We start from the raw sequence: 53,077 nt of genomic DNA on the forward strand, positions 1-53,077 counted from the left end.
GTTGCAGCTAAATCTAGTCCTGATACTGTATTGCATTTTGCTATTCCTGGTTGGTGTGTATTGTAATTTCACATATTAAAAAAAACAACAATCTTCCCCCAGAGGTTTAGATGAGTCATAACTGGAATCTACAGACTGGAAAATTAAATGTATCAGTATCATCAATTATGTATGCACACAAGCACACACATTTTGGGCAGCAATTAGTAGCTTTTGTTGTTGGATGCTTGCTGTATACCAGACACTAGGCTATACTTTATGTGCATTATTTTATTTAACCCTCATAAAAACCTTATGGTGCAAGGGCTTTTATTATCTCCACCTCATCAGTGAGGTAGCTGTCGATTAGAGACGCTAAGTAAACAGCCAGACAATAACCAAGACAAGGTGTCTTCCCTCTAAGCCCATGCATTAACCACTCCATGCACTTGCTGCAGGAGGGGCTGCGGGAGAGACCCTTCATCTGCCCACCAGAGAGCTTTACTTGCAAATCCATTAAGCTCCCTTCCGCAAATGCCAAGTTACCCAGGAATGGAATTCTGTTGGCAAGGACCATTGAGTACCCCTAGGGAGAGAGCAGAAGAAAACTGAAGAGGAAGGCCCTCCTGTGCTGGTGTCTCCATAAAGAGCCAGAGGCCAGAGAAAGTCATGTCTTCAAGAGTAAGTTGGCGGGGGGAGGTGTGACTATGGGATTGAGTGGGGTCTCACTGCACAGTCACTCTGTGGCACTGAAGTCCAAAGTCAGACATAATGACACCGGCACTTGGCAACCAGAAAAGCAGATTTCTATATAAAGACCAGAGGCTCAAACACTTGAAATTTATATTTAACAAGAAAAGTACTAAGAAAAAAACAATAATAATAAAGTAAAAAATTAAAAAAAAACAAGATTTATACATTTTGCTATTCTGACCTCCATAATAACACCCCAAACATCCTGAAAGAGTAATTCAATAATAACACCCCAAACATCCTGAAAGAGTAATTCATTGGTTGACCTCTTCCCTTTACCCCTCCCCTTCCCTACCTTCCCTCTGAGGTTTGACAGTCTGATTGATGCTTCCCTGTCTCCGGATCTGTTTTTGTTCATCAGTTTATGTTGTTCATTATTTCTCCCAGATGAGTGAGATCATGTGATACTAGAAATACGAGGGGTGTGGGATGGGAATGAGGGGATGAGGACAAATATATGATACCTTAATCAATAAAGAAATTTTTTAATAAAGACCCCCCCCCCCGCCACCCTCCAAAAAAGGAGTACTTCATTTCCATTCATTTCCCTAAGGCATAAACACTCATTCATTCATGAAATAAGTATGGAGCCACTGCCGTGAGCATGGGCTGTGCTAGCAAGGATTGGGACGCACAGTGGAATGATAGCCCCCCGGGATGGCGCAGTCAGGGGCTGGGAGACCCACCTGTAAACAGACTTTCACAGTGCAGGGTGCCACGTGCCCTAGTGGAGGTATGTACAGGGCTAAGTGGACCCTAAATGAGACACATCCATCTCACAGAAGGTCTTGGAGATGATGGAGCAGAGTTTTGAGGATGCCTAGGACTGATCCAAGAGAAGGGGTGACAAGGAGGAGAGATCTTGTTCCTAAGAAAGTGCAGAGCAAGTGCAAGGCTCAGGAGGGCCTGTCACCTTCCAGGAAATGTGCTTCCCTCTAAGGCTAGAGCCTTAGGGGTAAGGAAAGAAGAGAGTGGCTCTTTGATCAGCTTAATGGTAAGCTATATCAAATTTAAATTCATATAGTCGAGCAGCGTGCATAGTATTTCTCTTTGTTTTTCACTGTAGCAAAAAAGGTAGTGGCTTCAAACTCTAGTCCTCCAAAGAACAAAGCAAGGAACCATTGTCTTCAGGTAGTGCCCAGCCCCCTTCCTCCCTAACATAGTAACTCATTTCCAAGTTCTTCACATGTGTCTGCTTCTACCCCATAACTGCAGGTGTTGTTTCATGTCAAGGTTCAGGGGTGGATTCTTGCTAGTCTAGCGCAGAGGTCTTCCCATGGGCCTACTACCTGCTTTAAAATAATGTGTATTTGAAAACACCCACACCCAGCATTTCCTGTGGCTGTTTCTGTGGTTCAATTGCAGAGTTGAGTGACGGAGACTGTATGGCTCACAAAACTAAAATATTGATTACCTGGTTCTTTCCAGAAAATATTTGCTGACCCCTGATCTAGACCAATCAGAGCACTTATTTGTCCAAAGATAGGCTTGTTGCTTAAACTGGCCAACCATATTAAAGAAAAGTACTTATTCTATCTAATAAAAGAGTAATATTCAGCTATTCTGACCTCAATGAGGTCAGATTGACCATCACTTCAACACACAATATGGCTGCCCTATGTAGACAAAGATTCTGCCCCCATGTGGACACAAGATGGCCACCACAAGATGGCCAGCAGGGGAGGGCAGTTGGGAGGGACCAGGCCTGCAAGGGAGGGCAGTTGGATATGATCAACCCTGAAGGGAAGGACAGTTAGGGGTGACCAGGCTGGCAGAGGAGGGAAGTTGAGGGCAAACATGCTGGCAGGGGAGCAGGTAGAAATCAATCAGGCTGGCATGGGAGTGGTTAGGATGATCAGGCTGGCAGGCAGAAGCGGTTAGGGAAAGTCAAGAAGGCAGGCAGGTGAGCAGTTGGGAGCCAGCAGTTCTGGATTGTGAGAGGGGTATCCCAGATTGGAGAGGGTGCAAGCTGGGCTGAGGGACGCACACCCCTTGCCCCCATGTAAGAATTTCATGCACCAGGACTCTAGTGTTTTATGTTTGCAGCAAGGATTCTCTCATTTCCCTCAGTTGTTGCCCCAGTTGCTGCCATGGCTGTTTAATGTTCACGGCAGAACCACAAGATGGAAAGATCTGGGTTCCTGATAGCACTGTTGAGCCATTAAATCAAGCAACCCAGCAGCCTGCCCTATCTCTGGACTCAGTGTTGTTTGAAATAACACATTTCCTTATTGTTTAAGCCAGTTTGAGCAAGGCTCCCTCTTACTTGGAAGTAAAAGCATCCGTTGTTGTGGCATAAGTAATGCCATCTTGATCAAAGGCCAGCTCTCACAGGCTGAGTCCTAAAGCATAGTCACCAACCCAGAATAAAGCAGGAAACGGTGATAAGAATAAGCACCACCAGAAGCCCATGCACATTGCCCTTGGGGAGAGTCTGGGGGCAGCCACACACCCTGCCTATGGTTGACTGAAATTTTTTGACAAACAAACTTCCTAATTCAAGAAACTCAAGATCGTTTTCAAAGAATAGCAGTTTAGATACATATATAGCATATTGAAAATTGGGGGGCGAATTGGAAAAGTGACAGCTGACTGCCTAAAAGGAAGGAGAAAGACAAAAGAAACAGAAACCAACAAACAAAAATCACAAAAGTAGATCATGCCAGTTAATGTAGTGGCAAACGCTCCTTATAAGTAGCCTGCGATGGCCCTAGAGAGACAGTAGGTTAGACAATCACAATCTGTGCTTATAAAAACTGGCCTTCACATGCCAAAAATAGAATTAGTTATGTCCAGTCTATTCTGTTTAAAACACACACAGAGAGAGAAGAATGAAGGCTCTTTTGTTCCAACATTTACTGACTCGGCTCAAAAACGTTTTCTCTTAACAACAAAATGATAATTCAAAGATATGGGAAACACACCCTGTTCCTCAAATGCTAGATCAAAGGCATCTTTGCAAGAGGAGTCCTGCTTCACGACCTAGTTCCACCCAGCCAGCAGGATGGTGCTTTTCTAACATCGAACATTAACTCAATTATATAGCACCCCTGAAAGCAGGGTCCAGGTATGAAATCTCCTTTTTGGTACAGAGGCCAGCACAGTGCAGTGAACAAAGCATATGCATTGGAATCAGATAGATCTGAATCCAAATCCCAGGTCTGCGTCCAAACTAGCTATGTGAGCCTCCTCTTCCTAACTCATAAGGCAGGAACAATGCTATATATCTCACCTGATTGTTGTAAGACCTCAGAAATATATATGTGTGTGTATGTATGTATGTATGTACTGTATATGTATATGTATATGTATTGTACATGTACATGTACATGTACACGTACACGAATATGTATATGTATATGTATATGTATATGTATATGTATATATGTATATGTATATGTATTAGAGGCCTTGTGCCCGGGTAGGGTCCCTAGGCCTGGCCAGCAATCAGGGCTGATTGAGGCCTTCTTTCCCCCAGCTGCCAGCTGCCACCAGGACCTTCCTTCATTCCATGCCACTCCCTGGTGGTCAGCACACACCATAGCAAGCAGTCGAACTCCCAGTTTGTTGAACTCCTGGTCAAATTTCTGAGGGGACAATTGGCGTATTAGCCTTTTATTATATAGGATATATATATATTTGGCATCTAGCTTAACCGCTGACATATTATATATTAGGCTTCCATTTATGGAAGCTGTTACTGTCTGGTATTGGTATTATTATTATCATTCTATCCCAAGTATTCTAAAACATTGTATTTTATAGGCAAAATTACTATAGAATAATTTTAAGCCAGAGAGGGACAATCCTATCTGCCTTGTTTAAACCTTCAGTGACCCTTCTTTGGTTTCACTGGCCCCCATGCATGGAGTGCAAGAAAAAAACAAAGAAAGAGGCAGACTGCTCCAGATTGGCAGGGGGAAATTTAATAAGCAGAGGAACTTACTGGCGAGCTTGTCTTGGGTGGGAAATTTAATAAACAAGGGAACTTACTGGCAAGCTTGTCTTGGGTAGCAGCAAGAGGAGGAGATCTCCACACTCACCGGCCAGGACCTTAACATTTACACAGAGGCCTTCGCTGTGTTCCGTTGGGTATATCATCTATCAGGCGTCTTCAAACTTTTTAAAGTGGGGGCCAGATCACGGTCCCTCAGAGAGCTGGAGGGCCGGACTATATGAACTACTAATTCCTACTGTAACACCTCAGCTGCTCTCACTGCCCAAAAAACCTAGCGGGCCGGATCAGACTCCTCTGCGGGCCGCATGTGGCCCGCGGGCCGTAGTTTGAAGACGCCTGATAGATGGTCTTAACACCTTGTTCTCTCAGGCTGTGTCCTTGAAACAGCTCCCTCTGTGGGAAAGATGGGGGAGTGTATATACTAAAGATGTGGAGGTGTGAGGAGGCTCTGCTTGCCTGGGTCCAGCTCTCAGGTCAACCAGTGATCATATTCTCTTGGGTACCCCTCCAACAGCTTCCAGGAAAACAAAGTGAGCCAAAATGCTGTGATGAAGAGCCGAGTCTTCCATACTAGTACGTTATTCAGGAATTAGAAATCCATGAAAGCCTTATTAGTGGAGTGCAAATAAGTTTAAGTGGTCATTGGATCCAGCAACCCACTGCCCCTTCCAATGTGTCAGAGGTCAGATGGGACCATCGTTTAAATTAATAAAGTGCAGTGAACGGCTGAGGCAGTTGATCTGATCAATCTAGGCTCCAGTATGCCCTGAATGGTCCCACATTGTTCAACAGTAGGATCTTCAGGGGACCCAAATTATTCAACAGTGGCCAGCACTTAACAGAGGCATGTGGAAGTTAATTATGACCTTGGGAGGCTAGGAAGTCCAAGATCAAAGTGGGGGCTGATTCAGCTCCTGCTGAGGGCCTTCTTCCTGGCTGCCTTTTCACTGAAACCTCACGTGGTGGAGAGGGAATTATCTCCTTCTCTTCTTCTTTTGTTTTTATATATATATAAAGCCACTAATCCCATCCTGAGGCTCCCATCCTCAAGACCTCCCCGAATCCCAATTACTTCCCAAAATCCCATCTCCAAATACCAGCACACTGAGGGTTTGGGCTTCAACATATGAAGTTAGTGGGGGCACAGAGTTCAGCTCATATTATAACCCTTTTGCAACTTCTTCATCTAAAAAATAATTCTATTCTCTAAGTTATGAATAGTCTTTGAAGTGACTTCTCTCAGATTTCCCAAAATATTTCTTCTTTTAGCCATGATTAAGCATAGAGAATTTCCATCTCAGCTGGGAGAACGTTGGAGAGAATCAGCTCTGTAGGAGTAAAGGCTGCTTTTATAAAGGAAACCTTCATAACACTCTTCTCCACCGAAGAACACTTAGAAATTACATGAGGCCGAGGGAGGTCAGGGATAAGAGAAGGGAGGGTAGAAACAGGCTTATGTCAGCAAGAACTCAAGCATGCAAACAATGGCCTGCTCTCTCTCTCTGCTTAGCCTGAGCTGAGCTCTGGAGCCAACCACACTCAAACTGAGACTTTGATTACCATATAGGGTCTGTGCTACAAGGAAATAAACCTCAAATTTGTGAGAGAAACAGTCAGGTGAGGGGGAAGAGATTGAAAACAGTAATCTACATTTAAGACTTTCTTGAGCCTAGTGCAATCTCTGGAATAATTTCATATTCCAAGCTGGAGCAGGGGCTAAGGGCTGGTTTTGTGTTCATTCTATGTTGACCTCTGCAGTGGTTGAAAAACAAAACATAACATAACAGAATGACTCTGGCAAGATCAAACGTCATCTCTTGGTACCTGAGAATGGTGCAGAGAAAGAGAATCCTGAGCAGAAGGTGGAAGCAGAGAAAGTCTTAAAATATGTATGACTGATTCAGTTACCTCTTGGGAGGCACAGGGAAAGGAGGAGGAAGTGAGTGACATTTACTGAGAGCCAAGAAGAGTGTAAGGTCTTAGAAGGAAAGGACCCTGCCTGTCTTGTTCCTAATGAGTTCCTAGCTCCTAACATAAGCATTGGCATTCAGAAGACACTAAGTATTTGTTTTAGGAAGGAAAGACATGACCCAGAGCCCATTTTATAGTAGGCACTCAGTAGGTGTTTTTGAGAGAATTAATTAATTAATGAAAGCCTACTGTATGCCAGACATTGCTTCATTCTTTCATTCAATTCACAAGGATTTTATTGAGCAAGGTCTATCATTTGCCAGACATTGCTGGAACTCAAAACAGTGAAGGTATAGTTCCTGCCTCTGAAAAACTTACAGTGTTGGGGAGGTAGGCACATGAACAATGGTGATGCAATATGCAGTGACACAGGCTACACGGGACTGCAGGCCACATCGGAGAAGGGGTTCTCAGTCTCCCAGGGAGTCAGGGCTGTCTTTACAGAGGGGGCAGCCTTTGAACTGAAACTTTAAGACTAGCAGAGGATCTCAGACATTTCAGACAAAGAGAATGGTGTAAGAGACAATGACAAGAAGTTCATCCTTGGAGGAGGAAAAATTCAGAGGGGCAAAGAAAGTGGAAGAGTATATTGAGAAAGGAAAGAAATGAGGCCTAGGCCTGGTCTGGTATTTCATTTGAAGTAGCTTGAACTCACCTTCTAGGAAGTAGGAAGGAGGACCAGCTTCATGGACATGTGACCTGCTCAGTCCCACAGTACTCTATGCTCAGTCCACACGCAGACCAACTTTAGGTCCACTGAGCCAAATCAACTAGGGCAACTTACTGGTTTTTAAGTGGCGGGCGGGGGGGGGGGGGGGGGGGGGGGGGAGAAACATCTATAAGAAAGAGAAACATTGATCAGTTGCCTTTTCATATGTGCCTCAACTGGATTTGAACCTGCAACCTTATAGTGTACGAAACAACACGCCAACCTAGTGATCCACACTGACAGGGGCAAGGAGGGTGGGAAGAAGACATTTTCAAATGAAACTTTTTTTAAAAAAAGGTATCATGCTTATATATAAAAATTCCTCCTACATAGTTTTCCACAGATAATCTACTGAAAAGGAAGATATTTGGCTTCAGAATTAAAAGGAGTCATAAGAAAGGCAGTAAAATAAGTAGGAGACACAGTGCTTAACATTGAGCAACCTATATTTATGAATGATTGGAAGAGTTAATGAATGGAATGAATTAAATCAACAATTTCCAAAATGTGTTGTAGTCCCAGAGATAGTTTTAGTAACTTAGTTGTTTTGAATTTGGGGTGCATTTTCCCACAAAAATAATGGTACAAGTAAAAGTTAAGTGCCAAGAAATCACACTAAGGCTGTTTAGCCCATATGTAGTAATAAAATGTAAAAAAGTAATACTATTGTGTAAAAAATGGCTTAAACAGTTTTGAATACTGGTGTTTGATGGACAGTAACTTAAACTCCTAGATGAGGTGGCCCATGAAAAATGTGATTCCCAGTGGGACTTCTGAAACCTTTCCAGGGTTCTGGGGGTCATAGTCTCCTTTTTATATTTATCTTCAAGTGAAAATGTTTGCATTTCTTTCCCTTGGTGCAATTGTACTGTTCTTCTCAGCATCAGGATCACTATTACTTACCTGGTAAGCAATTAATAACTGATGTTTCCAACTGGATGGAAGGGTAGGAACAAAGCAAGTTGGGAAGTTGGGGGAAATTTCTCTTAAGTAACTGGAAGAGCTGGAAGAGGTGCGCATGTCACAAACAGCACACCTGTAGTATTTGTTACCGGGTGTTTCTGTGTTCAGAATAAAAATAATGTGACATACTATGCTCTTACTGTTTATAAAGGGAGTAAGACCTACACATAGAAAGAGTCCCGGTGGGTGAGACATGTCGGATGACAGTCCGGGTGATGGCTGTGCAGAGGAGAGAGGGATCTTTGGGGCCAGGATGAGGGGGAAGTAAGTCTGAGTTTGACCTTGTGGAAAAGGATTTTTGTCAGGAGAAAGCTGGGAGTGTATAAGGTGAAATTATTTTAATGGTACTTGGCTGAAAATATAGAAAAAGGGAGATACATGATGTGAGCATTGGTCTACACAACAAGAAGAAAGAATATAGAGGGGACTAGGATGCTGGGTGATTTCTCCATGGAGGCCATGCAGTGGCTCAGGAAAGACTGGTGCTGGCTAACCCACTGGAGGTAATGGCCTTGGTTTTCAGGTGATCAGACTTTCAGAGGCATTTGCAAATCGGATTGTGCCTTAATATGCCTTGGTGTTTCTATAGAATATATAATTTGTATAACTGTATCATAATCTTCCTGTTGAGTTTGGTGACATGTGTCTTATTGGACAAATCCTACTGCCTCCTAAAGAAGAAACTCTGAGACCCTTGCTTTGGTTGAAAATAAAGTCAAGTTCCATTGGGCAGTCTTCCCTCTTGGCTGGCTCTCTCCCTTCCTTCTCTTCTAGCTTTCATTCACTGTTTGACCCTGCCCAAATCACTTCTTTCTGGGTCCCTTTTTAAAAACCTGTAATAACAAAAGGGTAATATGCTAATTAGACCAGACGTCATTCCAGACGTCCTTCCTGATGAAGCCAGCTCGGGTGCCAATGGTGGCCAGAGGAGGGAAGCCTGGTCCTGGGTGCCTGAGGAAAGCTCGTGCTGGCAGCAGGGGGAGGAGAGGGAAGCCTACTCTTGCACCAATTTTCGTGCATCAGGGGGCCTCTAGTTTATTTATAAATTACAGCCCCAAACTAGATTATCTAATCGTGCCAATTCTAAAAACTTGATGATGAAACTTTTCAAAATGACAACACATGAGCCACGAAAATGAGACCTGCTCAAATCAAGCTGCTGTGGTTTCCCCAACATGATTACATCCGGTTATTACAAATTATCACCAGTTTTCTGAACACTAGGTGACCTTTCTGTCCTCAGAGTTGTTTCGGGGGCACTGAGATTTAACACTTTTAGGAAAAAATGTGCAAGTGGAAGGTTTTCCTTCCGTTAAAAATAAGAAAAAAAAAAAAAGTGGCGAGTCACAGCAGCAGCAAAATCTGTTCGCTCCCAGCTCCTCCGATTCATTCACAGGCTCTCTGGGCAGCCACAGGCAGATAAGACCTTATCTCTCCCGCCCTCGGGTTCCCCTTCCCGGGCTCTCCCGGCACCGACGGGCAGGGTAAGGGGCCCCAAACCGCAACGCCCCAGGCGCTGAGAGGCAGCGGGACGGCCGCTGGGTCTGTGGCTTCCCGCAATGCGTGGGCGCAGCGGGAGCGGGAGCCACACTTCCGGTGTCCGGCCGGGAATTGGCCACACTTCCGGTGTCCAGCTGGGCGCTCACCACACTTCCGGTGTCCTGGCAGGCGCTCGCCACACTTCCTGTTTTCGGCGCGGGCGGGGCGGGGAGGAGCGGGGAGAGGCATGGAGGGGAGGAGAGGGCTGGGAGGAGGGCCGCCAGGCGGGCGGGAGGCGGGGGGCGGGAGGCGGCGGCGGCCCCTGTGCAGGCGTGGCGCGCGCGGGGCGGGCGCGGGCTCAGAGCGTCCGCCTGGTCTCCGGAGCCGGGAGCAGCCTCGGCGGCCGCGCCTCCTGCCCTCCGTCCTTCCCGCCGGCCCTCCGCCCCGCCGCGCGGCACCATGCCCGCCGTGGACAAGCTGCTGTTGGAGGAGGCTTTGCAGGACAGCCCCCAGGTACCTCCCGCCGCCCGGCGCCCCTCGCCCGAGGGCTGCGGCCGAGGAGGCCCCTCCGGCCGGCTGCCCCGGGGTGGAGGCTGCGAGTGCTCAGGGCCCCCGAGGGGGGCGGGCCCGGCCCTGCGTCCTGATCCCGGGTGTCCTTGGAGGGGGCGTCCCCCTGGCTGAGCTGGAGGACCGGGGCGAGCCCCCATCCCCTCGAGGCCCGAGCCTTTGTGTCCTGACCCCTTCCTCCCCAAAGTCAGCTGAGACCGAGGCCGCCCGGCCCGAACTCACGCTCCACCACCCAACACTAGCTTTGTGCCGCGGGCACGTAACTTAACCTCCTGGTGCCTCAGTTTTGTCATCTGTAAAATAGGGATAATAATGACACCCGACCCTTAGACTTGTTAGAAGTAAATAAGGAGATGCCTGTAAAGTTGTTGTGAAAGACAGTGCCTGATGCATTGTAAGGGAGGAGTCGCCTCTATTATTATTATCTCCACCACTCTTAAACAGAGGTCATGGGACCTGCTGGACTTAGGGCCAGAGCGGGAGGCAGAGCCTGGCTCTCTCCCTGCGGTACCAGGCCTCCCTTTGGCACTGATTTCCCATTTGTGGAGAGAAAATTAACAATAGCAGCCCTATTTGTCTCGCAGGAGAACTTCCTTAGCGCCCTCGAGATGATGCCAGTCTGTCCTCTGAGCTCTGCAGGTGAAAGCGGGTGTGTTCGCCTAGGCCAGTGTTCTGCAAACTCATTAGTCAACAGAGCCAAATAGCAACAGTACAACGATTGAAATTTCTTTTGGAGAGCCACATATTTTAAACTTAAACTTCTTCTGACGCCTCTTCTTCAAAATAGTCTCGCCCAGACCGTGGTATTTTGTGGAAGAGCCACACTCAAGGGGCCAAAGAGCCTCATGTGGCTTGAGAGCAGCAGTTTGCCGACTACGGGCCTAGGAGAAAAGTGTCTAGGCCCTAGCAGTTGAGTGCAAATTGACATTCGCTCTTGATTCAGTGCACCTTCACCCAGGGAACTCTTGTTCTCCATTAACATTTCCCTAGCTTCCTATCTGCTCCCCTGCTTCCTGCATCCCTGGTTATTTAAGTAAATCCATTCCCTGACGTCCCAACTCCTGAAAACTTAGAATGAGATGAACCTCTTTTCCTTGCACAGTTTCTCTTCTCTTTCTGGGTCCTTTCCTTTTTCTTGTTAGTGAATTGCAGTCCCGGGGTGATCCTTTGGGCTTACCTACCGCCACCCTGCATCTCTCCAGTTCAGAATAAGTCATCGAAAGGACTGCGTGTGGGCTTGGTTGCCTTGTGCCCACTTCTTTGTAAGGAATTGTAAGCAAGCTGTGATTTTTGTCTTTTTCATTTGCATCTGCTGCTCTGATGGACTTTTCAAAGGCCTCTTTGAAGTCTCTACACGTCTGGCATGTTAGCGGACCAAAGCCCTGGGTAGAAGTCATTTCGTCCGACCTCACACAATAGGTAGATTGTCTAATGTTTTGAGCAAGGATTTCCATATGCTTTGAAGCCGGAGAAACGAAGGTGCCAGGGTGTATTGCCTTCCTAACTGAGCATGGCGATGGCTGAGCCAGTGTCGAGGGGTTGCACTCATTGTTGCCCTCACTCATATGTTACCTGAATTTTTGTCTTTCGCAAACCACTCCTTTACAGGATTTTCTCCGCTGTGAGTCAGTAGAAAGAGGCCTGGCAAACAAGACAGGAGACCTGGGTCCTAATTCTGGCTCCACCGCTAGCTTATCATGTGATTTGAGCGAGACACTTATCTCCATCCTGGCTCAGCTTTCTCATCTGCAGAACGAGGGACATGGAGCAGGTGATCTTTAAGGGGCTTTGGAAGCTTAAAATTGAATTGCATCTGCATGGTTTATAGCTCTGAGCTTGAATATGGAAGAGGGGATTTAGAGACATTGTCATTCCTGCTTAATGTGCCTCTTCATGTAGGGAATTTGTCATTGCTTTTGAGATTTGGGTGTCACCCCTCTAGGTTTCTTGGTGAGGTTGAATGGATGCTAACTTTCAAGAAAGTTATAATCATCATTGGATAATCATCATTGCATATTTATTTAACACGTGTATGTTAAAGGAAACTCATAGACTTGAAACTGGAAGGAATCTAATCCAGCGCCTTTGTTTTATGTGTAAAGAATAAAACCAATAGCAAACACCTATATCACACGTGCATTTTATGTGCCAACCACTGTTCTAAATAATGTTGTTCTCAGCTTTACTTATATTCATTCTCTTACCCCTCCCAACAATCTTTTGAAGTGAGGTGCCCTATTAAAATTACCAAGGAGCAGAGAAGTTAAATAACTTGCTCACGAGTATACGTAACAAGGGGCATAGTCAGGATTGGAGCCCAAGCAGTTTGCCTGTATTGTTCACATTAGCCCAGCCACCTAACACCTGGCTTTTCTGTCATCAGTGACCTGAAATGCTGTTTCACTGAAAGGAAACGATCCTAAGGAACCATTGTTTGTTTCCTCTAGTTTTATGTGGAGTAGTTATGAGGGTTGCTCCAGTAACCTGGTTGCACAGGCTTCGTTAAAGGAACACAAAAGCTTTTGTATTTGAACGTAGTGACCCAGGAAGAGATGAATAGCAGTTGCCGGCCCTTCACCACATCTATTCGAGTCCTTTTTAGTACCGCACGATGTCTCAGACGGCTGGTTTATGTGCATACACATATTATTTCTGCTTGCTTCTGATACATGACATGGAGAGTTTTAGGCACTGAGATACTTGTCTGCATGGCTGTTTGCTAGTGAGCCTCTGCCTCAGGCCAGGCGCTGCTAGATGCTGGGGAGCAGTGACAAATGAGATCAGTGTGCCTGCCCTCCGCCTGTTCACAGTCTGTTCCCGAGACAGATATGGAAAGCAGCAGTCCGAGCACAGTGTGCACACTGCTGTGATAGGAACACAAGTGCAGCTTTGAGCTGCTGCAGCTCAGACCTCGTCAGGGGCTGCTTCTCTTTTGTGTAGGTAGTCTACTTCTGAGATAAGGTGCAGACAGAAGCACGATTGCTTGCTGGTTGGTTTTAACTTTTTGTTTGTTTGTTTCCTTTGCAGTTGGCATAGCTGAAGCACAGAGAGAGAGAAAAGATTAGTTCTGAGATTATGCATCAAGTAGTCCAGCTGGGACTAGCCTTCTCTAACCAAACCAGGCCTGTCTTTAGACCAGCAAGATGCCTCAGAGCACAGCATGGTGGTTATGTCTTCATGGTGGAGGGTTTCCCCCCGTTTCCCACCCTTCACTTTGTTTACAGACATTTTTCCTTTCAGTAGACTCGGTTCTACTGAGAGAGTTCTCTCCCTCTGCCAAATGCTAGGTGTAAGAACTTTATTTTCACCTTACAAAATACTTGCATATATAATTTAACTATATATATTTTCTAATCAGAGCTATTAAAGTTATGCCATTATATAATTATATGGCTATTCTTTAGTTAAAAAAAAAATGTCTAGGATTATTTTATTAGGTAACACCCAGTTCCTGTAAGATAGAGGGATGGTGTGGAGCTGAGCTGTGTCCGTAGAGTGTTAGGTTTTGTGTTTCTGGCCAGGCATAGTACTCATGAGAGTAGAGGGTAGTAGAAAAAGAATGGGATTGAGATCCTGATTCTGCCACTGTTGCCCTTAAGCAAGTTACTCAGCCTCTCTTAACTTATGTTTTGACATCTCTAAAGTCAGAATGAAAATAGGTACTTAATGGAATTCTTCTGAAGGATAAAGAGCATATGTAAAGTGTTTTCATGTTTGCATGTCATAGTAATAGCTCCATAAATGATTGCTGTTATTGTCTTTATAAGTGACGTGCACCAGCGTCTTTCTGATATTTTTGTAGAATTTTTGAACAGCTGGTGTGCCTTTGCCTGGTTGTTGGTCTCATTCCTTCCTTATGCCTCAGAACGTTGCTGTTGTTCCACATATGTGTTTAAGCAGAAGTGGAGCTGGTAAATGATATTGTTAGTGGTGGTGGCAGACCTCAGTTCTTGAGTTCTGCAAAGAAAGAATTCAGGGTCAAGAACTCTAGCGCAAGAAGTTGACTAACCTTTTAGAAAGAAAGTCACAGAGGCAGAAGCAGTGAGCCAGCTGTGCTGTGTGGACGTGGGAAACAAGTCACAGATGCAAAAGCAGGGCCCTTAGAGCTCAGGAAAGACACGTGCTGAGGAAAGGAGGCGGGCAGGGGAGGCATGGGCACTGGTCCTTTGCCTTATGGGTTTTTATGTATTTTCCAAAAGGGAGAATTTTAGGAGAAGTCTCAGGGGAGGATCTTAATAAAATATTCATCAACTTTCCAGGTGAGTTTTGTTCAGGGTCATGGTCTCTGACTGGTTGGCACTAGGGTAGGGCCATTGTATCTGGTCCTAATGTCAGCCATGGTGTTGCTTTGTCTTGTTTTGCTTCTTTTCTGGGCCCGGAGCTGAAACATAACTGAGGCCTAGATGTTACCTCTAGTTTGGCCAAAACTCTGTCTCTATGGTCAACAGACGTGAGGCTTTGCTCCTAAGGTTATTTAATGTTGATGAGAACTTCATTGTCCTGAGAGCTTAATGCTTAAGGGAGTGGTCCAGCAAAGGAAAAAGAGGCAGGTGAGTCAGGGTGCTGCATGGGGCCAGTTTAAATCAGCCATCTGTCTGTTTTCCCCATTCTGCTTGCCAAGGAATTCCTTAACTTTTTACTATGTTGCCTAATATCCAAACAGTGTCTGAGATAGATAGATAGGTAGATTGATTTTTTTTTTTTTTTCAGGGGAGATCATAGCCTAGTTAAATTACAAAGGGAAGATTGGAATTTTCCTGTCAGTTTTAATGGCTGTCATGGTAAATATGTGCAAAGAAAGAAAAACACCAACGCTTGTGATATGGTTCCTGGCAGTTATCACAGGTGAGAGCATGACAGTAGCTGACCAAAGAGAAGCCAGCTGGACGGCCTTTATCCTGCCTTCAGGCAGGACTGTGAGATGTGGACCCAAGGGCATGCCCACGGATAAAACTTACCCTGCCGGGGGTCGGAGGCAGCCTCCCACAGTGGAGGAAGCATGGCCATTGCGGCCAGCCACACGGGGCTTCACATCCCAGCCCTGCTGCTTCCCAGCCCTGCGAGGCTGAGCAAGTTTTCTGACCTTGATGAACTTCAGTTTCATTAACTGTAAAGTGGGTTTGGTTCTCAACTACTTCGTTTAAGTTCTTGGAAGTATTAAATAAATATTTAGTGCTCAGCACAGTGTCTGACACATAGGTACAGAGTAAATGACAGTTTTAGTTTTCTATCTTTTTTCTTTCCCTATTTTTATTTTCTTTTATTTTTAAGAAAAACGATTTTAAATATAATAATGTTACATGCAATAAACATTAATATTTCAAGAAAAACAATTTTTAAGTGTACAGTCTTATGCAGTCTCCACTTTCGCTCCTCAGGGGTCAGGGTTCTCTCCCTCGAGCTTTCTGTTGATCATTCAGAAAGTTTTCTATATTTCAGTTGTGATACCAGTTTGTTCCTGGTAGCATGTCCGTGCAGCATCCACTTACTCTAGCTGCCATATTTTTTAAAATATATTTTATTGATTTTTTAGGTTCTGAGAATGTTTTGTAGCAATCATTTTTCCCCCTAAATCAATATATTTTCAGAGAGGAAGAGAGAGGGATAGAGAGCTAGAAACATCGGTGAGAGAGAAACATCAACCAGCTACCTCCTGCACACCCCCTAATGGGGATGTGCCCACAACCAATGTACATGCCCTTGACTAGAATAGAACCTGGGACCCTTCAGTCCGCAGACCTACGCTCTATCCACTGAGCCAAACCGGTTTCGGCTGCTGCCATTTTTAATCTCATGTTCCTTTCCCTCCGTTGCAGTCTCCTCCTTGGCTCTGGCTCTGTTCTCTTCTCTTTGTGAGGGATATTTACAGAAGTCCTCTCTTTTCATCTGACGTCTCATTTTCCATTCTATTTTATTCCTAAAAGTATTGAAAACAATAAATAAAACTCAACTAAATGGTTGTCACTTGTAGTAAAAAAATTAAATATCCCCAATCCAGTTGTATCCCTCTCTTTCCTTCCCATTCTCCTGGACACATTAGTTATAGCAAAGAAAGATATCAGAATCATAACATTGGTGGGCTCCTACAGCACTGGCACTGAAAAAGGTCCTCTACTATTAGATGACATTTATGGAGAGCTGCCTAGATAACAGTGTTGCTATAGTGTTAAAATGGAAACATGCGTGTAAAGCCTTTAGTGTCCAGAGACTAAGCAATGAAAATTCATTATCTTCAGTATCACAAGTATCATTTGCTATCACTATGTGTCAGGCACTGGTAGATATTTTATCTACACTCATTATCTCATTAACTCTGCACATTTGGATCAGCACTGCTAGGGTTCCAGGGAGATCCCAGATCCTCTGAGAGGCACCAGCAGACTAAGCTCCTGGAGAATGTAGAGTTGGTTCTCATCACCTTTGAGTCTCAGTTCCCAGCACAATGTTTCACCAGATCCTGGATGAAGGCAGAGCTGCATGTGTAAATGAATTCTAAGAGAGTGTTAGACCATCCAGTGTAGGTTCTGAGAATGTCTTGTAGCAATTGTTTTTCCCCCCTAAATAAAAAAGGATACTTCAAAGAAATGGAGTGAAGAATCCTAAACCAATGTTTTTTGTGTCTAAAAAAAAAAAAAGCAGGCAAGGATTTATTGAAAAACTGGCCAGGACTGCCGCAGGAGCACCACACGCAGGTGGGCCCCACACAACCACACTCATCCAGGTGTAGGCAATCCCTTTTAAAGCTTCAAACCACAGGAATTTCCCTTTGTTCTAAATTCTAAAGGCTGGCAACATTGGAATGTGGCCCTATCTTGCCCATAATACAAAAGCAGAACTCAGAGGTTAATCTTTAAAGGTTATCTATAGTTTCTACCCCTGAAGCTACTGAGTCAGTGGGAGTCAATCTCCTGTAACTACCCTATTGTTTAAGCAAGTAATTGAAGGTCGAAGTCAGATAGCAAGGTTAAAACTCAAACAGCAGTTTTTACCAAAGTATGATTGCTACCATATTTCATTCCCCATGGGTTTTTATGTGCATGAGTCAAATCATTGACTCATCCTACTTCCTTGCTCTCCAGTTCTCTAGCACATTTAGCCTTACTTAGCCCCAGACTTTTCTCACTGGTCAGCAAAAATGTTCTTATAGTTATCAAGACCCCTAGTACCACAGTTCCCATCAGTACTGTCCTCACTGAAGTCCAATTCCCCTCCTGCAGGCATCAAGTCTCCTGGCTTGCATGGAGCCCAGGCTAGGGATCTCACGGTGAGGCCGCTGGTTGCCAGGATCCAGGGCATTTTCAGTGCAGGAGCTGGGAGTGGTGTAGCCAGGTCTGGGTGACGTCTACTTCAACAGCCGTGGGTGTGCTCAGGGTAACAGTGTAGCATCCCTTTTAGGTTGGGGTGAATCCTTGGGCAGTGAACTTCTTTACCCACACAGAGTCTCCGGGCTGGAAGGGGTGTACAGGGTCTGCCGTGGGCACTAGCAGTGCATCTGGAACAAGCTTATGGGTGGCTCTCTGGGTAAACTGCAGAGCCTGTAAGGACTTGAGCAAGGGAATGGTTATGAATTCTAGCTTTCAGTTTCTCCCTGACCCTGGGAAGGATGGAGGGAGGTCTACCACACATGATCTCAAAAAGGGGGGAAACCCGTCCCAGTAGAGGGTACACATGGCCCATAAGAGAGCGAAGGGCAGGGGGTTGGTCCAATTTTCACTGGTTTTTAGGACAAATTTAATTAGAGTCCTGTTCATGCCTGTCCTAAGGCTTGAGCTATACTTTGAGATACTTTGGCTACAAAGGCTGGGCTGTTATCTGCTCCTATGACTACTGGCAGCCCGAATCTAGGTATAATCTCCTGGAGTAATTTCTTGACTACTATAGAGGCAGTTTCTGTCCTAGTGGGGTAGGCTTCAACCTAATCTGAGAAAGTGTCTATAAAAACTAGCATGTACTTGTACCTTAATGCTGGTGGCTTAATCTCTGCGAAATCCACCTCCCAGTGCTCTCCTGGGAAATTTCTCTGGGGCCCGAATTCCTAGGGGGACCCTCTTTACCTTGCTTAGCATTTACCTGTGCACAGACAGTACTTCTAGTGACTATGCTTTTACCTTACCTAAGTTTCGTAGTATCTGCCTCACAGAAGTTCAGAAGTCTTGATGACACCTAAGTGGGTAACCTGGTGTAACTGGGCAATTAACATCTGACCTAGAGCCTCTGGGACCAGCAGTCTGTCATCTGGTAGGGTCCACCAACCATCTGGTCCTTTGATGGCTTGCTTCTGTTCAGCCAATTCCTCCTCTTGTTTGGTGTAGGTCGGGGTCCAGCAGGGTTACTAAGACTTGTAAAGGCCCCACTGGCTAAACCAATACAGTATTTTTTATCTGCTGGTTGACATCCATTAATGGATGATTAGATCCAGTAGGTCACAAACCGAGATTTTTATTTACAAGTGGCACAGAACAGAATGGAATAGAAAAAAGTCTGTGTGTGTGCACACTTATGATATTCTTTGATAAACTTTTGTGGATTTTAATTGTAAAAAGTTTGAAGAACTCTGTTTTAACAGACAAATTACACACTATCTGCACCCTGTGATATTTTGATCTCATTGAGAGCTTTTTAAAAACCGGTCTTACGTTTTCCTTATTCATTGTGTTCTGGTCCTGGGGATAAGGATTGGTCCTAGGAGAGCACAGTGGTCTTAGAGCAGATATTTTTAGCCTCAGTGATCACCTGGGGCAAAGCCAGGCCGAGCGTGTACTGCTGTGAAGGGCACCAGAGTTTGTGGGACAAACGCTCCAAGTGCCTAGGTTTCTGCTCCAGTTTATTGAGGTGCTCTGAGGACAGTCATTGCTCTCTTACCAGAGATCGGTTAGAACAGTGGTCGGCAAGCTCATTAGTCAACAGACCCAAATATCCACAGTACAACAATTGAAATTTCTTTGGATAGCCAAATTTTTTAAACTTAAACTTCTTCTAACGCCACTTCTTCAAATCAGACTCGCCTAGACTGTGGTATTTTGTTGAAGAGCCATACTTAAGAGGCCAAAGAGCTGCATGTGACTCGCGAGCCACAGTTTGCCGATCACGGGGTTAGAACGAAGGACTTGGAATTTATTTGTAGGGAAATAATAAGTTTTAATGGATTGTTCTTTGTAAAGTGCTTTGATATCACCTCTTAAAGGCATTTCCATAACTTACTCTCCGTTCTAGGTCTATTTTCTGAAATAGAGATCCCATGATTATTAAGGTGGTATTTTAAAATCCCACTCTGCTGGGCACATGAACAGAAGTCTCTTACTTGATGCCTTGGTACTTCGTCAGACACCATCCACTGTATAACTAGGTCCTTGCTGCTCAGCATGTGTCAGACAGGAGATACCTTTTACCTAATGATATTGCTCCTCCTCCCGGAACACTGAGAAGCTAGTCTTCCCGAAGAAACTGGACTAGAAACTGAATTCTTGTTAAGTTGCTGTTTGAGTTTTGTGCCCGGATCTGCTGCAGGTGGACCCAGGGTAACAAAATTTCCTGGCCGTGAGTTTGAGAATTGGTTGGGTCATGTATGACGAGAGACATGGAAGTTGACCGTAGAACTGTAAGGGGAAAGAGTGGCAGACTCTTGCACAATGTCCAGCACAGCAGAAAGCAGACAGATGGTTAGCTGCTGGGCGATGCAGTGCAGGTGTCCACGCCCTGGGTGTACAGACAGGCCTGACGTGGTGTTCAATTTATGGGCTTGAAGGGAGAGGCCACCCTTTTAACACTTTGTTTTTTAATTGGATGGGCTTATTGGTGCTGAGGTAGGACAGATAATAGCTCTGAGCCTTAATCTTTTAAAAGCTGGCTTGCCTTTGCTCCCCCCAATACTCCAATTGTATTGTTTGCCCCTGTCCTGTAGTCTAAAAGATTAGAAAAGGAGTCCTCAATTACAGCTTTAGGAATCAACCTGACTAGTACCTACAAGAGTAAAGCCGGAGAACAGGCACCTTCTCCCCCGATTTCTGTGTGTGTGTTCTACCTCCTTTATAACATTGTCACTTAGAAGTAACATTGTTCTCTTTCCTTCATTCCTTGCAGACTCGCTCTTTACTGAGTGTATTTGAAGAAGATGCTGGCACCCTCACAGATTATACCAACCAGCTGCTCCAGGCTATGCAGCGCGTCTACGGAGCCCAGGTATCCTTGCTGCCCCTCACCGAGAGCCCGAGTGGGGGCCGTCTGCCCTCATCTGCAGCTTCTCTCAGGAGGTTGAGAAATTTGGAGTAAAACACCATTTACTTTTTTGAAATAAAATCAGAATTGTTTTTCTCACTTCTGTCCACCGTCAAACACTGAAGACAATCTATTTTCATTGCTGAAAAAAAAAAGAGGGTGATTTCTCTGTAATTAGTAGAAAAGGGACCACATCACTCTTTTAATTAAAAAAAAATGCATGTTATTGATATTTTACAGAGAAGAAGGGAGAGGGATAGAGAGTTAGAAACATCGGTGAGAGAGAAATATCAATCAGTTGCCTCCTGCACACCTCCCCCTGGGGGTGTGCCCACAACCAAGGTACATGCTCTTAACTGGAATTGAACCTGGGACCTTTCAGTCCTCAGGCTGATGCTCTATCCACTGAGCCAAACTGGTTAGGGCACTCTCATAATTTTTTAAAAAATTCAACCCCAACGGGAAACATGAGACTCCTTTGCCTTCTTGTGAATGAGTGGGCTCAGTGTTATGAAACATGCCCTTTGTCTGATCATAAATGGGCAGTCTTAGATGTCAGTGCGGGCGAGTAGAGATGTTTTTTCAAGCGCTTCCTCTGAAAAGACTTGAGTCACAGTTCTGAAACTATTGGTGGCTTTTTTGTTTTGAGGAACAGCTATCTCTGGCTTGCAAAACCATGGAAAATAAATTGCTGAGTAGCAAAAGTGGATCTTTTTAAGATCAAGAAGTGCCCATGTATGTTACTTTTCAAGAGAAGACTTGAGAGTTACTTAAAAATAAAATTCATTATGTTACACATCAAAATGTTATGCCAACTGATGCTTTTGATTATTGATCTTTTTTTTGCAGATTTAAAGCTGTACATGTTAATGTTTCTTTTCCTCATTGATGCTCTCTAAAGAAATACCACATTCAGTACTTAATAACAATATATATTAATACTCATGTATAGTCATTATTATACTAGAGGCCTGGTGCACTAATCCGTGCATGGGTGGGATCTAGCCAGCCTACCCCAATGGGGGCCAATCGGGGCCAAGCCAGCAGGAGGGAGGGGCCATGGTAGGGTTTGGGGAGACCGATTGGGGCCCTGATCAGGCCGGTTGGCCACTGCAGTGCTCATCATAGCTATCGGTCATTCTGTCATTCCTGTCACTTGGCCTTTATATATATAGAGAGAGATAGCTCTTAATATTCTATATAATCATTCATTGTTATCATCATTGTTTTATTAATCATTTATTCAAGTCATATGTGGACTCAGTTCTTGCCATTAGGAGCTTACAATTGGGCTGGGAGACAGAGCAATTACCTCAGAGTTTTAGTTCTAGGAGAGAAGGGGATCCAGAGGAATTGTGTTGGGCCCCTAAAAGGAGGATTGTGAAAATTGATGTTTCTTGAGTACTTGATCATTTCATTTAAATTCCCCACCAACTCTGTGAATGTGTATTATTCTTATCCTCATTTTATATAGGTCAAGAGGCTTACGGATTCTGGTGATGAGTAACTTGTCCAAGTCCATCCCATTAATACATGGCAGAGCAAGTCAGCCTGAAGTCAGAGCCCAAACCCTTAATACCAAGCATGGGTATGCCAGCCTGAACTAGAAATGGAAAGAAGTGGATGAATTTCAGAGGCATTTAGTACGAAGATCAGAGATTGATTGGATGTGAAGAGGTTGGGTGGATAAAGGATGAGTCAAGAGTAATGCTTGGGTTTTGAATTGAACATCAGTGTGGATAGTTGGGAAAACACAGGAAGAAGTGTGTGTGTGTGTGTGTGTGAGAGAGAGAGAGAGAGACAGACAGAGAGAGATGGCCAGTATGTCAGTCATCCCGAAGTCAGGCCAGAGATAGAAATTTGCAAGCTAAAATGTATTATGCAACTATAGCTTACTAATTGGTACTAATTCTAATGACTAACGAATTGTAATGTTGCATGTTTCTTTGGTATGACATGCAGAAACTGGGCACATACTTTGTCAATTTTCTTAAGCTCTATTATGTTGTATGCATATTTTTTCCTAATTATTCAGAATTGAAGAAAATAGAAAAAATTTTTTACTGGGCTATATCTGTGCTGGTTTGCTGTTCAGCAATGTAAATATTGTGGTGAAATGATTTTTCTGTTTAAGGTATAAGAACACCAAGGCTTAAGGGACTGTTGTGTCTCTGCCACTCCCAGGAGTCTCTGCTCTGCCTTTGCATATCTGTCAGAGTCATTTGCTGGGAGGTGTTCAAGCACTCTCTTACACATTTTGTCTTTTGAGCCAGAAAATGACGTTTTGCCAAAGTTAAGTAGGTTTTGCTTTCCAGAAGACTGTAACTGGCTTTTAGTTCACACCACATGACCATCACATGGGCTCTCCTCCCAGCCAGAAACCCTTCCTCCTGCCTCGGCATTTCCTGCAGCAGAGACCGGCGGGAACAGCTGGTTAGCGCTTCCAGAATCAGCAACAGTGCTGAGCATTCCCAACAGCTGTGTCAGGGTCGTTGGTTTCTCAGGTTTAAAGACTTAGGTGTTTTGTTTTGTTTTTAATTTTAAAAGAGAAAACTTTCCTGACTCCTCTTCGATGTGTTTATTTATATATGTGTAGTATTATTTCTCAATGTTTTCACTCAACTTTTTTCACTAAGTTATGTTTTTATGGTTTATTTAACATTGTTCCTTAAATATTTGACACCCAAATCTGTTGAGTTAGATTGATATAGTTTTATTTTTAAAAACAGTGGTACTTAGCAAGATGTAGTTTTTCATTATATTTTAAAAACCAGGTTTATGCTTCTGACAAATGTTTATAAAAAGATATTTTAAATCGATCTACGTAGTAAATTGCTGTATTCTGATATAGCAAATGCCCTTCATACCTGTTTTAGGAAGAGGAAGGGCAAGGCAAGCTAGAGGAAAGTTATGTGAACGGGTTTGCTGATTGGGGCTGGTTTGGGGAGATTTTAAGTTTTATTTGGCTTATGTGCCAGAATGAAGTGACAGTGTAAGCTGTCTTCAGCCTTTTATAGCAGTACTGGAGTTGCATCTGATCTTTTCGCTGTCAGATGTGCCTTTGCACATGTGGGAATGGAGTACTCCATTATAGGTTTTTGGAGCTGTACATTTCTCAGGCGTTAACAAAGCAGAGACAGGTTACTTAGAAAGATCTGCTATGTTTCCAGCTATTGGCTAAAGAGGTGAGAAACTCTGTGGTGTCAGAATGGATGCATAGTCTCACCTGGGCTATTGCAGCATTCTCCTAGATGGTCTTCCTGTCTTCAGGGAGGTGTCCCCTTCAATCTCTCCACCACCCTACAGCTCCGTTTGTCACATGCAAACCTCCCTTCCCTTCCTGGCTTCAGACGCTTCTGTGGCTTTCTGGGACAGCGCAGCAGAGGTTCATGAACTAAGCATCAGCCTCACCTTTGGCTCTCCTTTGCTATGCCCTTCCGGCTGCCAGGCATCCCTCTCTTTCCCTCCCTGCTTTTAAGATTGACCTCAGCCGAAACCGGTTTGGCTCAGTGGATAGAGCATCGGCCTGCGGACTGAAAGGTCCCGGGTTCGATTCCGGTCAAGGGCATGTACCTTGGTTGCGGGCACATCCCCAGTAGGGGGTGTGCAAGAGGCAGCTGATCGATGATTCTCTCTCATCGATGTTTCTAGCTCTCTATCTCTCTCTCTTCCTCTCTGTAAAAAATCAATAAAATATATTGATAAAAGACTGACCTCAAGTCCCAGATGTGCCTGACATCTTCCTTTCTAACTTTCTCCCTTCCTGGCCAGAATGCCCTGTGTGCCCAGGTGCCTGTGTACTTGTTGGTCAGGCCACTTACAATACAGCACGTGGGGTTTCCTTGTCCTTCTGTGGACTGTGAGCTCCCAGGGAGCAGATTCTCTCTGTCACCTATGCCCCGCCCCCCTGAATGACACACAGGTGTTGAATGAAGGGCTGAATTCAGAAAGTCCCCTCCTGGGGTCCTTAGCTAAGGGCGCTGTCATCCATCCATCATCCAGACTAGAGCCCAGTGTTCTTTTACTCCCACCTCCTTCCGCACTTAGAGCTGCTGTTTTTGCCCCTTGGCTGTGGGCAGCATTTCTGGCCACATAGTTGGAATAGTCAGAGCAGATGCCTCCATGTGACTGAGTCTAGTGGGTTTCCTCTGCCCCTTTCCTGTCCTCTCCATCACACTCCGCGTGGAGGGCGTGTCCGCAGCGGCTTTGGGCTCTCGTGTGGCATTTGCGTTGAGAAGCGCTCTGCCCCCGTCAGGTAAACACTCCTTTGCCAAAAGCTCGGTTTTCCTTTCGGGTTTCCTGCCGTGGCGACAGCCTTAGGAGGTTCTGTTTAACATAGGAGATCCGTCAGTAAACCCTCCAGCGGGTCACCTTTCTAAAGCATTCTTAGGAGGCATCAAGTAGCAGAGGTGGTAAGCAGATGGCTGTTGAGAGCATCGAAAGAATCTTCCTCTCAGAAACCCATTCAGGATTGAAGAGGCCACCTTTTCCGGACTTCAGCTAGAACAGTGTGGGGTCTGTGTTCCTGTCACAGGCCCTGCGGGGCCTGCCCGCTGGGTACCAACTAGCTATCGCGTGGCGTTTGGGTTAGGACAGCAAGGTGGTAAGAACTTGGGCTCTGGGTTTTGAGTCTGTCAGGTCTGACGTAAGTCTTCGCCCGTTACAAGCTGTGTGATTTCAGAAAGCTGTCCTTTCTGGTAGTCACTCTCTACCTCGTAGGTGCATTCTAAGAAGTAAGTGGGATCATATACGAAAAACGTTTAACAGCAAGGCCACGTGCTAGGAAGAACTCGGTGAATGTTAGCAGCTCTCTTTATCATCATGATGACCAATATTTACTCTTTACTCAAGCTCGTTTTGCAAGTCTTGCTGCAGAGATAATTGTGCGGGCCTACCTGACAGGGCGTGGATTCATTAGCTGATGATGGTAAACATTTCATAAACCTTTGTCTACAGCACAGTAAGGTGAGTCAGGTGCCGGCTGGTCTTGTAAGGCGCCCTGTGCAGGCGAAGATTGTTTCTTTTCAGGATGCATTTGTGACGGACCACTTTGTGCTTCTGGCTTGTTCCCAGGGAAGTTGTGCTGGTAGAACAGAGTCTTGCTGCCTGAAGTCACACACCTGAAAATACACAGCTTTTCATATGGGGTTTCTGGGGGAGACGTGGCAGAGGCCCCTGGACTCGGTGGTGTGGGAGAGCAGCTGCTGCCTGTGGTGCCCGCATCCCTGCACCGCTGCGGGTTGTGTGAGCAGCACACGTGCTCTCCTGCGGCCGGGCGCAGTCTGGTGCTGGCAGCTGCCTGGCCAGTTTTTCCATCATGTTCGCAGCGCTTACAGAGAGCTCTGAAGAAGAGAAGACGTCAAACAGCCCGTGGCCCGTGCTTGTTTTGAAGGCAGGGAGGGTGGCAGCATTTCTGTTGGCCAGTCTCTGAAGGATACAGATTTGAGGGAGTAATATTTTAGACTTAGCAAAAAAAAATGAAAAAGAATGAGTTAGAAGAATAGAGAATGATTCTTGGATCTGAGATGTTGTAGCTCAAAGGAGAGCCTCCTGAGGCAGCAGTGGCAGAGAGGTGGGCCTCCTGAGACATTGTCCAAAGCAGGATCTGCAATACCCTGTCCTATTTATTATTATTTTTTATTATTATTATTATTTTTTGGTAAGTAGATTTTTTTTTGGAATGAAGTTACACTTGTTTATTTATGTGTTGTTTTGGCTGCTTTCATGCTACAACAGCAGAATTGAGCAGTTGTGACAGCGACCATATATCTCACAAGCCAAAAAGAATTACTCTCTGCCCCTTTACTGGAAGAGCTGGTCAACTTGAGTATAAAGCAGAGATCTTCTCTCCTGTCTCTTAGCAGGGCTTGGGATCTCAGAGAGTACTGTTCAAGCATCAGCCAGACTTGGATTCACAGCCCAGCCCAGCTGCCGACTGGCTGTGTGACCTTGGACAAGTGGCTTAACCTCTCTGTGCCTGTTTCTTCATCTATAAAACTGAGTTAATAATTAGAACCTGCCTGTTGAGCTGAGGCCTGGAATGCGCTCAGGGTGGCATCCGGCATGAATTAATTGCCCTATAATTGTTAGCTGATGCTGTTAGGGCGCTTCTGTGGGTCTAAGAAGTGTAGTCTGTATGGTGCTGTCCAGGCAGATGCCAAGGTAGCTTGAACAAATCCATTTCAAACCGGTTGCTTCTAACTCAGAGAAGTAAGAATTAGCCAAGTGGCCGAGCTAAGTCCCTTGTTCCCATGCACTCTGATCTTCAAAACAACGCTGCTGAAGATGGGCTGCCTTCTGGCTGTTGCTTCATCCTTGTCCAGTCATGTGTGATGTTTCCTTGTAGGATTAGGAAGTATTTTCCTCCCTGACACCATGATTTTCTGGTATTGTTTTAAACTTGCAATTCAGACGAATCTTCTAAACTTGTTCATTCATTCACCAAACACTTGCTGAGTGCCTGCTGTGTGCACATCCCTGTCTGGCTGCTGACACAGTGCTTGTGGACTGGTCACTTGCCTTCCTCCTGGCTGCCAGCTCTGGCTGGTTTTGAAAGGGGTAGCACCCCAGTATGATGCCAAAGCCAGGAACTTTCATTATATTTGCTTGGCTTTATTTTGGGGGGAAGGGGACAGGGCCACATTTCAGGGTCCATTAATGCCTGTTCCTCAGAGCAGCTGAAGGAAGTCAGGGAAAGGGTTAGCCAGTTGGCTGCAAAGGGGGTCCAAGAGGAGGATCAGGCTCTGCTGGGTCTTACAAAGGAAGACATGAAAATGGAAAAGTCTCTGCAGAACCGAGGCCTTACCCCTCATGGAACAACCAGCTCAGGAGAACCAGCGCCAAGGCAGGCCAGCCACACCTCTCCCTCCTCCATCTGCTCCAGGTTGGACTGCTGGTTCTGCCCTTCTGTTAGGAATAAGCCGCGAATCTAAAGAGAAGCTTTAACTGAGCTTGAGAAACATAAGACACACTTTCTAAGCTGGATGCATTAGTGATGGGATAGTTATAGAAAACTGCTGTGCAGCCAGAGATTAGAGGGATGAGTAAGAGGAGAGGGAAATGGACAGTGAAAACTGGCACAGAATGGGCCGCCCCGGGCTTTGCAGCTGTGCTTCTGTGTTACCATCCATCATTACGGACCCAGCGCTCTGTTCGGTAGGATCGGGCCATGTCCTGGTGCTGCTGAAATCCCCTCTGAACAGAATGAAGTCTAAATCTGGGCCACCGCGTCCTTCCTGCCCTGGCTCTGCCTGCCCTGCCAGCCTTGTCCCGCCTCCACGCCTGCACCCCTTGCGCCTCTCCTCTCCCCTTATAGCTCTTCCAACAGGATGTGCGCTTTTCCACAGGAGAGTCCCTCCTGGACAGCTGTCCCCATGGCTCACTCCCAGTCTTTGTTCAGGGTCTGCTTAAAACATCTCTTCCTTACAGACCCTCCGGGTCTTCCTGCCAGACCCCTAATGCATCCAGTATTCCCTTTGAGGTTCTCTTTATGCTTCCAACTCTTTTTTTGATGTCTGCTTTCCCAGTAAGCTCTGTGGGAGCACAGGGACCATGTCCTTGTTGACCCTGCTATCATTGTTCCTTACATTTGTTTATTGACTCAGTAACCAGGAGTAGTAATTTGTAAATGGTTGGGGGTGGGGCACAAGCTCTAACCTTTTATTTTACAAATAATTTCTGGCAAAATAATTATTTTATACACATATTTTAAAGGAATTCTCCGAAGTACCATTTTTCAGTGACTGCACACACATTGGACAAGTCTTACTTGCTTTTCTCTTCTCCGCAGAATGAAATGTGCCTGGCCACTCAACAGCTTTCTAAGCAGCTGCTGGCATATGAAAAACAGGTACCTTGACACTTATATGGCATGTGGTGCTGTGCTCAGGACTCTCTTAACTGGAGCTCTTTAGAAGAAATTCTCCAATTTCTTCCTCCTGCCCCCTTTCCCTCTCTTGATTTCCATAATCTGTTTCCATTTTTTCTTGCCTTTTCCTTTCCCCTGATAAGTTGTCACTGGTGATTATCTTAGAGTCTGTATGATGCCTTCTCAGAGGCCTGCAGGCATCATCAGCTGCCCTTGAGGGAGGGCTCATGGTACCTGAGGGACTACAGGTGAATTGACACTAACAATTCCAGGCAATAAATGCACAGATACCATTTATTCTGTGTTACCGTCCATCATTGTTGACCAAGGGTGATGGCCAATGAAGGAACAGTTTGGGAGGGGCAGTTGTGTGCTAGACGCTCTGGCCTGGCCTGCTCTTGGGAGGAGAAAGGAAGTTGGTGTGGGGGTGTGTTGGTGGGGTGATGCTGTGGTGCTGAATTCCCAAGCATTCTGTAACCCCTGGCTTTCTCATTCTTCGGTCTTAGAATTTTGCTCTTGGCAAAGGTGATGAAGAAGTAATTTCTACACTTCACTACTTTTCCAAAGTGGTGGATGAGGTAAGTTAGCAATATGGCAAAAAAAAAAAAATTGTTTTATTCATTTTTGAATTTTCTTTCAGCTTTTACTTTGGTCCACTTTCCATCTTTAGATATCTACGTAAATATCTGAGATGTTATCTCAACTTGTTGATATTCCAAGGTTTGTTTCATAAAAGTGATTGTATACTATCCTGTTTCCAGTTTGAGGGGAAGGGCTTTGATATACATGAGCAATAGGTCAAAAAGATTTCCAAGACTTTCGTTTCCTAAGGAGGGTGCACTAGCCTCTCAGGACTGCTGTAATAAATTACAAGCAGGCGGCTTAAAACAAAAGGAATTTATTTTCTCGCAAGTTGTGGAAGCCAGAGTGTGAAATCAAGGTGTTGGAGGGCCATGCTCCCTCCGAAGGCTCTAGGGGAGGATCCATCCTTCCTCTTCTGGCTTCCGGTGGGTCCAGGTGTTCCTTGGCTTGTGGCAGCAACACTCCCCTCACCCTGCCTCCACATGGCCTTCCCAGACTCCGCCTCACCCATGTGTTTTCTCTTTCCTGTGTCCTCTCTTCTCATAAGGACACTTGTCATTGGATTTAGGGCCCACCTGGAAAACCCAGGATGATCTCATCTCAGGACCCTTTGTTGCATCTGCAAAGACCATTTTCTCAAGTAGTCACATGTCGGGGTGGACATTTCTTTTTGGGGAGCACGATTCCACTCACTGCAAAGGATTTCGTACAACTGTCCTGGTATCTGTATTGTATAATCCTCTTGGAAGGTTTGTGGTAACAGGTATTATTGTAGGAAAAGTGCATAAATCCTAATTGTGGGGGGGAAAAAACAAACAAAAAAACGCTCAGATGCTACTAGTGCTGGGCAGAATCCTCCGCCAAATTAGGTAAATTTAAACTGTTTCATCTTTCAAAGAGTTTGCAAACTTGTCTTAGAAAGTCGTCATAAAGAATAAGCAAAAAAAGAGAACATGCAGATGCCACTGAACTGTTGAATCATGAATACGAGGTAGCACTGTCTACAGAAAGTGCTCCAAATGGTGGTGCCGATTGGGTTAATTTTTATTTCTCCTTGACAACTGACAGCGACGGGCTTTAGCAAGGCCTTGAGATAGGAGGGGAGAAAGAATCGGGAGCTGTTAGAACTCTCTGGTGTGGAGGATCCCATGTGGATACAGTCATCTCATTCTCAGAAAGGCTGTTTTCTAAAGAGCAGAGGCCTGGAGTCCGGCTGAGCTGTTTCAGGAGGGAGCTCTCTTTGCGGGAGCATTCCCAGGCCCAGGCCCGCAGCTGGCTGTGACGTCAGGGTTAGGAGGCTCCCAGCAGGCCTGCCTTTCAAGTGTGACAGCCCTCTGCGAGGGAGAGCTTACAGTGGCCTGGCGAGGTGGTGACTTGTGCTGAGCACTCCACCCACTGAGCTGTGCTCACTGCAAGCACATCAAAACTCCTGCTCCCAGGGGGGTGGCTTAGCCTGAGAACAACGAACCAGAGTTTGCTCTGTAAGCAAATGAGAACTATAGCTCAGACTCCTGTAGCAAACTTTACCGGTCAGTTAGAACCTCACCTTAGTGTTTAATACCTCTAGGCCAGTGGTCGGCAAACTCATTAGTCAACAGAGCCAAATATCAGCAGTACATCGATTGAAATTTCTTCTGAGAGCCAAGCTTTTTAAACTCAAGCTTCTTCTAACGCCACTTCTTCAAAATAGACTTGCCCAGGCCCGTGGTATTTTGTGGAAGAGCCACACTCAAGGGGCCAAAGAGCCGCATGTGCCTGGCGAGCCGCAGTTTGCCAACCACTGCTCTAGGCCAACATCATTTACTGCTTTAAGAGGGTATTTATTTATTTGCCAAAGAAGTGTAACTGAGCTCTCTAACCATTCAGAAGTGTTCGTCACGATTTCTTGGTGAAATAAGACAGTTTCGGTAAAATAGTGGATATCATTTTCTTCAATAGATTTCTCTTTCTTTTAGCTTAATGGTCTCCATACGGAGCTGGCTAAACAGTTGGCAGACACAATGGTTCTACCCATTGTTCAATTTCGGGAAAAGGATCTCACAGGTAAAGTGACTGAATTCAGTGCCCGTTACTTTTAAAATATTAGTTCATTTAATAATTCATACTGCATTAATTTCTTTAAATGCGTGGATTACTGAGAAACGCCCTATCTTGTTGAATAGTTCAATTTAACCAACTAGCATTGAATCCCCGCTGTGTTCTTGGCTCAGCTAAAGGAGGTCACAGGCTAATAAGACAGACTTGGAGTCGGACAATGGTAACATCATGTGATGAGGGCAGCAGGACAGAGACGTTGAAGGAATAGCAAGAGGAACGGAAAGACGTCATTGCCTTTCGGGGCCAGGGGGCCAGGGGAGGCTTCCTGGAGAAGGTGATCTCCTAGCTGGGCTTTCAGAGGTGAATCCGTGTGTACCGAGGATAAACACAGAGATAGCAGGCTTGTATTGCCGCCAGGAGCATTTGCAAAGGCACACTGTTCTCAGGATGTAAGGTGGGGGAAGGCTTGGATATCATTTTTAACCATTTGTATGCCACAATCATCTATAGACACAAACAGCTGTCCTTTTTTAATTAAATTCAAAATATCATGGCAGTTAACTGGTTAAAAGAAATGTTCTGGAAAGAAAGTAATCATCCCCTAAGAACTGGGTTGTCTTTTGGCTTCTTTTTTGGGAGGCAAACCTGGAATTGAGAGTGTCTGTCCACAGCTTTGGTGCCAGTGGCCTCATGACTCCAGGAGAGCTAAACATGTGGATTGGGAGTGTTTACCCAGGATGGTGATTTAAATTTTTTTTTTTTTTTTTTTTTTTTTTTTTTTTTTTTTGCCTAAACCGGTTTGGCTCAGTGGATAGAGCATCGGCCTGCGGACTGAAAGGTCCCAGGTTCGATTCCGGTCAAGGGCATGTACCTTGGTTGCGGGCACATCCCCAGTAGGGGGTGTGCAAGAGGCAGCTGATCAATGATTCTCTCTCATCGATGTTTCTAACTCTCTCTCTCTCTCTTCCTCTCTGTAAAAAATCAATAAAATATATAAATAAATAAACAAGTAAATATATATATATATATATATATATATATATAAAATTTATTTTTATTTTTATTTTTTTTAAGGAGAGTATTAATGAAAAAAAGTTAAAGTATCCTCTTCTGATGAAGTGTTGGTGCAGGTCACACTTGAGTTAGCATTGGAACCAATTTAGAATCTGGCACCCTCACTTCCCCCTTCCACCCCCACCCCAGATGGTGGTGTTTCATTTTGCTGCCTTACTCGTTTGCTCACCAATACAAGTATGGAATGTGGATGAGGGCAGTACAAGAAATGTTAAGAAAGCTATTTAAATTGTTAAGGAGAAACATCACAGCTCTGCTCCAACAGGAAGAAAAAAGGAGAGAGAAAGAAGGGAAATGCAGGAAGAGAAAGTATCCTGATATCAGGAAGAGTAAGAAGTAATATGAAGAGAAGTTAAAAAGCTGGAGGCGGTTTTGAATTAAAAGCAATGTAGATGATGTGAAAATGCTTGGCTTTGACAAAGTAGAAACGGAGAGTGTTAAAACTGTAAAGCATCACTTTTTTTAGGTGTCTGTGTTTTTTCTTTCAGGTATCTGAGTTTTTAAGTGTTTAACCTTGGACTCCCATTGCTCTCAGTGATATTTGGGGGGCTTGTCTTGGACTTTGTTTAGCATCTTTGTATGTGGAGGGGGTAATAGTTTTTACCACATGGGGTAATAGTTGTTGGTGCTGGCTTGCCGAAAGTCCAGTACACGGGATTGCTTCAGATCTTTTTCATGAAAACAAGCACCCCATGTTCTTTTGTCAGGTTTTAAAATGGCAGTGACAGGCAGTTTCCAGGGTTTGGTATAGTCAGGGCATTGTGAGGAGAGAGGTCTGAGCACGCGTGGGGCTGAAGAGGCGGAGCTTACACACACACTCCAGGTCTCTGATAGTCCCTGTCACCATGCCCTCCACCTGGTCTCCGAGTCCCTCTCCTTCATGGGTTCTCAGAGGCTGCCTGGAGGGAACTGCTCCCTGCTCCGTGGGCAGTCAGGGTCCCTGGGTGTGGGTGCAGCTGGAGCCACAGGCTCCAGTGAGACCGGGAGTCCCAGCCGGGCCAGGGCCCCGTGAGGGCCGAGGGCCTGAGGTGCTGGCAGCGCCTTCCCGTCCGCGTGGACACCTTTCTTTCCTGGGCGAGCATGCAGCTCTGGACCGGCTTGTACTGCTTGGCTTGGCTCTAAGACGTCTCTTTTCTCGTTGCAGAAGTCAGCACTTTGAAGGATCTCTTCGGACTCGCCAGCACTGGTAGGCGCCCTCTCCATTCCTGTGTGTGGGTTTAATGAGTCTGTGGGCAGAGATGCTGAATGAATGTTCTTGCCTTTCAACCTGTCTGGGTGCTAACGTGTCTCTTCACTTTTAGAGCATGACCTCTCCATGGCAAAATATAGCAGGCTTCCTAAGAAAAAGGAGAATGAAAAGGTAAGAACGCCCACCGTACATGTTTTCACCTCTTTTGCGTAGCTCCTTTTGTGTCTTCCCGTTGTGAGTTTGTGGCATTGAGGGTGTCTTGGTGAATTTCTTCTCTCTTTTCCCATACATAGATTTTTCAAAACATATGTTATTGATTTTTTTACAGAGAGGAAGAGAAAGGGATATAGAGTTAGAAACATCAATGAGAGAGAGACATCGATCAGCTGCCTCCTGCACACTCCCTACTGGGGATGTGCCCGCAACCAAGGCACATGCCCTTGAAGGAATTGTACCTGGGACCTTTCAGTCCACAGGCCGACGCTCTATCCACTGAGCCAAACCGGTTTTGGCTAGATTTTTAAATTTCTTATTCTAAATCTCCTAAAGTAGATTTTTCACTTCCCAGTTCTAGCTTTGAAAATTAGTTTTCATACACCAACTTGGGACCTTCATAAAATCACACTATGATTTTAACATAAACTGGGCACCTCACATGATTGACTCATAGACACTCAGGCACTCGCTGGCTCTGATTCTTTAACTCACTCCTGTAGGTAATACGGGATGTTTTCAGGCACCTGAAATGAAACGTACCTTTCCTTTCTGTCACATGAATTCCTTAGAGGATCTCACAGGTGGCCAGAATATGTGTGGCCTTCAGCGCACTGGCCATGTTGTTTTTCTAATGGGTGTGGCGCTGGGAGTGTTACCAGGAGAGGGACTGGCTCCACCCAGGGCAGCCTCACAGCACGGACATGCTGTCACCCTGGATATTTGAAAACATGAGGTGGAACCTTATCTGTGTTTCGTTCTCTTGGTTACAAAAATGGTTCTCATGTAGAAATGAGCCTGGTTTGGAATTGCGTGCTCCTACGGAACTGCCACGTCCGTTCCAAAATGACGTTCTCCTTTCACCTCAACAGGTGAAGACGGAGGTGGTGAAGGAGGTGGCAGCTGCCCGGCGGAAACAGCACCTCTCGTCCCTTCAGTACTACTGCGCCCTCAACGCGCTGCAGTATCGGAAGCGCATGGCCATGATGGAGCCCATGCTGGGCTTCGCCCACGGACAGGTAGGCAGTCCTTCCCTGAGGTGCAGGACCTACGCCAGCTGCGGAGGGCAGCACGGCCTTCTGCTGGGGGAGCACAGGGGGCACACAAGCAGCGTCAGAGGAGGAAACACATGCACAGCCTCCCAGAAGCTCTCAGAAGCTCGGCACCTAGAGAGCTTGCTGTGGGCTGGACCGTCAGCGGGGCCTGGGCTGCACACGCAGGAGATGATGGCCTTGGTCCCTTCCTCCTGTGGGCAGGCACCGGCACGGCCTTTGTCTCTGATCCAAATGACAGCAGGTGGGGCCCGATTGTCTGAGAAGCAGCTTCCTGTGCGGGCTGCGGAGCCAGGCTCACAGCTGGGACTCCACACAGGCCCCCCTGCTCAGTGTGGTACAGTCACCTCGGTGGGGCTGTTCTCGTGACATGTGGCTAAGGCAAATGCCAGCACCTGGGCACGTAGGACCTGGGAAATGCTGCCAATGAAATCACGGCAGAGTATTTGTGTGCAGGGAGGTTCCGGGTTCAGGGTGTGGCCTTGGCTGTGGCTCCAGCCTGGCAGGGACAGGAGTGGTGGGACTGTGAGGCAAGTGCACCAGCCTCGCCCGCCATCCCTGCCCTGCTGTCGCCCCACTTAAGTTGACTCCAGACTCGCTCCGGCTTGTGAGAAACGCATCTGGAAACCTCCCCTGATCTAGGAACAGACAGGGATGTGAGGAAGCAAAATGTTGAGAAGGAAAAGTCAGCAACTTAAAAACCTTACATGTGAGCACCTATTATTTTCATAATGTGTTTAGAAAATACATATTATATCTTTTATGTTAATCTTCACCCAAGGATATTTTTCCATTGATTTTTACACTTGATCTTAGCCAAAAGGCCGAGAAGCGATTCCATTGATTTTTAGAGAGAGTGGGAGAGGGGGAAGAGAGAGAGAGAGACATCAATGTGAGACACATCAATTGGTTGCCTCCTGCATGCATCCTGACCAGGGCCGGGATCAAGCCAGCAATCAAGGTCTGTGCCCTTGACCAGAATTAAACCTGGGACTCTTCAGTCCATGGGCCCACGCCTCTATCCACCGAGTCAAACTGGCCAGGGCTAAAAATACAAACATGTTTAAAAAGCACATCACTTTCATTCAGGGAAAGGAGGAACCAGAGAAGATTTTTAAACATCCAAATTCAGTTGTCTGTCATCTTAATATGGTTATTACCTTGCTGAATAATGCAGACACTAAAGTCAGCTTATGCCCTTAGTGGTAATATTCAATAGAACAATGTAATCTTTCTGTATCATCTGAGTAAGCTGGGCTAAACCAAAAACTAGCGCTGCCCCGCTGTGGGCTGAGGCTCAGCAGATCCTTGGGTTGGACCAGCTTCCTCACCATGGCACTTGTGCCCGCATGTGTGTCTTCTCTGTTGCTCCCCTCTCTCCTGCCATTAAACATTGCACCTCTGCCTGGTGGAGATCCTGCTTGTTAGCCAGGGCCCCTCCGCTCTCTATTCACACCTGGGCATGAAGGCGGGGAAGTCATCCCCCTGGGCTGAAGGCCTGGCCTCTGGAGCAGTAGCCCCCGCCCATTAGAGGCCCAGGGCCAGGGAGTATCTGGAACTTAGTCTCAGGAAGTGCCCGGCTGCAGGCCTGGGCCAGCCCTGGGAGCCTGGGCAGAGGAGGGTCCCTAAAGGAGCTACAGGATGGGTTTTCTCCAGTTGCTTTCACTCTTCATGGCCGAGAAGTACACCACGTCCCCCAGCCCGGACCTTTGAAGCGAATGCTACTGGGTGTGGCGGCTGGGCAGGGGGGTGAGGTGGGCAGAGGGGCTGTGGGCACAGCAGCACGAGTGCAGCCCATGCCTGGGAAGGCAGAACGGAGCACACTGTTGTTGGGGGCTGAGGATGGCACATTTCACTTTTCATCTTTTCATATGAAAAGTATCTGGATTTTAAGACACAAGACCAAATAGCCCCTCACCCTGCAGACTTTTTAATCCTGGTGAAATTATAGTTCTTACTCTCAGTCCTGGTTGTTGTCTGACCCCCTGACTCTGGATGATTCCGAAGCAGCCTTTTAAGTCAGTGTGCGTTGAGCATCACTTGGTTGGCTGCTGGTGCTTTGACTATTGTACTTCCCACTGCTCACGATCGCTGTGAACTTTGCTCTTTGGATGACTTTCCTCTGAATCAGACTTCTCGCCACCACCCACCACGGCGGAGGCTGTTTGACTCCATTTCTGCCTTCCCTGGCCCTCGTCAAACAGGTTTTCAATGAAGTCATGACTAGGCCTCCCTCCTGCAGACTAATAGAGGCACTGTCAGCCTGTCCAGGTTTATGAGGGCACACACATGAACTCTAACATAGTATTTACAAGGTGAGCAGTATGTGACGTGGCTGTGGAAGCCAATATCTCATCCCTACCTTCCACCCATTCATCAGGTTTTTGAGGGAATACGGAGCCCTGCCCTGGGACCTGAGAGCTAGGGGAGGGGCCCAGACACGGACGGGTGTGTGGAGTACAGGGAGGGGAAGGTGCGGGACAGCCAGCATGAAGTTGTGCCTTTAGAAATGCATAATGCTCCTTCAGCGGACTCTGATATTTAACATTTCAAGGATTCAGAATGCTCATCTCTGTATGACTCAAAGATCACGGGCCAGAACCTCCCCCTGCTCGGATTACTTTGCATTGGGTAATCCGATCATCAGCTGCTTCTGTGCTGTAAGGGCTAAGGACAGGTGTGTACGTATTTCCCCAGGCCTCAGGGTGGTACCGAAGGCTCCTGCTAGCCTCCTTGAGGTGAGAGGTCAGTGCTGTGCCCACCACCCAGGGACTGCTTCCAGATCAGACAACCGGCTCTGTAATCGGAGAGGACGCCCATGTCCAAGCTGAATGTTTTCTCTCTTTCATGACGGAGGTTTGCAGCCATTACCTCTCTGCAGTCAGAGGTGCAAAATGGAGTGGCTTATACCATATTCAGTTTTTTAAAGGCCCCGCCTTAGAAAGGGACAGAAGCTCGAGCTCTCGGGTGGGATGGTTGCGGATGTCAGTCAGGCCCAAAGGAAGTCCTTTTCTCGTTCCCGTACCCCTGCCCTTCAGGGCTTGTCAGGGGACCCCAACCTTCTGGGAAGTGAATCCCTAGGAATCACAAAAGTAAAGAATTCCTTCTGTTGGTTCCCAAAAAGCCAGCAACAGCAGTTTCATTTTCAAACTGGGTCCTCAGGCCTTCCCTGGGCAGAGAGAGCGCCCACCATAGGCACGGGGAGCACCATGCAGTGCCAGGACCGCCTGCTTCCTGTACACACACGTCCCCCTTCAGCTCATGTCAGGGTTGGAAGAGCCTTCAGCCCAGCTTTCCCTCTGGAATTTCAGCCGTGTCACCGTGCAGCCTGTGTTCAGAGCTGCCCGTGGCTCCGGGAGGGGGTCAGTCAGACGGCGACCCTCGCCTCTCTGAGACCCTCCTGCTGCGTGTCTGTCTTGTTGGTGCTGTGCATGTCATTGGTCACACACCGATGTAGCCCCTACAAAGGTGAAGATGACCTAATCCTTGTCCTAGAAACCCACTGTCTAGAATTCACACAGGAAAAAGGCTGACGATATTGAAATTAATTATCGTAGTAATTACTGACGCACCTGGTACATGCCAAGTGTTTAACTTACATGGTTCCTGAGCTTTACAGACTTTCCACAGACCAGCCGGTGTCACCACCCCCTTTGTCCACACGCACCCGGGGGTCTGGGGGTAACTCTGAGCTGGTGGGGTGGGGCTCAGGGAACTGCCGCCAGTGCTGCGGGCGAGGAGCCGGCCAGCCGGGGTCAGCCGCCCCGCCGTCAGTCCCAGTCCACGAACTCAGCCGTCCACTTCCTGAACGATGTTCAGAATATCGTAACTTTATCTTTCAGATTAACTTTTTTAAGAAGGGAGCAGCGATGTTTTCCCAAAATATGGACAACTTCTTATCCTCCGTGTCGGACATGGTTCAGAGGTAATGCTGCACTCCGGGGGTCTTGGTGCTTTGCTTTCTGCCAGATCAGCCTCTCCGGAGGGGGTAGGGGTAGAGGGGGAGGGTTGCTGGCTGCAGAGGGTCCCCTGCAGCTGCTGTCCACTCCCTGAACTCCCAGGAACAGCGCCTTCTTAGCTGCCGATGTTTGTGAGCAGTGAGGTTAAAAAGTAATGATCTCTGCATTTCCCAGCTCATGTGGAGCCCAGATTGTAAATCAATAAAAGATTAAAGGATCCAAGGGGAACTTTTCTATCAAGTCAGAGTTCTTCGGATCTTCTGTAACAATGAAGTTTCACGTGTCAGGAGCCTCTGTCCGTGTAGACTTGCTGTGGAAAGAGTGCTTGTTCTCTTCCTCTAACGGCTTAGCAGCCAGAAGTGCCGCAACTTCTCAGGAACTCCTGGCCGTCACACTAACGTCTGATAAACAAGGCAGTAAGCCTTTTTGAAGTAATTTAACAACCTGGAGTTCAGTCTCACAGTTGCTTATTTTTTAAAAAAATGCATCATCTCTCCAGGCCGCCCTTAATGCTGCTGTGGCCACTCTGACTCCCTTTGCCCCCTCTTGGCAGCGTCCGTGGTGGTGAGCTCAGCAGAGGCTCTGGGCACCCCCGGCACCGGGCTTATTCCATTGAGGACTTTCCATGGTTTCTGGGGATAGAAACATGTCTGTCTGTGGGTGCACATGAGTATTTCTCTGGGGAGAAAATTCTTACCTTTCATTGGGTCCTCAGTTTTATCACCCACAGAAGCGTAAGAAACTAGGTGTTTTGTAAAGCTTTGCTCCCTCCCACCTGCCTCCTCTTGTACTGCTCCATTCTCCTAGCGTGGCAGTGACAAGCAGGTATAGCTAATGAGGTCTGTCCTCCAGCTGGCCCGGCCCGAGGCCACCAGCCTCGGACTCCTGTCATTTCATCCCAATGTCAGAGTAGCCAGCCCTCACCTGCATGACAGCTTGCCTCCAGCTGCGTTACGTGGTACAGACGGTGGGCATGGGCTCTCCTACAGCGGAGTATGCATGTGCAAGCCCAGAGTCACTTTCCTGCAGACCCTTTGAGAGAAGATCCTGAGGAACTCACTCTGAAACAAGAGGCGGCTGGTCCCAAGGTCCCCTCTGAGTTAACATCTGCAATTCTGTCTCATCTCCTCTAACACGGCGAAGTGGAACACGCCTCCAAAGTTCGCTTTTTCGGGTGGACGGGCCCTGTTGGCAGAGTGTGTTCAGGCCTTTACAGCCCAGCCGTCACCACCGGAGGCAGCAGGCGTGTGGCTGGCAATCTTAAAAGGTGCCCTGGCATCAGTACCACTCCTGGTCATTCCCCCTCTCCAGCAGCCATCTCCCGGCTCTTGCCTAAGCCAAAGGGAATAGGAATGACTGCTGTCCTAGGAATGACAGGCCGCCTGCAGGTGTCGCCCCTCAGAACGGGCTCATTGAAGCTTTTCTCCTGAAGTCTGTATCAGCCGTTCTGAGCATGACACCTCTGTCTGCAGAGGAACTGTTTAGCTGGGTTCAGGCGTTGTCCTGTGGGACCCCTGTGTTCTGTTTTAAAACAGCGGTCATGTGAACACAGAACCATGCATCCCGGAGTCATTTAACAACCTGGGGTGTCCACGCTCCAGCTTCCAGGCCTGAGAGAGGTGGAGAGCTGCGGCTCCGTCACCTGCTACCCAGCGGTGCGGGGCAGGCCAGTGCTGAGTGACCGGACGGACACCTTCTGTCTTAAGCATTCAGGTGGAACTGGAAGCCGAAGCAGAAAAGATGAGGGTGTCCCAGCAAGAGCTCCTTTCTGTGGACGAAGCTGTTTACACGCCTGACTTCGATGTGGCCGCACCACAGATCAACAGGAACCTCATCCAGAAGGCCGGCTACCTGAACCTTAGGAGGTGAGGATGCTGTGGCCCGCCCTCGGCTAAGGAGCCGAGTGTCCTGTCAGAGCGTGGGGTGGAGAGATTGGGGGGAACTCCCACTGCGGCACCCCTCCTGCCGGGGACCGAGGCATAGCCGTATGAGTAAGAACCCAGCTTGTGGACTCGGAAACGCCACAGGCCATCCCTGTTCCTGGTCATCATGGCCATCGGTGGGTTGGTGGGGACTCGGTTGTCTCACCCATAAAACAGAACTGATAAGTGCACCTACATCATAAAGTAGCTGCAAGAGTTCAATGAGATATTTCTTAGCAGGCAGCAAGCACTCAAATGTTAGCTATGACCCTCGTTGGAAATTAACTGAATAAGTATTGGTGCAGGAACCTATTGCCCCACACATAATCACTGCCCAGTAAGTACTGAGTCAGGCCGTGTATTTGATCTCCCCTAGTCAGAAGGTCTGTGCAGAGGAACTGTCTTCTTACTGGGAAGAAAGGTGTGTAGGCTTCTTGGTCACAGGCCAAGTGATAGAAACCTCCACAAGGTCCTGGTGTTCTTTGCCAGGACCCGGATTTTCCTCTTGTAAACGGCCCACACACCGAGAATAACATCCGGTTGGAACAAAACTGAATCTGGTAAAAGCCCCCGAGTTTCTGATACCAGAGGTGACCCTGGTGACCAAGTGGCTATCGAGCAGTGCAGCTCCATGTCTTAGAGAAGTGACCTTCCAGGGTTCGGTTCCTAATGGTGACGACTAATTCTGTTCATCTGGCTGAGGGGCAGGCGCACCGCCCACTTCCTGGTTTGGGCCCTGGGACTGGCATCCCCGTGTGAGCTGGCCCCTGACCTCCCAGATCGTCCAAGCTCAGCTGCACATCTCCGCTGCTCTTTGCGCTTGGATTCTTTCTGAGCAGTTTTGCTTTAAAGGAACCCATTGTTTATAAAATGTCACTGATCCCCACGGAGGGCAGCAGAACTTTGAGGTGCCGCTCATGCTTCCTAACGCTGACGGGCTGTCACACAATCCCGCAGTAAGACAGGGCTGGTCACCACCTCCTGGGAGCGGCTGTACTTCTTCACCCAAGGCGGGAACCTCATGTGCCAGCCCAGGGGGGCCGTGGCCGGCGGCCTGATCCAGGACCTGGACAACTGCTCCGTGATGGCGGTGGACTGTGAGGACCGGCGCTACTGCTTCCAGATCACCACCCCCAACGGGAAATCGTACGTCCCGTGGTTTCGTGGTTTCACGTGGGTGGAGAGCCAGTGTGGTGACCCCACCCCAGCCCAGGGCCTCCTGGCTCACTCCTCTGGGAGCGGCTGTTCTGGGCAGCGCGGCCTTTGGGAGGCGGGTTTGCATTCTTTAAGCACATGATCCACCTGCCTCACATAGGAGTGCCCGTGAGGATGTCTGTGCTTAGATAAGAGGTGATAAAGGTTGCAGTTTGTGGGCACAGGCTCTCTCCTCACAGAAGGCTGTGGCTACCCTCACTGCTCCTAGACAAGCACGTGTGTGTGTGTGTGTGTGTGTGTGTGTGTGTGTGTATGTGTACTGGTGCGGGGCAGGGAGGAGGAGGAGAGTCAGGAGCTGTTTCCAGCTGAAACGTGAATGGGATGTTCAGCTGAGGAAGGGTCACTCCTCAGCGTGCTGTCCCCATCCATCACGGGCCGTGAGGTCCTCCTTTCCCGATGGCAGCCTGTGGTCCCCTGTAGATCCCACCCCAGTGGGCGCCCCTCACTTAGAGCAGGGCCCCGGGAGGTGGGAGGCGGGCGGTGCCCCCGGTTCCCTGCCTGGGGGAGAGGGTGGCCCGTCCTTGTCAGAGCCGCCTGCTGGCATTGGCTGCTGGGGTTGCGAGTTGAGACTTTGTCTGAACTCTGGCATGGGGAGGGTGGGCAGTGCTGACCAGCTCCTCTCCCAGCCTGGCAGAGCATCGTCCTTCCTCCTGGAGTGACATAAAGTGCGGGAAATGCGCTGGGAGTGAAGATGCCCGGGTTCTAGTCGTACTCCTAAACAGTCACTTAGTCCTCTGGGCCTCGGTTTCTCAGACGTGAAATGGGGATGAGATCCCTGTTCCCCGTCTCCCATGGATAAGATGGGGACAAAGGAACCAGATGTGGAGCCTTCAGAGTTACACTCCCACAGAGGCTGTGCAGTACTTCTCTGTACTCCCAGCCCTCCTTACGCAGTCTTTTCTGTTCTTGGGGAGCAGTGGAGTGGCGCTATTCCTCCTCTGGTGGGGCTGGGCGGGGTGGTTGGGAAAGGGGCCAGAGGAGGGTCCGCACTGTCAGGATCCCAGGCTTGGGCCAGTGGGTCTGAGCCCAGCCTGCTCCGTTTATAGACGGGAAAGCCAGGGCCCAGGGAAGGGAAGCGTGCTTTTGTCCAGATGACAGAGCCAGACCCAGAACCCCCTTCCCTCTCCTTCCCATTTGCTGCCTTCCCGCCCTTTCCCCGCGGGCCCCAGTGGAGTTCAGTTCTGTGCGATAATGGTCAGTCACTGCATCTGGGAAGCACTTACTTGGATGCACTTTATTTCAGGGGGATCATCCTCCAGGCAGAAAGCAGAAAGGAGAATGAAGAGGTAAAGATTTTGCTTGTTTCACCTCCTTCTCAGTGTAGTGGGGGACTCGGGATTCAGCAGGTTTTTTAATGTCCTCCACAGTGGATCTGTGCCATAAACAACATCTCCAGGCAGATCTACCTGACGGACAACCCCGAGGTAAACAGCAGCCGCTTCCCCGCACCTCACCCTCTCACCAGCCGGGAAGGTAAGCGTCTGCCTCCTGGGACTGAGCCTGTCTCCTGTGCATTTTTAGGCCGTTGCCATCAAGCTGAATGAGACGGCTCTCCAAGCAGTGACTCCCATTACAGGTTTCAGGAAAAAACAAGAAAGCCCGTGCCCCAGGTAACTAACGGACAAAGGAAAGCGAGCTTTTGTGGAGCCAAATCAGGAACTTGACACAAGTTATTTCATCCTCACCAGCCCCGGGTGGGGTCCTACAGAAGCAGTAGCTGGTCAGGAGGGGTCCCGGGTGCTCAGCACAGGTGAGGGCCGAGCGGGGATCCAGACCTGCCTGCAGGTGTCCAGCCTTCCCCCGACCAGATGCTGCAGCCCTAGCGCACAGGATCACACGAGGGCGCTGCTGGTCGGGAGGGGCCCCGCATTTTCTAGCAGCATCAGCAAAGTTAAGGAGCCAGGACACAGAGTTGCAGAGCGGAAGGCTTTGAGAACAGGAGTGGCAGTCAGAACCAGGGTAGCTCAGGAGGCACACGGAGGCACAAGACTGTCCCTGTGACTAAGAACCACAGGAGTGCAGAGGGAGCGCGTCAGCCTGGCTGGAAAGGTCTAATGAATGACTGGGAATTTGAGCTGGTGTTGGAAGTACCAGAGGGTTAGGTGAGCAGGGTAATAGGGATGAGACAGAGGAAGAGCATATGGTGTGCTGGTGTAGCTATAGCGGGGGGAGTGCACTAGGGAGTGGAGGAGGAGGCTCTCAGGAGAAATGAGAGCCAGGTTGTGGCTGAATGCTAGGCCAAGAATTATTAATCATCCCGTTAACATTGGTGATTACTACTATGTACCAAGTAATAAATATCATTTAGCTATATCCCTGCCCTAAAAAACTCTGTCTCCCAGGGCGACAGATACAAACAGGAAGCCAGTTGTACTGTGATAAGCAGGATAACAGTGCAGAGTGTAGGTATTGGGAGACTGAAGGATTCGACCAAGGATGACTGTTTTCCAGAGAAGTACTTGTAGGACGCTGTGAAGGCCTGAAGTCTCCCATCAGTATTCGTTGGGTTGTAAAGGCGTAAGATTAAAAGGGATTTGTTTTTCCCTCCTCTCTTCTACTGTACTCCAGCCCGAACCTGGAAAACTCAGAGGTGAAAAATGACAACACTGTTCCCAAAGCAACCGTCAGCGTACCTGAAGCTGAAGAACTCATTGCGCCTGGAACACCCATTCAGTTCGATATTGTACTTCCCGCCACAGAATTCCTGGATCAGAACAGAGGGAGCAGGTATGTGCCGCGGGAGGCCTCCTGGGGAAAGGAACATAAAGTTGGCCCTCCGGAGACTGTTGCCTTAGAGCTCGGTGCTAAGTGTCCTCTCGCTGACCTGTAGTGACCGTCTGACTCTGGCTCCCCCCCAGGCGTACGAACCCTTTTGGTGAGACGGAGGATGACGCATTTCCAGAGGCAGAAGGTATGTGAGATGTTTGGGTGCTTACTCCCCGCACGACCGCCAGGGCCACCAAAGCAAGATGTGACACCATGTCCTAGAGAGCCAGGACTTGAAATATGTTCGTTGTTCTCGGAGAACTCATTAGGACTTGGGTAAAACCGAGAAGCTGTTGTACCACTGGCCACATTCATACCTTTTGCACTCTTGCACTGAAAGGTGCCAATACTAAGTTTGGTGTCACAGTATTACAAAAACAAATTCAGAAGATAAAACGATCGCCTTAAAATGCAGCCTGGGTGAGGCATACACGTGCTATTGTATTTCAGAAAACCAAAAACACAAATCACTCCTTGAATTTTAAGTTCACATGAATGTTATTGCTTTAAATTCGTATCTTGTTTGGTTTACATACTCAGTTGGGCTGACCACAACCTCCTGCTCCACAGAGAGGACTTGAGTTCCCAGCCAAGGCAGCTGAGGAGCTAGAAGAGCTGGCAGGACCTCAGTGTGAGCCAGCAGCAGGACTGGAGCCTGAGAGCACCATCTGAATGAAGTGCCTCTGTTTGCATGTAAAGGGAGGACTTGAGAATTGGCACTTAACCCTTTAGGGGGGAAAAAAAGTTGCCTCAAACCTCTCTCCACTTATGTCTAGCTAACTTCTAATGCAGTTCAGTTTGTGAACAAAAATATTCAAACTTGTAAAAACACTTCACATGGGAGTAACCATTTCAGTTATATTTCCCTAGGACATTTTTAACTCATTATTTTTAGGGGCCAGGATACTAATGGGATATAATACTTTATTGGCAAAAAGACTTAAAATGGCGGGTAAATGAGTTATTCTGATAGAAAAAAAGAACTTTTAAACTGTCTTCATGGTTTCCAGTTACGTGCCATCATTCAGCTTTGTCAGGTGATACGCTGTCAGCAGGAAGCCAGTATTGGAAGTTCAGGGGCTCAAATAAGCAAACTTAGTTTGGGATCTCCATTCGTTTGTGGAGCATATCACTGCCCTTCAATCATAAATGAGTAAGAACCAACGTCAGGTCTTATTTTCTTCAAATAAGTTTTCTTTTGCAAGACAACTTAATCCATAGGCCAAAGGGAAGGATTTCTGTTGTCCAGTGGAAAAAGTCCTGTTTTCAGAGAAAAGATATGGTGCATATACTGCCACCTTGTGTACTCACCTAGGTTTGCAGGAGGCTGTTTATCTGGTCGCTGTCCTACTTTATTGATGGAGGAGAAGCAGGGCTTTTCTAGGCTAAGGAAGTAGCCCAAACAGACAAAGTGTAGACAACAGAAGACTCAGAGCCTCGGCAGTTTGCGTGGGGCCGTAACAGCAGAAGATCCAGAAGTTTGGGTGGGAAGCCCTCCACAGGAAGCAGACCAGTCCTCAGATACTGGGTGCCGGTCAGCAGGCAGGACCCGAGTGTGATCCTGAGCAGAAAATGCTCTCTTGCAGATTCTCTTTTGCAACAGATGTTCATAGTTCGGTTTTTGGGATCGATGGCAGTTAAAACAGACGGCACTACCGAAGTGATCTACGAGGCGATGAGACAAGTGCTGGCAGCACGGGCTATTCATAACATCTTCCGTATGACAGAATCCCACCTGATGGTCACCAGCCAGATGCTGAGGTACATGCGGCTTCCCTTCGACTTTCTCATAGATTCCTCAGCCCCCTCTGGAGGCACGTTCCCCCACCTGCAGCTCACAACTAGAGCATTTGACTGGGTTAAGTGTAGTAGTGTATTTCGATTTTGTAAGATGTATTGGATAGAAGATGCTCCCTTCATGATAATCTGGGAATTTAGTAGTGCGTGAATCCCGTTGTTTATAAGATTGCCATCATTCTAGAGTAACTCTCTACATCTCTGAACTTGAAAATGGAAGGTTGATTATTTGTTTTTACCATCTCTGAGAGTACTATTTATAAACAACAACAATGAATATAGGATATAGAATTGCCTGAGATAACTAACCCACCACAAGAAAATCTGATCAGTATTTGTTGGACTGAAAATAAAGAAGCCAAGTAATTTAACTACCTGGTTTGGGGGCTCAGGCAATAACGTCTTTATGAACATGGCAAATGACGGTCAGGACATGGTTAAAACAGAGGCTTTAGGAGCTGCGCTGTCCAGTACGGCAGCTACAGGTAGCCAGTCTGAACTGAGATGAGTTGTCAATGTAAATATAGGATATAGCAAGTCTCCAAGATCTCGTCCTGCCCCCGAGAAAGAATATAAAATATCTCAATAATTAATATTTTAGATCTATTAAATAATATAAATGGGTGCCAGAAAAATTTATGTATGAGGTTTACGTCCTATTTCTATAGGACAGCAGCACTGCATTAGAGCCAGAATGTCTAGGCTTATTTCTGGCTTTAGCATTTTCTAGTTGTGTGACCTTGGGCAAGTTATTTAATCCTTGTGCCTTGGTTTCTTCAGGTGTAAAATGAAAATAACTGTATCTACACCTCCTACTGTTGTCATGAGGAATAGATATGAAACATTCACAACTGCAACTGGCACATAGAAACTGCTCAATAAACGTTAGCTTCAAAAAAGGGAACTAGGTCTCGGAAAAAATCAGGCCTTTTCCTTTGTTATAAACCTTGTAAGAATTGGGTTCTTAAAAATAAAACATTTATTGACTTATAGCTATAAAAACTTATAGCTTTTCTCCAAGTTTGTCCTGGATCTTTTATAGGCATTGGTTCATTGTTCTTATAATCTCCACCAAAAAATGAGCAAATGTATATATAAAAACACTGAGAAACTATAGTGCATCAAAGAACACTATTAAGTAGAGAGACAGCCCCACAAATTCTTCTAAGTTCATCTAACATTTGTGATATAATGTATCTGTTAAAATTTCAGGTTAATAGACCCTCAGACTCAAGTATCCAGAGCCAATGTAAGTACCCTCACACTTGCCCATTTTAATGATTACCTCGATTCATCCTTGTAACCATCTTAAACACAAATTAAATGACTGTCACTAAGAGTGCAATTTTTAAGACTTTTTCCACAGTGGATGATTTTGTCTGTTGTTTAGTTCGTTTGTTGCATGATATTCAGTCTATTATTTTTTCCAGTTTGACCTCACCAGTGTCACCCAGTTCGCTGCTCATCAAGAAAACAAGAGACTGGTTGGCTTTGTGGTCCGTTTGCCTGAATCCACAGGTGGAGAGTCTCTGAGCACTTACGTTTTTGAAAGCAACTCAGAAGGCGAAAAGGTCTTATTTTTTCATCTTTAAGATTCCATAAGATCTCAGTATGAAAGAAAGATATTTAAAGGGCGTTTGTTACACCACTGCCTAGATAGCGGACTATTCTGCAAGTCCCCGTTGAGGAGTTTAGATAATACCTCCTAGGAAGGCCCCACTGAAACAAAACTGCCTGGAAGTAAAGTTTCCCTGGGGAAAATACGTACTAACCAAAATAGATTGACTAGTTAAGAGCTTTAATGCTGAGCTATAATTATTTAGTAGAGCTGCCAGTAATTGTTAAAAACAGCTCCTCTCAAAGCAGAAGTTACAGTGGAGAAAATCTAGACTCAGCAAACCAAGGAAGCAGAAATCAAGAAAGTACACCTAAACTGTTCTCTTGTTTAGTAGAAAAACTTTGTGACTGCATTCGAATTAATCAAATTTAAGCAATCCTTTCAGCAAGTGTCTATTTGCCACTGTGTGTGAGCATGCAGTGGCTAATGTGGTCAGACAAAGGGAACAGCATCCTGTTAGGACTTTCCAACGCTGGAGTAACCTCAGTTGCCACTGGCTGGATATGTTTTGTACACACAAATTGTCAACAGGAGACCAGGGACAGTAGAGACTCACATTGACATGAGTAGACAATGACCTCATTGTACTCTTATAATCACATATTCCCCCCCCCCCCAATAAAATTCTTTATCCTTTTCCACCTTTGCCAAACACCACTTTTCTTGTCTTTTGCAGATATGTTATGCTATTAATTTGGGAAAAGAAATCAATGAGGTTCAAAAGGTAAGGTCCACTTTAGTGCTTGTTTAGCAGCTACCGGAAAGATACCTACCTATTACGTGTCAGGGTGTCTCTCCAAATGAGAAATGATGCTCGCTTGGCAGTGTGGCAAGTTTGGGATTTCCTTTTTATGCGTTCTAACCACATTCCTAATCAGCTAGTTCCACATGCATTGGCAACATGTGGAGTTCTTAAAACCATCACTTCTGTAGCTCCTGCTTTCCTTATTTATTGCTTGCTGCTGTTGCCTAGATTTCTTGTCTGTCAAAGTAGGATGACACAAGCTTAAGCATCTATCTTGTGCTCTTAAGCCTTGTTCCTTGGTCATCACAGGCCAGCAGCACTGACACACTTCAGAGACTTATTAGAAATGAATAATGATTCCGATCTCCCTGTCTTTCAGCAGCTTACAGTCTCATTCACCCACCAAGTTTTTAAGAGCCCCGTTTATAACAAGAAAAACCCTGGAATTAGAGCAGGGAGCAAGACAGATCAGTTCCAGCACAGGGTTGGGGGTGGGGATGCGCGCTTCTATAGAGTTACTGTCCAGGAGAACATTCTGCAATAATGGAAAATATGCAAATTGAATGTGGCTGGCATGACTGAGGAACTGGACTTGTAAATTTTATTGGAATTTAAATACTAACGTAGCCAGTGAATAGCGTGTTGCTATGATTCCAGGCTACAGGGAGGGCAGAAGGACCAAGGACTGAGACTGATGTACATGAAATGATAAGCACTGCAAGTTAGTATTTTATGATCTAGACCTTTTGGGTTTACCGTCTGTCTCAATGACCTCGACTCTGCTGTTCAACACAAACGCTGCCAGAGATTGTATGGGCATGACTGTATTCCCAAAACATGTTTACAAAAACAAGCCTGATGGCCACAGTTTGCAAACTCTTTGTATAGATTAAAAGAGGGGAAAGACAGTTTAAAGACGAAACAAAGATATGTTGTGAGGGAAGTCCTCTTTGGACTCTTTCTGGGAAGATTATGATGACTTGGCTAGATGGTGATATTTTTGGCTGAGAGGAAAACCAAGGCCTACTAGATTCTAGGAATAATGCAGTTGAGGTTTTTTTTTCTTCAGAGAAGCAAGGAAACCCGCCTGAAGGCACACACAGGAAAGTAAGGAGCAGTAAGGCTAGACTACATAACAAGCCAAGCCAAAGGGGTGTTAAGTGCATTTTAAGTGTTTTCTTTTCTCCTTCTTAAACTCCCATAACTTCAGGATCCAGAAGCATTGGCTCAGTTAATGCTGTCCATACCACTAACCAATGATGGAAAATATGTACTGTTAAACGATCAACCAGAGGACACTGATGGAAGTCCACGTGAAAATGCGGGCGCAGAATCTGAAGCATAACTTGCGCTTTGGGGGAAGAACACCCAAGGAGGAGAGCTACCTCCTTAAGGGTTTTCAACTTCTCTGATACACAGGCACACGAACTGGTTTCAGACCCCTGACAATCGCTTGTGGAATGGACTCTCGATGCCCTGGTACTGAGACTTGGGAGGGAAACAGTAAGAAATGGTTGACAACATTTCTACCCATCTGCAAATGTTATTTTAGGTGCTTTGTGGTAAGTCCTTTTCTTAGATTATTATTGAGCGCTCAGAATGGAAGTTATGAGAAAATGCATCGTTCGCTGTATTGGAATATCATCTTTTTTCAGTTTCCAGTATCCTTTTTTAAAAATGGCAAAAGCCTAGATTTATAATTAAACACTAAATATTTCCTATTAATATACTCTATTTTTGTATTTTACTTAATAAGCTTTAAGTGCCTGTCATTCTGAAAATTGTGTATTTATAATCAAGCTTGTCTCCTAATTGGACCTAATAAGCATTAACCTGTGCAGTGAGGTGACGAGCCCTCTCTGAGGCTCGGGCACTAGCAGCAGTGCAGGTCTAGTTCTGGTCGCTGTCCCAGGCATCATGCAATAAAACCTAGCAGAGGAGTCCCACAAAAGATGTCCAGTTTTACAGTGGGTCCTTAATGAACCAGCATTCACCAGTTTACGGTCCTGTAGATGTTCCTGCTTTTAGTGGTGGATCACCATGAACAGCTCTGCCAGCTCCCGTTTCTTCTGAGCCAGACCCTCCTTAAGGAAGGGGCCAAGTAATTTTAAAACTCACTTGAAGAACAGTTGGTTTAAAGTTCCTATTTCCACTCTGGCACCCCAGCCCACTCCACCATTCCCTCCTACCCATGACATAAGTATCATGATCTTGAATTGGTACAGTGTGTTTAATTATAACCAAGTTCAACAGAATGTTATTGTCTTTGTAATAAATTAACCTAGCAGTAAATGCTAGCAAATAAAATCTATCATTCTGTTTCTTTTGCTTTTTGTGGTTATTTTCTAGAATATCCCTGGGAGAAAACTAGAGTTGGTTCTATAGCTTTAACAGTTAATTTGCAAAAACTAGGGGAGAATGAAATCACAGCAGAGAGGATGACTATCAAAAAATACCTCTATTCAACCTGAGTAGAGTAATGGGATCTCAATGCCAAGTTTTTAACAGGTGTTGCTTTTAAAATGATGGGTTAATAAAACAATTTTTGCAACCCCAACGTAATGTTATACAGGATCCATCTGAGGAATCCACTTCTATAATGTGTACCGTCAGAGACACAGTGAGCTGGGCCAAGTAGGTATGAAATTTTATACTAATGCCTTACAACTTATATATCATAATCATGTCAGGTCGGAAGCGCTCTAACAGGCTGCAAGAGCCACAGTCCTCTGGATTTTTTTCTTGCTGAGAACTATTCAGGTGGGAGGGGAAGAATCTCAAGTCATGAACAATGCTGGAAACCAAAATCAAGCTTTAAAAAAAAATGTCTTTTAAAAGAATGAGTGGCTGAAACCGGTTTGGCTCAGTGGATAGAGTGTCGGCCTGAGGACTGAGGGGTCCCAGGTTCGATTCCGGTCAAGGGCATGTATCTTGGTTGCGGGCACATCCCCAGTCGGGGGGTGTGCAGGAAGCAGTTGGTTGATATTTCTCTCTCATCCATGTTTCTGTCTATCTCTCTTCCTTCCTCTCTGTAAAAAATCAATAAAATAAAAATAAAAAAACTTAAAAAAAAAATGAGTGGCTTAACTAAGCCACAAAGCATGCAAATCATAAGGAAAGCAAAGACTGAAATTCAGTACAGTTAAGATTAATCACAAAACACCAGAGAGAATGAAAACAAAAAATTAATTGAGCATATTAGCAAGCATTACCCACAAAAAAAATTATTCAGAATATACAATTGGGAAAGGATAGTTTCTTCAATAAATGATCTTGGGAAAACTGGACTACTATCTTATACCACACACAAAAATCAAGTCAAAATCAGTTAAGACAATATAAAATCTGAAATCATAAAACTCCTAGAAGAAAAACAGGGTAAGCTCCTTGACATAGGTCTTGGTGATCTTTTAAAATCTAACACCAAAAGCAAAAATAAGAGGGACTGACTACAGATTTTGCACAGCAAAGAAAATCAACACAATGAAAAGGCAACCTACTGAATGGGAGAAAATATTTGCAAATCTTACCTGATTAAGGTGCTAATACCCAAAACAAAGAATTCATACAACTCAGCAGAACATTCTGGTTAAAAAAGTGGGCCACAGATACATGAAAAGTTGCTCTACATTATTAATCATCAGGGAAATGCAAATCAAAACCACATTTCACAACTGTTAAGAGTAGCTATACTCCAGAAGAAGAGAAAAAAAGCATTGATGAGACTGTGGAGACAAGTGTTATTGGAGGGAATGTAAATTGGTGTAGCCACTATGGGAAACTGTATGGAATGCCTCAAAAAAAAAAAAAAAAAAAAAATAGAACTACCATAAAATCCAGAAATTCCACTTCTGGGTGCTCATCTAAAAAAAAAAAATCTGCACCCCCATGTTCACTGAAGCATTACAATAGCCAAGTTATGGAAACAACCTAAGTGTCCATTGATGGATGAATGGATTGACAGACTGGTATACCTCTACAATAGAATGGTCTCCAGCCATTTAAAAAAAAAAAAAATGAAGTCTTGCCATTTCCAACAACATGGATCTCGAGGGCATTATGCTAGATTAAATAAATCAGAAAAATAAATTCTCTATAATCAGGTGGAATCTAAAATAAGTAAAAATAAAAGCATATAGATATAGCTTGGTTACAGTGGGAAGGGAGAATAATGGGTGAACTGTTTCTGGTTTCATTTACATAGATTTTAAAAAATCTGATATAGAGAAATGCTTCATTAATGTTTATTTTCCCCCTCATTTTAAGGATGAGAGCATTGCTATCGAATGTTTCACTACACACAGACCTTATATATGTGTTCTAGAATGTATCATCCTTGCAGATGATCCCAGAATTAAGACAACAGATAGTGATGGAAAAATAAATTCCATCTATTCTCCTGAGTATGTCTCCACTAATGGGAATTGGGACTATCAAGTAAAGGAGG

At 46.1% G+C, this 53,077-nt stretch overlaps 1 protein-coding gene across 17 annotated transcripts; it reads left to right on the forward strand.

Moving 5' to 3' along the window:
- Positions 1 to 10,089: 10,089 nt before the first annotated feature.
- Positions 10,090 to 50,951, forward strand: APPL2 (adaptor protein, phosphotyrosine interacting with PH domain and leucine zipper 2). Of its 17 annotated transcripts, none has more exons than XM_045587563.1 (22): positions 10,093 to 10,325; positions 20,460 to 20,644; positions 23,865 to 23,979; positions 28,384 to 28,443; positions 28,968 to 29,039; positions 30,999 to 31,086; positions 33,299 to 33,340; positions 33,456 to 33,514; positions 34,429 to 34,575; positions 38,451 to 38,533; positions 40,274 to 40,432; positions 41,447 to 41,635; positions 42,948 to 42,990; positions 43,072 to 43,128; positions 43,226 to 43,314; positions 44,273 to 44,431; positions 44,563 to 44,615; positions 46,057 to 46,231; positions 47,480 to 47,516; positions 47,698 to 47,838; positions 48,562 to 48,609; positions 50,050 to 50,951. In XM_045587563.1, exons 1-22 carry the CDS (start codon positions 10,272 to 10,274, stop codon positions 50,074 to 50,076), a joined length of 2,082 nt encoding a protein of 693 aa, XP_045443519.1. In that variant the 5' UTR covers positions 10,093 to 10,271; the 3' UTR covers positions 50,077 to 50,951. The 17 variants fall into 17 exon arrangements, 15 of the variants coding, with proteins under 15 accessions (XP_036314440.1, XP_045443522.1, XP_045443521.1 ...); XM_036458540.2 differs by lacking the exon at positions 50,050 to 50,951 and adding an exon at positions 49,700 to 49,905; XM_036458539.2 differs by having other exon boundaries at positions 10,094 to 10,325; positions 49,841 to 50,951.
- Positions 50,952 to 53,077: the final 2,126 nt, after the last annotated feature.

The sequence above is a fragment of the Pipistrellus kuhlii genome, unplaced genomic scaffold, assembly GCF_014108245.1.
Source record: "Pipistrellus kuhlii isolate mPipKuh1 unplaced genomic scaffold, mPipKuh1.p scaffold_m20_p_3, whole genome shotgun sequence".
NCBI classification, from domain to species: domain Eukaryota; kingdom Metazoa; phylum Chordata; class Mammalia; order Chiroptera; family Vespertilionidae; genus Pipistrellus; species Pipistrellus kuhlii.

Coding starts and splice junctions, on each gene's coding strand:
- APPL2 (XM_036458539.2), top strand. CDS start 10,272: ATGCCCGCCGTGGACAAGCTGCTGTTGGAGGAGGCTTTGCAGGACAGC. Junction 34,576..38,450: donor TGGGCTTCGCCCACGGACAG/GTAGGCAGTCCT, acceptor TTTATCTTTCAG/ATTAACTTTTTTAAGAAGGG. Junction 38,534..40,273: donor GTGTCGGACATGGTTCAGAG/GTAATGCTGCAC, acceptor TTCTGTCTTAAG/CATTCAGGTGGAACTGGAAG.